This window comes from Pelobates fuscus, chromosome 6, assembly GCF_036172605.1.
Source record: "Pelobates fuscus isolate aPelFus1 chromosome 6, aPelFus1.pri, whole genome shotgun sequence".
Classification (NCBI taxonomy): domain Eukaryota; kingdom Metazoa; phylum Chordata; class Amphibia; order Anura; family Pelobatidae; genus Pelobates; species Pelobates fuscus.
The window spans coordinates 191,191,007-191,263,095 of record NC_086322.1 but is presented as its reverse complement, the minus strand read 5'-3'; the positions used below and the strand labels follow the sequence as shown (position 1 = coordinate 191,263,095).

The 72,089-nt window shown below is 40.2% G+C and overlaps 1 pseudogene; it reads left to right on the top strand.

Annotated features, from left to right (window-relative positions):
* The first annotated feature begins 45,326 nt into the window (after positions 1-45,326).
* On the top strand, positions 45,327-71,336 carry LOC134615232 (WD repeat-containing protein 3-like; annotated as a pseudogene).
* Positions 71,337-72,089: the final 753 nt, after the last annotated feature.

Below are 72,089 nucleotides of genomic sequence, written 5' to 3'. Positions count from 1 at the left end.
ATCCCAGTCCCTTCCCATATGGTTAAGTTATGCCAATCATACTTGGGCTTGTTTAGAAGATGGTGCTTGTCCCATTCTAAATATAATAAAATGAGGCTTAATTATTCTTTGGGTACATATTAATGTTTCTTTTGGATATGATACTTGAGCACAAGGCTACTGATCTTTAACATCTCAAAGAAATTAACTCATCAATTAAGAGGCAAAGGCCGTATGGCTGAATTCAGCTAGTTTACATCGGACTAGACATTCAGGCATCTCAAGTGTAAAATCTCACACCCTGCAGAGTTTGAAACTAGATATCCAGGCATCTCCAGAGTAAAATCTGACACCACACAGACCCTTTGATTAATCAAAGGATACATCCATGTTTACATTACCCCTTCTGCCATCTGATCTCCACTAAAACGGTCAATTCATATATGCACTACACAAATTACATTAAATGGCAATATTCTATTGTGCAACAACGAATTATGCACCCTTGGCGTGACAATTATAACATTCGAAAAATCCAAAGTAGACATTCACCAAAAAAATGGTATCTACAATGCAGAAATATAATAGAAAGAACATAGGGCAATATTGCAAATAAATGGAGTGAAAAGTTGTATTCTGTAGAAATGTACTCAGAAATCCAGATTGATTGTAGGCATATCAATATAAAACCGAGTATCTATGTATCAAAGTCAGGACATGTAGGAGAGAAGTAAAAAATAATAGTGCAGAGTATCTAAAACAAAGTAAACCTTTTAATACCCATTGCACTTACAGGATAAAAATGATAAGTAGGAACATAACAAAACAGTCACTTGGTGCAGGAAGACAGGAACCTATGATGGTGTAATATGAAGATAAGTTGTAATTCTTCTTTAAGCACAGGGATAAAGTGACCATATAAAGTAAGAATAAACAAAAAAAAAAAGAAACTCTAATAACACTATAAAAAGGCATGAACTTGCTCAGGGGCAATAAGCCACATGTTCGTCTCCTCATTATGATATGATCCTCAAGCGTCAGTGGGTTGCAGCTGAAACTCGTTGTTTAAAGGCTTTCGGTTCAAGCCTCTTTCGTTTTCAGTTCCGTCTGCAAATTGATGACGTTGCAATCCTTTGCAGGTGTGTGTTCCACGTTTGCAATTGCCTTCCACCATCATTGTGGATACATAAATCCTTAAATGTCCATGATACAGAGCAAAAAAATAAAATAAAATTCAAATAGAGATGAGACAAAAATAAAAAAATATATATTATATATATATACATATATATATATATATATATATAAAATCCACAAAGAGTGCACTTGTAGGGCTTTTAAATTCAAGTAAGTGATTTATTTAAGCAAATAAATGCATATGAAGTCGACGTTTCAGTCCAGACAGATTTTGATCAAGTCTTGATAAAAGTCCGTCTGGACTGAAACATCCAAGAAACAAGACCGGTTAAATTGAGTGCGGGGAACTAGGATTTTTATATTAAACATAAGAAAATGAAAAACACTAATTCCCCGACACAAACACCCTGATGGGTGCCGTGCCAGGAAAAAGAAGTACAACCCTGTAGAAATGTATTAATTACTCAAAAAATATTTATATACATATACAGCATATTTATTAGTAAAGCTAAAACACATAGCCTCCTTGCTAATAGGTACTTAAGGTGGGTAGGTGCCGGTGCCTAAATAAAGTCTAAAGGCAACTATCAGGGATAGATAAGGAGAAAAATCTGCAATAGAGGTATACAACCTACACTAGGTAAGGTAAAGAGAGTATCCAAGAACCCTATAATGTGTATCCCGCAGGCATAAAAGCTCCCCATCTATATACAACACACCCATATAGGATCCAGATACCTCTCTACCTATTCCCCCATACTGACAGCTAGACGCTACCTTAAATAAATCCCTGTTACCTCAGCATAGCATAGAGCTAATGCCTACCAACACTACTTGTCCTATAGAGGAGCTAAATACACAGACACGTGCTAACACCCACAACCCAAGTGCATGGTGAAAAGCTTAAAATAAAAAGGAAAAAACCAGACTCGCGTTTCGGCGTATCGAGACGCCGTCGTCAGGGGCAAGTACAAACAAGCTAGCCACATCTCCAGCTTCCTTATATGATTAGGCATGTAGTCATCAGCTGTTTCCCATAAGGCATACTCACATACCATTGGTCCAGACGAAACTCCGCCCAAATGACACACGGCAGCGCCCAACACAGCCCAGATTACTTCCGTATGCCCCACGTGACCACTACGTCATCGCTAAAGGCGGTACTGGCTGGATCACGTGGGCGTGGAAGGGAAGCGGCGGGAATCGCCCGTTGCTACCACACCTCCTTCACTGACAACACTAGTAAGTCACAATGACGTCCCTAAGTGGGCGGAGTTACCGCAATAAATGAGTAGAGGGATAGGGTTTAAAAAGGTTGATGGAAAATTGAAAGACAGCACATACATGCCATTACCGATCATCCCTAGTCAGGCCCACCAGAACGATGGATCTGTGGATGACCAGATCATAGCCTTTAGTCACTGATTACTGCTGCCAATTTGTGACCCATAATGTGTAATCATAATACATCAATATGGGGCCCAATGGAGAGAGGGGAGGAAATACCTCATTCATACACAGTATCTAGGTATGCGTGTACTGAGGTACATAACACTCCCGTCTATCCATCCCTTAGTAAGTATAATAAGGATAGGGCATAGGAAACAATAGTAGATCCCATAAATAGACAGTCAGATGACTGGTAATCACCCATGTAGCATCACTGAAGTTATCTATGGAGATGTCCACATAGCTTGATAATCCCTAAATAATAAGCACTAAACGAAAAAATAGTGAATAAATAATAGCTTCAAAAATAATAATTAAATTATAATGATCATAATTTACATTTAAATGACAAACATAGTTAACAAATAGTGATCACCAGTTTAAATAAAAGGGGTATACGAAAACCCCTCATTTAGACCATGTGGCGACAAGGTTTGGAGTTTAAAAATCCAATACGCCTCCCTCTGGCGGAGTTTAGTATCCCAACCGCCTTTCTGTTTGGGCTTAGGGATATGTTCTATCCCCACGAAGCGTATTCCCGCTGAGGAATGGTTATGGCCAAGATGTAAATGTCTCGATATGGGGGTTTCCAAACGTCTCCTCACTGAATTTACATGTTCCCTAATTCTGAATTTGAAGGGGCGGAAGGTCTTCCCCACATACATAAGGCCACATGAACAGGTGAGTAGATAGATAACCCCAGCAGTACGACAGTTAATGAAGGAACGAGGGCTAAACGTTTCTGAGTTGGAACTATTAGTGCAAACCTTAGAGTTCCTATTAATGTAAGGGCATGCACTACAATGGCCACTTTGATACGTGCCAATAGGTAGGTAGTGCTTAAGAGGTCCTGATGTTGACAGCGAGGAGAGATGACTGGGGACAAGTAAATCTCTTAAATTCCTACCTCTACGTGCTGTGATAGAGGGGTATGTTGTCACTACATCCTTGAGGTGTTTGTCCGAGGATATAATGGACCAATATTTCTTAAAAATCCCCATCATCTTCGCCCAACCCGCGTCAAAGGTTCCTATACATCTTATCGTGTGACCCTCCTGTGTCACAGTGTTGTCAACAATAAGTATTTGTCGTTCAGTTGAGAGGGCCCTAGCATAGGCTCTCTTCAACACCCTATTTGGATACCCTTTTTCCCAGAATGAAAGTCTCAAGGTTCTAGCTTTAGACTTAAAATCATCTAGGGACGAGCAGTTGCGTCGCAGCCTAAGGTACTGGCTAATAGGGATTCCTGCTTTTAATGAAGTTGGATGATGGCTAGACCAGTTCAGAAGACTGTTCGTTGCTGTCTTTTTCCTAAAAAGGGTGGTGTATATTTTATTCGCTTCCCCTATTTCCAATGATACGTCCAAAAAACATAAATTAGAACCCCCCATCTCACTTGTAAATCGCAAATTAAGGGTATTTACATTAAGGGCTTCTACGAAGTCCCCAAAATTTTCCGGGGTACCAAGCCAGACGACAAAAATGTTGTCAATGTACCTCTTCCAGTATAGGACTTGGTCCATATACTGTTTAAGATTGGGGTCTTCCCTGATTGTTCTCTCCCACCAGCCTAGATGTAGATTTGCATATGATGGTGCACACGGCGTCCCCATGGCTGTTCCCCTCGTCTGTTGGTATAATTTCCCATTAAAGAGAAATATATTGTGTGTCAAAACAAATTTCAACAAATCTGATATAAATTCAATATATATCTCAGGTAGTTTGGGATTAAGTGAGAGAAACCTTCTACAATGCTCAATTCTAAGATCATGAGGGATTGAGCTATACAATGCCTCTACATCCAGGCTACATAATTTGGCATGGTTGGGAATCTCAGTCTGGGTTAAGAACCCAAGTAGCTGTTTCGTATCCCTGAGATGTGAGGGTAGTCCTTGTACCATCGGAGATAAAATCTTATCAAGGAATACACTCATATTCTGAGTAAGATTACCGCAGCCTGATACTATTGGTCTACCTGTTGGATCAAGTGTAGACTTATGTATCTTAGGTAAGCAGTAAAAGGTTGACAGAATAGGTTCTTTGGGGTTCATAAACTCGAATTCATCTTTTGAGATGAGTTCTGAGTCTACAGCTCCAGTCAATAAGGTACGTAGGTCAGCAAAGAAAAGTGGGGTTGGATCCTTCTTAATAACACGATAAGTATTTTCACCTAATAGCAGCCGATCTGCCATCCTTATATAATGATCCCTGTCCATAACAACCACATTGCCCCCCTTATCGGAAGGTTTAATGATCAGGTACGTATTTGCCTGGAGCTGACTAATGGCCATCCTCTCTTGTTTCGGGAGATTACCCCCAACCAGTAGTTGGAAGTCATCAATTGGCAAGGAGACAATTTCCCTACATACCATATCTAAGAATACTTCCAAAATCCTATAGTCTTTGAACGGTGGAGTAAATCTACTCTTAGATCTCAGATTAGTTTGGGGAACAATGTTCCTGATGGAACCATCACCAGATTCCAGTAATTCAACAAGCGTTTGAAGACACTCTAAATCTTTAGGTGATAGTCCCAGACTCTGAGCTTTAGTCTCTTTACGTAGCTCATGATACTTGTGCAAGGCTAACTTCTGCACAAATAAATGGACATCCTTCGTCCACATAAACTTACTAAAAGTAGGCGTAGGGACATAAGATAAGCCCTTGGATAATACGCTCATTTGGGCATCAGTAAGGGTAGTCTTGGACAGGTTGATAATTCCATTCTTGATTTCTAAAGGTTTTGTTTATATCAGATTCCCATTTAATCAGTGGGGTTTCTTTAGTGAAAGTTTCCAAACATTGCATAAATTCTATAGATCGTAATACCCTCTTCAAGGGCTTGTGAGTATCTAAAAATTGAGTAGTTACGTTTTGTTCAAGTACCTGTTTGGTAGACAGGTAATTTTTTATTCTAATATATGTAAATAATTATTTGAAAGGTAAAGAATATATTGTTTGTAACTGTTGAAATGGTGATATTTTCCCATTTATTACCATGTCTGATAATCTGTTGCTCCTCCACTTCTCCAAGCTAATGTCGGAGGTATTAGCCTCCAAAAGTTCAAGCGAGGAAGACATTGCTATAGTATTTAATTGGTAAAAATTTTTCCTTATATTAATAGCTGTTATCAGTGTATTTTTTACAATCAGATTTAAAGTGATCTTATCCAAGCTTTTTCTAATATCTAACCAGAATCAATCATAAAGGTTGACTGTCTTCGAAATCTCCTGAATCTCCATTTCCTTCCATACATTATTTGAGTTGTTTGAGCCACCCCATGCTAAAAAATGTGCCGCCATGCAGGCTTCATGTAAGTCATGGACATCAGTAAAGAACAATCCTCTATTTTTGCTTGTTTTCTTTAAAGTTTTTATTGAAATCCTGTTTTTTTTTTATTGGCCCATATAAATCCAGAAATGGAGGTTTGGAATTTAGCATTTCCGTATTTACTCTAAGTGGTATAGTTCTGTACAGGTATACTAGTTTTGATACCATATATGCTCTTGCTGTCTCTATTCTCCCCAACCAAGACAATTCAACTTTACTCAATACCTTGAATTGTCTTTTCATTTCTTGTAGAAGTAGTGAATTATTGTACTCCAGCATTTCTAGGATGTTATAAGTAAGCTTCACCCCCAACTAGTTAATAGCTGCGTTTTCCCATTTGAATTTATATAATGATCACAAATAATTAATTTTCTTAGGTTGTAAGCCAAAGGACATACATTGTGCCTTATTAATATTAAGCTTATAATAAGAATATTTGCAATATTCGGCTATTATTTCAATTACAGCTGGTTTAGATCCATAGGGATTCGTCAGGGTCAGTAGGGCTTAATCTGCAAATAAGGTACGTTTGTGTTCAACCGGGCCTATTTTGATTCCCTATACCTCTGAGTGTCTAATTAAGGCTGCTAAGGGCTCCAGTGCCATAATATAGAGTATTTGAGATAAAGGGCAGCCTTGTCAAGTTCCATTTGTGATATTAACTTATTCCGACATCATCCCCGGGCCAATTACTCTTGCAGATGGATTGGAGTACAGTATCTTGATACTATCTCTAAATAAACCCACCAAACCCCATTTTTTGTATGACAAGCTCCATAAACTCACAATGCACCCTATCAAAGGCCTTTACGGCATCCAGTGCCAAAAAGGTCGCTTTGATTTTTTTCCGATCGACTCCATGAATGAGATTAAGGAGTTTATGTATATTATCTGGAACACCCCTGGCCATGATGAACCCCGAGTGATCTCTGTGTATTAAATAGGGTATTACCTGCTTTAATCTATTTGCAAGTATCTTGGAATACATTTAAACATCAAGGTTTATCAAAGAAATTGGTATATAGTTAAATGTTTTAGTTAAATCGTTGCCCTCTTTTGGAATTAGGAGGATAAAGGCTTGTAAGGCTTCTTCCTGTGTTTTTTTTAAAAAAACTCCCAAAAGCAAGGGAGCTACTATGGGTTGACATTTTTGATAGAAAATGGCAGTATAACCATCTGTACCTAGTGCCTTGTTTGGTTTCAGATTTTGTATAACTTCTCTTACCTCTTGTATTGATATTTGCTGATTTAATACTTCTAGGTCTTCCTCACTGATCTTTGGTAATTTCAACTTCAAAAGAAATGAAATAATTTGGTGGTTTGAAATTTTTTTTTTAATTGTATAGATAGTAATATTCTCTAAAGACCTTTGGATTTTTTTGAGCAGAGAAAAAGGTCTCATCTTTTATTATAATTTTTTTGATAATTACAGTTTTCCATTTGAATTTTAATTCATTTGTTAAAGATTTACCTATTCTGTTATTATTGTAATACCAATTCTGTTTTAATCTTAAAATATTTATGTTAATATTTTCCAATAATTTATCATTAATCTGTTTTCTTATTTGTTTTATTTCAATAAGTATTTTATCGTTGAAACATAGAAACATAGTGACGGCAGCTAAGAACCATTCGGCCCATCTAGTCTGCCAAATTTTTTAAATACCTTATCTTATAGTTAGGATAGCCTTATGCCTATCCCACACATGTTTAAACTCCTTTACTGTGTAAACCTCTACCACTTCAGCTGGAAGGCTTTTCCATGCATCCACTACCCTCTCAGTAAAGTAATACTTTCTGATATTATTTTTAAACCTTTGCCCCTCTAATTTAAGACTATGTCTTCTTGTTGTGGTAGTTGTTCTCTTTTTAAACATGGTCTCCTCCTTTACTGTGTTGATTCCCTTTATGTATTTAAATGTTTCTATCATATCCCCCCTGTCTCGTCTTTCCTCCAAGCTATACATGTTAAGATCCTTTAACCTTTCCTGGTAAGTTTTATCCTGCAATCCATGAACAAGTTTAGTAGCCCTTCTCTGAACTCTCTCTAAAGTATCAATATCCTTCTGAAGATATGGTCTCGAGTACTGCGTAAAATACTCCAAGTGAGGTCTCACCAGTGTTCTGTACAATGGCATGAGCACTTCCCTCTTTCTACTGCTAATGCCTCGTCCATATTGCCTCGTCCATAAAGCTGTTGAAGGTTATCAGTTTTTTTTATTTTTTATTTAAGCTCATATTTTTTTTTTCCTTTTTTTAAATTTTTTTTTTATTCTTGATTTTTGCATTGACAGAGAGTAAATTTGCATTGCATATAGTGGCTTAGGCAGGAGCCATTTTCCACAAGGTGTGTTATAATCCATACTTTACAGAATTGAAGAAGGGTAGGTTAGATGCATATATTATAACAACAATCTTTTTTTTTTTTTTTTTTTTTAATTCTTTATTTTGGTGTGCGCAAGAAATAACATTACACCTTGGTGCGCCACAACAGCGACATCAGGGTACATCATTGAACATTTGCATTACATGTTGTGGCAATCGATTGTCAGGCACATTTTTTTTTTTTTAAAAGGTTGCAGAGAATAAAATTGCATCGGTTTATGTTCTTAAGTAGCGTACACATTTGGGAGTTAAGTGCAATTTTAAAATATAACTGTAAACTAAGAGATAACGTAAATGCTAGGCGATAAGCTTGTTACATGACTATTGCTGGCATGAACAGTGCTGCTGCGTGTGCTAGTTTGCATGCTATGTGTGAACATAGCATGCTATGTGTGAAGACATGTGAGTGTTAGTTGCGCAAACCATATATGGTTTCGGGTAGGCTCGATATATATCCGGCTCATGTCAGGGCTTAGAACGATAGGTCGGTCTGTACAGCTGTCTCGTTAAGGCTAAAACAAGAATCGCTTCGCTTGAAAAGTATGTTGCATAGCTACGCTGCGCACACATGTCTACATCATTCAATCAGGCATATTAGCTGTGACTAGGCATAAGCTTAAACAGATTAATTAGTGGTACGCCCTGTAGTTTACAGAGGCAGTCTATGACCCGTAGGGGGGAACTTGCCTCTATTGAGATATATCTAGCGTGCTGTATACATGTAGGCTGCCAGGCATTAACGAACTTCTAAAAAGAAAACATTGCTTCATCTTGCCTGTAGATCAAGGTAGTATCCCTGCGTAAACTAAGTTTAAAAATGTTGTGCTTAGTCCAGGATTAACTAAACTAATCAAAATATCTGTTAATACCACTGCTGGGCATGAGTAACCAGTCAATGATGGTTATCCCCATTGCTAGGGAGCAAAAGGAAAAAAAATAAATAATAATATAAACATGCTTTTCTGTAGAGTGGTCAGCAGCCCAATCAGCCGATCCCTGCGGGAACTGTCCTTGGCATGCTGGAGGCTAGAGTCCGTCTCGTTCATCCGACCCAATCTCTGGAGGCTGGACAGGTGTGCTGGGGGTGAGGACAGATGGTCCAGGTAAAGTCCAGGATTGCGGGTGTCTCCTCCCCTCTCGCTTGTATCAACTTTGCGCTCCCGACCTGGGATCTCCAGAAGGAAATCAGGTCCAGTGGTCTTGAGGGCCTGTTTGGACCCTGGTGCGCTGCTTGAACCCTATTGCCTTGGTTTTGCTTGAGAGCCGATGCTTTTTTGCCAGGAGCCCGGGTTCCGGTGTGGCCTGGGGTCTCCCCTATCAGGGTTTTGTGGTGGGTCTTGTTCCCTGGTCGCCTTCGCCTCTGTCCTGCTACCCTCCGCCGGTGTGGCTGTCACCTGTGGGGTACAGGCAGGAGGGCCCCCGGTTCGGGAATTCGTAGCTCGAGGTTTCCAAGCGCCTGGAGGTGTTCCCGGTCCCCCCTCAGTCGGGGCTGCTTGCGTTGCAGGCTTTATGTGGCTTGGTCCTGCCGTCTGCATGCGTATCAGTAGTTGGGCCCAAAAGTTGTCGAAGATGACCTCGATCGGGTCTTTCTCATTCTCGCTGGTGCCCGGCCAAGTAGGCTGAAGTTTGTCTCGGATAGCCGGAGCAGATATGTCTGCCATTTTGGAGGTCCCAAACCCCACATTGCTTGTAAGCATTGCTGGCTGGATCGGGGTTGTGGGGTGGGTGGTACTCCGTCTGGTGGGGACCGGGATAACCCCCACCGGTCCATAGGGGGGGAGGTTGTACTTGCTCTTGTGCTGTCATGTGCGGCTGGTGGGAGAGCGGCCACCATTCCCCGCCGCCACTCACAGTAGGCCTCATTCCGCTGTTGTGGTTCCTGGTTATCCCAGGTATTGATTTTGGCATCGCCAGGTCCGGGTAGTGCTCCCCAGTGCAATGGTCCGCTTTGTTGGAGGTTTGTGGCAGTTCAGCTCGGGTTATGCCGTCGGTTATGCGCTTGTTAGCAGGAGCTCAAGCAGAGCACGACCTGTCCGCTCGCTGGCTAGGCTCCGCCCCCAACAACAATCTTTTTTAAGCTCCTCTTTTAATAAAAAGGCCTCTCATTATACATTTGAACATTGACCAAAGTGTTAAGTCCGTACTTATTGTTATTAATTTCCATAACTTTTTGAGCCTCCTCGTATATTACTTCAAAATGTGTTTGTGGTTTTATTAATCACCATTTATATCTAAATTTATAATCAATATTGTTTTTTTTATCCCCATAAATAAAGGAGCATGGTCTGACCAGGTTTTGGGCCAATATTAATATTTTTTATTCTAGTCAAAAATAGATCTATGCGGGAATACAATTCATGGGGGCTTGAACAGAAGGTATAATCCCTTCATGGTGGATTAAAAATCCCTCCAATAATCATATAACTCAATTTGCCATAGAAAACATAGTTTAATAAAATTAGTGTCTAAGGATACATTATTTTTCCTTGTGTTATTCTTTGTCCAATTTATGATCAACTACACTATTAAAGTCTCCTCCCATTATCAAGATGCCCACAACAAACTTAGAATATAGACTGTTAATAAATTTAAAGGTTGCTTGGTTTGGGGCATATAAATTTACCAGGGTAAATGTTATATAGTTAATATTATTTTTCTATTTTTAATACTTTTTTATATTTTTTCTTGATTTTCATCTCATCTCTATTTGAATTTTATTCTCATGATTATTTTTATGTCTATTTTTCTGTCTATTTTTAATCTTCATTTTCATTTTTATTTATTTGTATTCTTTCTTCAATTACATTTATGCTTATTTTTTCATTTTTATTCCTATTTTTATTTCTATTTATTTTTATTTTTGTTATCCAATTGCATTTTGTATTTTTCTTCATTTTAACTTATTTTTACTTGTAGAAAAATTGAATGTTATAAGAAGAAAGTGTAAGGTTGCTAAATGAATGAGGGTTAACCCCTATAATTTAAATAAACAAGAATGAAGACAACACACAAAAGTAAAGTGGAACTAAATAAAGTTCCAACATAACATTCATGAAGAAAAAAAGCAACCCATGAGCAAAATAGATGAAAATAAAAATAAAACAATGTTTATTTGAATATTAAAATAGTAAGGGAAATATATCACAATTAGTGACAAAATAATAAATAAAGAACCTATCTACAATAATAAATAAATAAATCACTAAAGAATCTATCTACTATTTCATAAAACATGTCAATATATTTGCGGAGTCGATATATTAACCATGCATAGAAAAAACTCTCAAAAGCATGTGTCAAATTCGGGAGTAAAGTTGACAGGGAGTTATGTGTCCAATACGGGAGTAAAGTTGACAGGGAGAAACAAAGTATCTCTTAATCGATACTGTGGTGGACCGCCTAGCACCCCAACTGGGTACCTCTGCCAATCTCTGCTTCCTAGTGCTTACCAAGTACCACAAGCACCACACCAGACACCATTAGCACTGTAGTCCCTACTTCCAGTGTTACAGCTTGGTTGGGGTCTCGCTGTCCTCCACCCACCCTGGACCCAAGACCAGGATTCAACTTCCAGTGGGTAGATCCAAGAGAGTGTAGCAATATGCTTTTAAAAGAGCAAGTGATTTATAATCCCAGGGTAGTATAGTGATATAGCAATCCCCAGAGTGATACAGACTTCCCTCCTCACACATGAGATGAAACTCTATGTTGAGGGTAAGCATGAATATGTTTATTGGCAGCCACAACTGGCCTTATATGCAAGGAGCACTCCCCTCTGGACCTGAGAGTAAACCACAGTAGAAACAAATACAAAATTACATTGGCTCTAAGATCCAGGGCACTCCCATACATAATAAGATAATCCCTCCCCTGTGTCTGGGAGATAATTGGATCAGGAACTGTACTAACTTAATTATCTCCAGGCACAAAACACACATTTCAGCAGTACCTCGAATGTACCCCTATAATCCATGGAAGCCCCACAAAAGTTACATTCCCTGATAGCCCTGATCTGGGTGACAAACATATTTTTTTCCAGTTCGAGGAATAGTACTCTTGGTATCGCTACAGGTATATTTAATAATAAAAAAATATTTATAATTGACTTTTAAGCTCTTCATTCTTCCACTACACCAAGTTAAATTTTTCTCATGCCACCAGAGGATACCAAGTAATGCCTTAGAATTCATGATTTCGGTAAGACCAATGATTATTATGCCTATTGCGTAAACAAACTAAGACTAGCCAAATAGGTACAAATTCATTTTTATCCATAAAGTACTAAATGGTGTCCACTAAAGGTACAAGATGAGCTTGCCAAGTCATTTAGAGATAACCCCCCCAACTCTCCTTTGCTACTGTTGTATGGGAACCCTCTCAAAACAAAACAATTCATCGTTATCATTAGGATTATTCTAGTCAAGTTAGGCCTCAACCTTGCATCTTTCTCAGGACAATCTTTTTGCATACGAGCAGCTTCCGCAGCAATGAGTCATAACATTCCCACACACATCTTAAAGAGGATGGGCCATTGGATGTCACCTAATGTAGGTATGTACCTCAACCAGAGCTGAAGATTAGACAAACTTTCAATATTATTGCTCTCTAAATCATTCATATATGTTTATATAATAAAGTATTGCATCTTCATTAAAGGCCTAACAAGTCAACAGTTTCGGCACATTACAACCGACTTTTTATCATAATACTGATATTTCTTGCCAGCTTATGGTTCCTGACCACAAAATAAAAGGCCTGTAGTTGTGCGAGAGGTTATCTGGTCTATTTAACCCCTCCTTGATAATGACCATATGAATTTCAATATGTTGAATTTGTTGGATATGTGTTAGTAAAGATTCTTTTATGGAAATTCTTTGATTGCTGCCATTTTAACTGCAAATCAATTTATAACTTTTTTGAAATGTGTTTTTCTAGATTTTTCTTGTTATTCTGTCTCTCACTGTTAAAATACACCTACCATTAAAATTATAGACTGATTATTTCATTGTCAGTGGGCAAACGTTCAAAATCAGCAGGGGATCATATCATTTTTTCCCTCACTGTATATCATATGGGGATCAACTGATTTGAACATCCAGAAGAAGAAGGGTGTGTATGCCACCTTAAAGCACACAAGCTAGAAAGTTTAGATCTATATTTCTAAAAGGCTCTAAATCATGTGAGTTTATTTTCACTCACCCTCATTAATGTATTTACATTTGTATTGCAATTTTACACTATATGCACTTTTATGTTTTTCTGTTTCATGTGATTTTCATTTTCACCCCACAAAATGAGGGATGAGTCCCAGCTTTATATATATTCTTAGACATTTTAAGCGTGCCCCGGTTTGCACTTTGTATTTTAGGGATTGTCACCTAAATACTAAGTGTTGTGTTCCACTATTCTTTATATTGGTGCGTGATTTGGAGCACCCACTGAGTGTCTTAAGCTGCTATAAGTATTAAAATATTATAAAATCACCATATACAGTAAGCGCCTATACTGCACATATCTGTTCTGTACATACTTGGAAGATATGCCTATGTAAAATGTAAAACACGACACATGAATACCAAAATTTATAGCGATACACTTTATTGCTTGCTATAAGATTTGTACTGATATTTGTAAACAATTAAAAAGTTTTATGCTTCCTAAAGGTTTTGCTTTTCCATGGAGACTAATAATTGGAAGATTTTCAATTACTGTTACAAAGTACAATAGTTACAAGACTGCCAGATGCTATACTTTGAAGATATAAACTGGAGAGAGCATTCTGTCATATTAAATGCACTTGCCAAAACTAAACAGCTTCTATCACACTATCTATGTATTTATTCTTATTGCTCTAAAACATTTTTTTAAAAATGCCTTAATTAGCTATGTTTCTGTGATTTGTTTTAGAAATTCAATTTGATTTTATTGTGATTATCACATCTATTTATTTTTAATTCCAATAAACACACGTTATATTTTATAATACACACATATACCTCAATACTCTAAATGATGTGTTTAGATTATTATTAATTACTAGAAATACATCTTTGTATTTGAAAAATTACATTTAACATAGCTGTATTTACACATCTAGCTTAAAAAAGTATTGCAAGATTGAAATACCCCAACAAATCCACCAGTGGGAAGATGGTGTAAGAAATAAATCTATGAATTACCTATTATATCAGAAGATATTGCAGATTTAACAAGACTCCTCTTTATATTTATAACAAAACTAAGCAAATAGAAATCTACAAAACTAAACATAAACTATGGGATAAAAACCAAAGAAAAACACGTTACCTGCGCTCTTTCCTTAGTCCCTATGTATTTCTAAACAAATGGAGGTTTTTAGTTACCTCCAATGGCCATGAAAGGGTAAGCCCACCACCGCCAACGTCAAGGCAGACCCCCCTAGCTGGGTCCTAACTCTAACCCTTCACCTTGCTTCCTTGAGCTTCTGGCAAAGACATCTCTAATAAGACAGAAGGGGTATTTTTTTATATACACCCCTATACATTTATGGGAACACATGAGATGGGCGGCAGCATTGTAACAAAGCTGTGTGATACAAAAAGTGGATACAAATGAGGGGGTCTGCCTTGACGTTGGCAGGTGGGCTTACCCTCTCATGGCCATTGGAGGTAACTAAAAACCTCCATTTGTTTAAAAATACATAGGGATTAAGGAGAGAGCGCAGGTAACTTGTTTTTCTTTGGGTTTTACTATATATTGGGGCTGATGTGTACTGTAGTCATTGCTGCCGCCCAGTAGTGATGGGAGTGAGCGCAGGACTTATCTCTTTGCATTTGTATAAACTATGGGATGTAGGGTGATACTGTATCACACACTGAAAGATGAAATCATGTTTTGCACTCACAGACAATTGTTGCTAGAATAACACACTCAAGGTGCATCTTTATAACTCTTCACTCTTCTTAGAATGTAGATAATACAGAAACTGAAATAAGAGGCAAGTACATACAGAGTATAATACAGACATACAACACATCCTAACCGGTAAAGTGACAAGCGGAAAATATATATAAACTTATCTTATTGTATACAGTTTCTTTCAAGGATATCCCAGAATATATCCTTTTTACAACCATTACAACCAAACAATATAGAGGATACAGCTTAAGATCTAAAAAAAGCTAAACATACAATAGTGTAATACAGTTTAAAAACAATATGTGTGCTAGCAGAGTTGCACTCAGAGGAAGAAGACTTATAAATTGCCTTAGGGTTCCTCCCCTTGGAATGCTGGGTAACTGATCCAGGGCCCCTTCTTTTGGATGCTGGCCTTGACCAGTATAGAAAATTGGATTCCAAGTATAATTCAATAAGGTACTTTATTGCATACAGCATATAAAAATAAAATAAACAATAATATAATAATAAAAATAGCTAGAGGTCCTTTCTCAGGGACCAAGCAATTAAAAAGCAATTTGAAAGTGACAAGAAGCAAGAAAAAGAAATCCATGTAACCAACTGAAATAAATCTTCGGCACTTGATGAAAAAAAAAAAGAAAAAGAAATAAGTGAAGTGTAAAAAATGTTCAAGGTATATAAAGAAAATAGGGGGCATGGCTTGGCAGCACATAGGAGCAGACACGTGATCGTCAAACTCTCCCAGCCCGTGGAACCAGCAGCGTGTTATACAGCTGAAACACCGATTTTACAGACCAAATCCTGCAGGAAATTCAAACGAAAATGCTCCACGTGCTCCTTACCCCATTGCGAGCACACGGCACAGAAAACCAAGATGCGCCGATAGGCCTCACTCTCCGACCTCAGGCTCAGAAGCAGGAGACAGCCAGCATAGCCTCACCAATGATGCAAATCCTGCATCAGATGCCTCTATCCGCAGCATTCTGCAAGAATTTACATCCTCAATCCAATCTGATTTCTCCTTAAAATAGCATCAGACATCAGGGCTGATATTCAATCTATTGGAGACAGAACAGCACACTTAGAGGAGCGGATGGAGGAAATTATTGAAGCACATAACTCCCTGGCAGATGCCTACTCCTCGTTACAGAAAGAGCTGCAGTCCTTAAAAGAAAAAGTAGCGGACCATGAGGACCGTGATAGGCAGAACAATGTTCAGATCCCCAGAGACTATCAAACCCCAAGACATACCAAAATGTGTGCACAAAATGTTCAAAGCACAAATCCCGACACTGGAAGAGCCGGAACTACTCCTGGACCATACCAACAGGATACCTAGGCCAAAACACTTACCACCCACAGCACTTAGGGACTGATCACAAAGGTTTATTACTCCACAGTAAAGGACCGTATTATGCAAGCTTCCAGAGCCAATGTGTCACTGCCTGAGAAGTTTAGTACGATAAGCCTATTTACAGATCTCTTCTCTGCAACTATGTTTAAACTGTTTACATTTGCTCCCATCACAGCAGCCCTATGAGCGGCGAACATCCTGTATAAATGGGTGTTCCCTGTGAAACTGCTAGTGAAGCGCAACAGCGTTGAAAAACCTATTTTCTCACCGGAGGATGGAAAGCAGCTGCTCAAAGAACGGAATGTTCCGGTGTCCTCGGAAGAATCACACAATCTACCACTGAAACTGTAACCTAACTAAGGACTGGTCCGGCAACTCATGGTCCTTCCAGCCCTCCACCGACGGAAGGTCCCCAACCAGTTTGCCTAAGGAGCCACGCTATTGTTGATGTTTATTACACAAATTTTTGGTCAAAGTTGCAGACTAATGTTACAGTCCTTAAAGCTGTCTTTACCCATACATGTGATTCACAGCTTTTCACCACGGACGGTTGCAATGTCCTGATTATGTTTATGTTCCCCCACAAGGGTAATACTATATATGTTTTTTGGGTAGTGATGTTGACTCCCTCAAAGTATAACACCACCCCTCACGGCCTTTCAGCCACCTAACTTTCGTAAATCTTAAGATACATGCCATTCTCCTATGGCAAACGTTATTTTGTAGTTGCTTGTTATTTACTCTGTTCCTTCTGTTTATGTACCAAACCTCTACTGTACCATCACTTTGTGTGCTGCAACATGTCTCCTTAGCTGCACTTATACAAGAGCTTCCCTGTGGGGAAAATGTCACCATTTAGCAGGCCAGGGTGGCTAAGTCTTACACTGTGAGACTGCCCTATGTCCTCACAATTCAGCGCATCCCCCCCTGACAAGATGGTATTACATATTGTTTCCCTTAATACTAAGGGTTTTAACTCGCCCAACAAACGTAGAATAGCCCTACAAAAAGCTAAGCGTAATGCGGTCCATGCGGCCTTCTTCCAGGAGACACACTTCAAATGGGGATGCAAACCTAAATTCAACTCCCCCATGTTCCCCACTGATTATCATGCTTGTTATTCCAAAAAGAAGCGTGGAGTATCTACCCTCATAAGCAGAGATGTATCGTTCTCCCTAGTCCGTAGATAGGAGACAAAAAGGGTCGGTATCTAATATTACAGTGTTTAATAAATAGTAATCCATATACACTAGTTAATGTCTATGGCCCAAATGATAATCAATGCTCTTTCATGACTAAAATTTTGCAATGGTATCGTTGTATTCGTATGGGGAGGTAATCATTGTGGTCGACACAAACGTCTTATTGGAAAGCTCCAAAGATTCTTCCACTCAAGTGACCCTGTCCTCTACCACTCCTCTGCCTAATGTACTCCTCCGCCTAATGTACCCTCACCTACAGTACATAAGGCACCTACTATATCTCTATCTCCTCCCCCGCATTTTGATGGGAATATTCAAGAAAGTTGGGGATTTCTGAATCAAATTGAATACCATTTTGAGGCCTCACTGGGATCTTTCCCCTCAGATAGAGCTAAGATTGGTTACCTAATGAACCAACATAAAGGTAAAGCCTTAAATTGGCCCAATCCATTATGGGAGAGTAATTTGTTGTGCAAGAAGGATTATCTGTGTATATTGATTTTCTATTGTTACCCATCCCTTATCAGTTTGCTCTGTAGGACATTTCCTGTATCTTACTTTTTGTCTAACAGCCTGCTTCCAGATGTTCAGAATGCTTTTATTTTGGAATTATATATTCAATAAACAGGTATCCTTATACTATAGGTACAAGGTACAATACCCAATAAAGAGGTTTATCTTATCTGTTTTGCAATGTGAAGACGAATTAATGCTGAATGCTACACTTGTATGTTCCTCTCTCAAGTAAGCATTGATCTTTCTTTAAAACAATATCATTGTCTAATCCAATCTTTGACATGTATTTGTAGTAATGTTCAGGGCCGGATTAACATAGGGGCTGATGGAGCTGCAGCTCCAGGCCCAGGCCCATGGAATAGGCCCATTGTCTTTTTTTACACAGACTACTCTTAGGTTTACCACTTGACTGGTATTTTAAGGCACAGCTGGTATTGGAGGCTGCCTGGCCATGAAGGTACTGCAGTAATACCAGCAATACAAATGCAAATATTTTTCTCCGTATAAACGGAGAATAATCTGCAATACCAGCACCGGCCAGTAGGGGTCACTGTGTGTGGAGAGAGGCAGGGATAGAAAGTTACAGCATCTCCCTGCCTCTCTGCCTCTCTCTGCTCACTGATCCGCGGGGGAGCAGCTACACAGCACAGAGAGTCCAGACAGCAGCTCCCACCCTGCAGAGACAGACTACAGCTCAGGTATGTGAAGGATGGGGGAAAGGCAGCAGGGAGACATGGGGACACATGTCTCTCAGTGTCCCCATGTCTCCAAGTGTCCCCATGATTCCCAGCCATTGTCTCAGTGTCCCCATGTCTCCCAGTGTCCCTATGTCTCCCAGCCAGTGTCAGTGTCCCCATGTCTCCCAGTGTCTGTGTCCCCATGTCTCTGTGTCCTTAGTGTCCCCATGTCTCCCAGTGTCCCCAAATGTCTGTGTCCCCATGTCTCCCAGTGTCCCCATGTCTATGTCCACAAGTGCCCCATGTCTCCCAGTGTCCCCAAGTGTCTGTGTCTCCATGCCTCCCAGCCAGTGTCCCTAGTGTCTGTGTCCATATGTCTTCCAGTGTCCCTAGTGTCTTAGTTTCCCCAAATGTCTGTGTCACCATGGCTCCCAGTATCTGTGTCCCCATGTCTCTGTGTCCCCATGTCTCCCAGTGTCCCCATGTCTCCCAGTGTCCCCATGTCTCCCAGTGTCCCTCATGTCTCCCAGTGTCCCCATGTCTCTCAGTGTCCCCATGTCTCTCAGTGTCTGTGTCCCCATGTCTCTATGTCCTTAGTGTCCCCATGTCTCCCAGTGTCCCCAAATGTCTCAGTGTCCCCATGTCTATGTCCACAAGTGCCCCATGTCTCCCAGTGTCCCCAAGTGTCTGTGTCCCGATGTCTCTCAATGTCCCCAAGTGTCTGTGTCTCCATGCCTCCCAGCCAGTGTCCCTAGTGTCTGTGTCCCTATGTCTTTCAGTGTCCCTAGTGTCTTAGTTTCCCCAAATGTCTGTGTCACCATGGCTCCCAGTATCTGTGTCCCCATGTCTCTGTGTCCCCATGTCTCCCAGTGTCCCCATGTCTCCCAGTGTCCCTCGTGTCTCCCAGTGTCCCTCGTGTCTCCCAGTGTCCCTCGTGTCTCCCATTGTCCCTCGTGTCTCCCAGTGTCCCTCGTGTCTCCCAGTGTCCCTCGTGTCTCAGTGTTCCCATGTCTCTCAGTGTCTGTGTCCCCATGTCTCTATGTCCTTAGTGTCCCCATGTCTCCCAGTGTCCCCAAATGTCTCAGTGTCCCCATGTCTATGTCCACAAGTGCCCCATGTCTCCCAGTGTCCCCAAGTGTCTGTGTCCCGATGTCTCTCAATGTCCCCATGACTTCCAGCTAGTGTCTCAGTGTCCCCATGTCTCCCAGTGTCCCTATGTCTCCCAGTCAGTGTCCCTAGTGTCTCAGTGTCCCCATGTCTCCCAGTGTCTGTGTCCCCATGTCTCTGTGTTCTTAGTGTCCCCATGCCTCTCAGTGTCCCCATGTCTATGTCCACAAGTGCCCCATGTTTCCCCAAGTGTCTGTGTCCCCATGCCTCCCAGCCAGTGTCCCTAGTGTCTGTGTCCCCATCTCTCCTAGTGTCTGTGTCCCCATGCCTGTGTCCCTAGTGTCTGTCTCCTCATTTCTCCCAGTGTCCCCAAATGTCGGTGTCCTCATGTCTCCCAGTGTCCCCATGTCTGTATTCACAGGTGCCCCCATGTCTCCCAGTGCCCCCATGTCTCTCAATGTCCCTGGGTCTCTCAGTATCTGTGTCCCCATGTCTCTGTGTCCTTAGTGTCCCCATGCCTCCCAGTGTCCCCATGTCTATGTCCACAAGTGCCCCATGTCTCCCAGTGTCCCCAAGTGTCTGTGTCCCCATGCCTCCCAGCCAGTGTCCCTAGTGTCTGTGTACCCATCTCTCCTAGTGTCTGTGTCCCCATGTCTGTGTCCCTAGTGTCTGTCTCCTCATTTCTCCCAGTGTCCCCAAATGTCTGTGTCCTCATGTCTCCCAGTGTCCCCATGTCTGTATTCACAGGTGCCCCCATGTCTCCCAGTGCCCCCATGTCTCTCAATGTTCCCGGGTCTCTCAGTGTCCCCATGTCTCTCAGTGTCCCCTAGTATCCTAGTGACACGGTACACACTGAGACATGGGGACACTGGAAGAAATGGGGACACAGACACTGGGAGACTAGGGGACTGGACGACATGGGGATACTGACACTGTGATACATAAGGACACTGATGCCAGGCTGGCCTTCCAATTCTTTGGACAGACATGCCCCCTTTTTGGGCATGTTCGCCCCTTTTGGCAGTTCTGGTCACGTGATTCGCGTCAGTGGTGCACCCTTTTACCCCGCCCATGGACACTGCTGTTATGGGGTATGGATTTACTTGAAAGATGAAAGCATTAATTAGATAAAGAGATTAGCATAGAGTATGTGTTTTCTTATAGCTGCATCCTTTGAGTTTTTGCTCCAACACCAACTCCATCAGATACATGACTCTTGGGAGGTATGACTGTTTTAGTGTTTTTAGTCGATACGTTTCTGTAATTAGGCCCCATCATAATTGTCAGCACCAGGCCCACTGGGCTCTTAATCTGGCCCTGGTAATGTTGTGTGCATGTCTGATACCATTTAGTAAGTAATGTTTTTTAGAATGGAAAGTTTTTCAGACTTTGCAAATAAATCACATTTTGGGCATGGATAAGAGAGCTCTTTTTTTATATATATGTTTCTACTTGATGAAGCCTATTGTGGCGAAATGCATATAGAAACCTTTTTCTTTTATAAATCAAAGTGTTATTAAAGGAATATCTGGCTATTATACACTGGTTTGCCACATTCCTCCTTTCACTTTTATATTATAATATTTGCTATTTTATTCTATTTTATTTTATCTAATTTTAATTGTTTTATCATCTATACAGTGAGCACTATATTTTTTATTTTTTCTTATCCCGAGTTGGACTACTCCATCTTTTTACTAAAGGACCAAAGAGGAGCACCACATATCCTTGAGTGGGGATTATTCCACTTCACGCTATCCATACCAGAGCTGGATTTAAGCTCTGAATATTGTGAGTAGTTCCACTGTTATTTACATAATATCCATATTTTGTTTTTATACTACACCATTGGAGTTTTTCTCTCTTCTGTTCTTCCCGCATATTTATCTTCAAACTACAGATATACATTCGGACGCTACATACCCTTCTGATGGACTATTAGGACCACCATTTGCACATTTGGATATTTTATATTTGGACTATCAGGTACCGGTTGTTATTCATATTTTATATATTATATTTGGACATTTTATCGGACGTTTCTGTTATTGCTGCTAATCCTACTTTTATATTATTATTTCCACTTGTTTAAGGCGCACCCTTATTCCTTCCTTTTTTTCTCTATTGCAGGACAATAACCTAGTACAGACAGCGGAGGCCTGGTTTAGGGTTGCTAGAGCCATTCACCAGGAGGGGTGGGCAGAGGAAGAAATAGACGTCGGGGGAAGGAAATTATATGTTTACCATGAAAGTAATTGTAATGTTGAAAGTATTGTTGAAATCGCATGCCAGCCACCACCCTATAATGGTGCTTGTTATGAAGGGAAGGAGGTCAGCCCAGTCCCAGTGACCCCTGCCCATTTACCTCTGTCAGCAGTCACCGCCCCCCTGGCCCCCACCTCCGTGTTCCCCGTCCTTAGGGCGGACGGATCTTTATATTCCCAAACCCCCTTCATGCCCTGCCTGTCCACCCCTGATATGTCCTCCCTCTCCACCCCAACTGAGCCTGCTCCTCTCACTTCCGCCCTTGCTCTGCCCTCTCTTCCTGCACCCGTCACTTCTGCCCTTGCTCTGCCCTCGCTCCCTGCACCAGTCACTTCCACCCTTGCTCTGCCCTCGCTTCCTGCTTCTGTCACTTCCACCCATGCTCTGCCCTCGCTTCCTGCTTCTGTCACTTCCGCCCTTGCTGTGCCCTTAGTTCCTGTCCCCGCCTCTTCCGCCTTTATTACCGCTTCCCCTCCCGAACCTATCACTTCCGTCCCCACCCCTAACATGGCGGCCCCCAGTATGTCTTTTTCCATTATGCCTGTTGTGGCTGACGGACCTAGTTTCCCTTGCTGACCCACCCGTCCTCACTCCCTATGGGGGAGTTCAGGTACTGCCCACTCCACTGCCCACTCCACTCCAACCCCTACGTACCCTGTCCGATACTAACAGAGCGGCCCAGGCCCCTAGTTCCTCCGAGGCCGCCAGCTCTCATGGATATTAGATCCAACCCTTGACGATGGTAGCTAGTATGGTGGCTCTCAACCCCGTATCGAGAACTCTAGAGTTTCCAGGGACGAGAACCCCAAAGTCCAGTTTCTTACAGATCGGGCACCTTTGATGTATGTTTTATTCACCCCATCCCAGGCCACAACTCTGGTGGGCTCTCTTCCAGATTCAGAGAAAGAGCCCATGCCCTTCTACCGAAGGATTGCCCAGATCCGAAAGACCTATTCCGTGGCATGGCGTGATTTGTTTAGCCTCTGTGAAGCTTCTCCATTGCTCGACTCACTAATGAGTCTGATTTCACCTCCAGTGATGAATTCTGAGCCCCACCCTGCAGCAAGTTATTCCCAGTTCTCAGCCTCCAGTTACCCTGTAGCTCCTCACTCCACTGCCAGTTACCCTACTGCTGGTTATTCCCCTTCCCAACCCAGCCAGCCTGCTGTCCAGTATCCACCTCCTCCCCCTGCATCAGCTAGACGCCCTTACACTGGCCCAGATCGTGCTCATCATGATCTTGTACAATAGGTAACTGGCAAACCTGTGTCACCCACCTCTGTCATGGCAGTGTCTACAGGGGATAAGGGCCTGTGGAAGGCCACCCAACCACTTTTTTAGTTGACACAGGCGCAGCCTGAAGCGTCCTTAGAGAACAAGACCTGCCCGACTCCTCTTTCCTCTCCAATATTGATGTTTCATGCGTAGGTGTAGATGGCACTCCTCGGAGTAGCCCACTAACTAAGCCTTTACAAGTGGGCACCTACCCAGACCTCCTGGCCTGTGTTGTGGTTTCCTCTACCTGCCCAATTAACCTGTTAGAAGCAGATGTCCTCTCCCGTCTCCAAGCCTCTATCTCTTTTACCCCAGACTGCCAGATACAATTGTCCTCCCCCCTGTCCACTACTAACACTTCAGCCCTCTGCTCCATACCCCTCCATCTCCATATAGAGTCTCGTAAAAGGCATGTAAGGGTCCTAGATGATCCCCCCAGTGACTTTGACAGAAATCCCGCCAAGTTGTGGTCCACCGGCCCAGATGACATTGGATGCATTCAAGTGCCCCCCGTCATGGTGAAATTACTCCAAGGTGTCAATCCACCCCGTAAACCTCAATATCTTCTGAGGCCTGCCCAGGCCCTTGCTATCTCCAAACAAGTTGAAAGTCTGTTATTAAAAGGTGCCCTGGTCAAATGTGAATCTCCCTGCAACACTCCCCTATTCCCTGTGAAGAAGAAGACTGAAAAGGGTGAACCAGAAGAGTACAGGATGGTCCAAGACCTCAGAGCTATCAACGATTTAACCATTCAGGACACCCCTATTGTACCTAACCCTTATACTCTCCTGTCAGGAGTTCCACCTACGGTAAAGTATTTTACAGTGGTGGATTTGGCTAATGCCTTCTTCAGTGTTCCTCTACACCCTTCTTGTCAATATCTGTTTGCATTCACTCATGACCGTCAGCAATACACCTGGACTGTCATGCCTCAAGGAGCACAAAACTCACCTAGTCAGTTTGCTAAAGCTCTGGCTTCTATTCTGGACTCATGTCAAAAGACTCACACGGATGTGGTTCTCCTCCAATATGTGAATGACCTCTTCCTCTGTGCTGATGACCTTCCCACGGCTGAACATACCTCAGAAGATCTACTTTGCTACCTTGCTGAACAAGGATGTAAGGCCTCCAAGAAGAAGCTGCAATGGTGCTGGCCCTCCATGGTCTTCTTGGGAAATTACCTCTCCCATGGCACCCGCCACCTCACCTGGGACCGGGTGTGGGGTATCCTAGCTATCTGCCCACCCACAGCCCATAAACCCCTACATGACTTCCTGGGCCTCATCTCTTACTGCACGGCCTGGATTCCAGAGGCCTCCACCCTGATGCCACCACTCTATGATGCCGTAAAGACAGAACCATTTTCTCTATCCCTTGAAGCCTTGTCCAGCTTCTTTGCTTTGCAATGTGCCATCTCCTCTGCGCTCGCCCTGGGCCTTCCCGATTATAGGAAACCCTTCAAGCTGTTCGTGTGTGAAAGGTTGGGTCATGCCTCTGGAGTCCTCACTCAGTCCCATGGCTCCCGCCAACGCCCCATTGACTACTACTTATGTCAACTAGACCCGTGGCAAGAGGGGGCCCCTCCTGTCTCCGAGCAGTCTTCGCAGCACAGGCCCTTTATTGACAAGACAAGTGATTTGATCCTTGGGCATAAACTCACCAATCTCGCACCCCATGACATTGCCTCCATCCTCAATCAGGTCCAGCCCAAGCATCTCTCGGTTGCTCGCCATCTGCGCTTACAATGCTCCCTTCTGCTGCCAGATAATGTATCCTTGCAGAGATGCTACTCCCTCAACCCAGCCACTCTTCTGCCACTTTCCAGGGGGGAATTCCCCACTATTGGTACAGCCTTGACATAGACCCAGACTCCATTATTTGCATGGAGGTGCGCAAACCCCCTGTCCCCCTGTCCCCTTTCCCCCATTGCACATTGTGGTTCAGAAACACCCCAGGACCCGAACCCCATTATGAAGGAGAACTGTTCCAGTCTTAACAGAACTTATCTGTTCTGTGACCTCAAAGGCAAATTCCTAGCCACAATCCTCCTGCCTATGGAGTTGGGCCACCTCTATCACCACTGGGGTGTGGCTGTCCCTCACATTTCTTTCTCCAAGTCCCCACAGATTTCATGGAAAGAACTTGGCCCACTGGCTAAATCATGGAGCACTGCAGACCAAACCCAGCTCTCTGAAGAGGGTGTCACCAAGCAAACTGTGAACTGCAGAGCAACTGGCTACTTTCGATACCACACAGAAATATGCACTGACGCCCCTCCCACAGACCAGGACCAGGATCCAGATGCACCTCAGGATTGCTTTGAACAAATGAAAATGGAAACAGCGCATCTCCCAACGGTGCATGAAACTGCCCTACTAGAACCTGACCTCACCCTGTTTGTGGATGGCTCCAGGTATGCTGATAAACAAGGAAGATATAACACTGGATTTGCCGTCACTACAGTGGACACAGTGCTCCAAGCATCCCCACTTCCCTCATCCATGTCAGGCCAAGAAGCTGAACTACAAGCTCTCACCACAGCATGCAGGATCGCTGAGGGAAAACGCTCCAATATCTACACTGACTCAAGATATGCACTAGGTGTGGCACATGACTTCAGACTAATCTGGAAGACAAGGGGATTCCTCACAGCAACTGGCACACCAGTTAAGCACAGCACGGCTATCAAGGAGCTGATTGACGCCCTGCTTCTCCCTGAAGAAGTGGCCATACTAAAGGTAAAGGCTCACGGAAGACTGAACTCAGAGGAAGCGCAGGGCAACTATATAGCTGATGAGGCCGCCAAACAGGCTGCGTATGTGCCAAGGGAAGTGGACAGAAGAGTGCCTGCTGAAGAAAATCCCATACCCATACTCACCATGCTGACCTTACCCACAGAGCTTAAGCTCCTGAAGGAACGACAAGCAGCTGCTGATCCTGAAGAAAGACAAAGCTGGAAACAGAAAGGGACAACCCTTAAAGATGGGATGTACTCCAACAATCTCAAGTTCTGTTTACCCAGAAGCATGTACTCAGCAGTGGTCCAGTGGGCCCACTGGGCTGAACACCTGTCCAAGACCCTTATGAATTCCCTGATTGGGAAATACTATGAAGCACCTGGGATCACCTCTCTGACAGACAGTTATTGCAGATCCTGCATTGTCTGTGCCAAATGCAACCGAGGCAGGGTGGTGAAAGCTCCCTGAAACATCTGGCCAAACCCCCTTACTCTTTCCAGAGGATCCAAGTTGATCACATCCAAATACCAAAGATTGGCCGGTATGAATATGCACTAGTCGTAGTGGATATCTTCTCAGGATGGCCAGAAGCCTACCCTGTCACCAACATGACAGCCAAGACTACCGCCAAACACCTTCTCACCAAAGTAGTATGCAGATACGGGGTTCCAGAAGTTATAGAGAGCCACCAAGGCCTGGCCTTCACTGCATCATTAACCAAAGAAGTCTGGGCAGCACTGGGGGTGACCCTTGCATTCCACACACCCTATCACCCACAGAGTAGTGGCAAGGTAGAACGCATGAATGGCACCTTAAAAGCCAGAATGCTTAAGATGGCCCATAAAACTAACCTGCCCTGGTCAGAGAGTCTCCCCATAGCTCTGTTTAGTGTAAGGTACACACCGAGAGGGAGGTTTGCTCTATCTCCTTATGAGATTCTGTTTGGTTCAGCCCCTAGACTTGGGTGCTATTTCCCCCAGCGACTTCAGCTCCAGTCTGACTAATAGGTTGATTATGATTATGATTGATTTAACAACACAAGAACTGTCACTATTAGAAAAGGGCCTAAAATTCGCCCCTACGGCGGGTATAAAGCCCTTCAAACTTTTTCTCGACAATCAAAAGTTCCTTAAGAAATTAATTGTGAAACGTTTTTTTGAAAAGAGGAAAAAAATCGTTCATTGTGATACCACCATTTCGACACAAAATGAAACTACAGATCCAACTAATGTAGATTCCAGTATACTAAATACCACATTTATTCATTCTTCCCTAAAAAACAAAACTAACTTTTATCCTACATTTGAAAGAGGAAAATTTTTAGAAGTATTTAACGACCTAGTACAAACAGATCTGGAAAAAATCCAAAAGAAAGAAGAGGCCAAATGTAAATTTAAATATAATTTAACTAACAAAGAAAGACAAGCCTTAAATCAATTAAAAAAAGATTCTCAACTGGTAATTAAAGAGGCAGACAAGGGAGAGGGCACGGTTGTTATGAGTAGACAATATTACATGCAGGAAGCTCAACGTATTTTGGGAGATACTACGACATATGAAATATTAAAACAGGACCCCACCAAGCCCTTTTTGGATGACCTTCGATCTTTGCTCCAAAGAGGACTTGATAGCAATATTATCTCTACTGAGGAATTTAAATATATTTTCTATCCTTCCTGTAAGATAAGTTTGTCTTTTCCCCTCTGGCCGTCCTATTATCAGCGGGATAAATTTGCTTTCCTGCAATTTTGATTTTTTTCTTAAACCTCTTGTGCCATTATGCCCTTCTTTCATTAGGGATACCAAATACATTTGACAAACTTTGGAGTCTTTTGTTTGGAAACCGTCTTATATTTTGGCCACTGTGGATGTTACTTCCTTGTACTCCAATATCCCTCATCTTAAGGGTTTGGAGGTGATCAAGGATATACTTGTCCAACAACAGACTATCTGCCCTACACAGATTGCATTTTTTTTTTGCGTGCATAAGGTTTACAGATATGCAGGTAATGCCACAATAGCAGGTACCGACAACTTGCATCTAACATATATATGGCATAGGTGGAATCAGCACAATTTTTTTCTAAGTAAGACATTCAGGCTTAAAGAAAGGCAAAACTTTTGGCTTGTCAGCAGGTAAGTAATATCAAGGTAGAAGACAGTAATATAAGCCAACAATAGGATTAAATCTGCAGTGTGTATACTAGCATAGCAATAAGGCAGCGGCATGGGAATTTGCACTTTACAATTCAAAAACAGGCTTAGACTTTTCAGCATGTCACATAGTGTAGAAAGCATGTTGCAGTAGTAGTGAGGCATGCGTGTGTGCAAGTATGAATGAGTAGGTTTGAAGTATGGGGTCATCTGATATGGAACCGCATAGGGCTGCACACGGGTAATAGAGAGGTAGTAAGATTGGCATAATATGTGCAAGGGAATTACTTTGTGTGAAACAAAAAAGGTTGCAGTGTGGTTCTCAAACATTGGGAGTAATGTAGGTTATAAGATGGAGATTAGTGTGGCACGCAGATCCATATACTGCACAAAATGGAGCTTACGTTCGCTGGCAGTAAGTTCAAGTTTTTCAACCTACACCTGATGTAGGGAGGGTATTGCTGGTGTGGTGTCTGGTGCTTGGTCTCCGGTGCTAGCACCCCACCAACCCCAGTTCCCGGTGCTTGCCTGCAGACCTGTTGCGGCCGTTACATGGCAGGGTGGTGCTAATGCTCGGGGTCCCCTTGCCTGGTGTAATCTCCCTGGTGGAGTGGTGGTCTCCTGGGCGGGAGGGGAGCTTGGGTGGGGTGTTCTCTGGATAGGACGTTGCTTAAGGGTAGGGCGACACACCGCTGGTCTGATTTTGTGTTGTCTGGATTTTCGACGGGTTGCCCATTGCCTCTGCCCCGCAACTCAAGCTGCTCCATGTCTCCATCCGGGAGTTGTTTGCTGCTGCAAAGTGTCCCGTGGGTTCTTAGCCAGTGATTCAGCCTCAGGTGTGCCTCTACTGAGGGAGAATTTGACCCAGAAGTCATTGAGTAGACGCTCCAGCCTCTCCGATAGAGAAGGCAGCAGAGAGCTGGGCGTTGAGTCACACGTGGTGTCCGCCATGCTTGTCTTGCTTGTACTGCGATGCACACAGTTGGCTTTGTGTTGCTGGGCCACAGATTGTATTTGCCAGGATATCCCTCACCGACAGGGGGGGGAGAAGAAGAGTATTCTGGGGAGACCTCTGGCCTGGAGGACAGCAGCGGCTAAGGGATCGGCCGCCTCCCCCGTGCCGTCTGGTATGCCCTCTGTAGGCCTCAGGTCAATCCCCCGGGAAAAAACTGCCGATTTCGGTCGGAGGTTCTGTCACTCCTTGCCGCTGTGGTAGACCCCGGTTCCTGGGGCTCCTGTGCGAGCAGCAAGTAGGGCTTATTGCTCAGATTTTGGCTGCATAAGAGCCGTTTGGCTCGGAGCTCATGTAGTGTGCGACTGCTCAGCGTGGCTTCCAGGCTCCGCCCCCTGAATTTTTATTGGCATGTATTCATTTTGTGTTAACCAAGAATTTTTTTTGGTTCAATTGTACGTTCTTTTTACAGCTATGTGGTATCGCCATGGGGACGAGGTTCGCTCCTAGTTTTGCCAATCTGTATGTGTCTCATTGGGAGGCTTTGTGCATACGGTTGGGACCTCAGCTGGGGGGGAGCCTCGTCCTCTGGCGACGCTACATAGATGATGTACTTATTATTTGGGAGGGCGATGAAACAAGTCGAAATGGGATTACTTAATACAAAAACTTTTTTAAAGAAAACTGATTGCAATACGGCCATTAAAAAAACTAGCCTGCATCATCCCACTTGGCTAAATAATGTCCCCAAAGGGCAAATAACTTGGATGCGAAGAAACTGCTCTAATATTCAAATTTTTGAAGAACAGTCACAAATAATCAAAAACAGATATTCTGAAAAAGGATAGAATATAGAACAAATGGAAAGGGAAATTACACACATAAAAAGAAGAGACTGTTCAGAATTTTAGTCGATAATAAATTAAAAAGAGATAACACTCATGTAGAATTTGCATTTATCACTAAATACAATACACATGCTAAAAAAAATAGAAAAAAATCTTAAAAAACACTGGGCCATCTTAAAGAAGGACGAAATTCTGGGTAATGTCATACCTGATAGACCAACAGTTATTTACAGAAAAGCTGACAACCTGAAAAATCAATTAGCACCTAGCCTCTTACCTATACAGATCACAAAGCCTAATAATAACTTTTTACTTTCCCAAAAAACTGTAGGATTTCACAAATGTGGTACTTGTTCTACATGTAGCTATCAAAGGAAAAAGACCGTAACTTTTACAGGTACCTATACAAAAAGGACGTACACCATTAAGAAATGTATACACTATTAAGAAATGTATACACTGCACATCCACATATGTAATATATTTATTGCAATGTGGGTGTGGAGCACAATACATAGGCAGAATCACCAGGTCAGTACATACCAGATTTCGAGAACACTTTAATAATATTAGAACTAACAAAGTAGACCATAGTGTTCCAAAACACTGTAACACATGTACATTTTTTTTTTTTTTTAATTCTTTATTTTTCATTTGTGCATGATAAAACAGTAGGCTTTCGCAGCCACGATAGCATTCTTCAGTGGTAACATGTATAACAATTCAAACATGGCATATGAATATATGGCACATTTTTACATTTTGTTGAGAGGAACATATCCCGTGGGCACATTTTTACATTTTTTTGTTGAGAGGAACATATCCCGTGGGCATTTTTTAACTGGTCTACTTTTATTGCTATTGGCATAGATTCTATTGAAAAACATTGGAGAGGAGGTAATAAAATGCATGAGCTAGCTAAAAAAGAGGCACAGTGGATATATAATTTAAAAACCTTAAAGGCCGGCTTGAATCAAGACATTGATCTCACAGGATTATTATGATTATCCTCTTCTCTTCTCTTAACTCTCATTCGGTGGGTTCATTGGATTTTTGAGCAATGTACATTTTGTATTTGAATTTTGCTCCATACTAATCTGATTTTCTCTCTTTTGTAGAATATCTGAGAAAGTCTTGTTTCTTATGTATAATACATTTGTGTGATGCGCAATGTTTCTTTGTTTCTTATGATCAATATGTACATATGGGCGGATTCACAGGACACCCCATTTATTGTATTTTATTATTTTTATTTTTATTTTTACTTTATTTTATTATTTTTATTTTTATTATTATTATTTATATTTATATTTATATTTTATTTTTATATTCATTTTTATTTTTATTTATTTTTAGTTCCTATTTTATTTTTATTGATTATTATTTTTTTCATTTCATTTTCTTTATTTTCATTTCTTTTGTATTATTATTATTTTTAATCCTATTATTTTTCTTCTTTCTTATATATTGTTATGTATACACATGTATATATAGCTAGAGATATATATACATTCTTTTATGTACATTGTTTATACATCTTTTGTTAATATGCCTATTACTTTTTGGGCTCCTTTAATCTCTGGGTGTCTTATGAATCCGCATATATAATGCTTTTCTTTGTAGTCTTAAGACATGTGCCCACAACCATAGATATGTGTGTTCGAGATGACAGTGGGTTTGTTTGTTTTCTCACCCACTGCCATCTCGGTCAGTCTCCTCTTTGTGATATGCGCTCCACCGTGGAACGCGGGAATAAGAGCGATGATATGCGTTCCACTGTGGAACGCGGAAGTTGAAGTACGGCCGCACGACGTATGACGTCCTTCCGGTTTAGTCCACTAAGGAACGATGTAAGTCAGACCCCGGAAGTACCCGATTCCGCAGGTTTTTTCGAAATTAGAGTGATGAGAATCATCTGCATTTATGGATATAAAAAGGAACGTTTTGGACAGTACTCATATCCCTGAAGAAGTCTATATGGACGAAACGCGTTGGACTGAGTATTTCTAAGGACTTTATTTACTATTTTGTTTTATTATTGTATTTTTTATTTATATATATTTTTAGCACTTTATATGGTACGATCAGCCAGTGTTCCATCTGCAACATTGATCCATTCTGTCATCTTGGTCCACTTGTTAGTGGAGATATGCTTGCTGATTGCGACCTGAATGTAAGTGCAATCACTTACGACTTATGACTTTTTAAACAGTACTATTCTATGTATATGTCTCTTTTTCATCCATTTTGAGGATCTCATATCCGAAGAGAATTGCCGTTCCTATCACACATTGATTGGTTACAGATACCCTTAAAGGGAGATAAGCGCAGAACATCAATAGCTTTTGTAATTTCTCTACCTCCTGGATATTCACCTTCTTGTTCATACATACTTCACCATATATTATTTATTATCCTTTAGATCTACTCAAGATCACGTCCTGTATAAAGGTTGTACCTTCTATTTTATATAGTGTTATTATATGTGCTATCCTATCTTTTTAGCTTATGTTGCTTGTTTAGCCATATTCGCTAATTCACTTTATTATTGGTTGATTATGTAACTGCCCTTTCCTGAGCGTTGATCAAAATCCATGCACAAGTGTTTTCTTCCATTCCAGATCCAGAGTCTGATACAGGCACCCACTGACTACTCCCTGGTGATTGGGTTCTGGTTAAGAAATTTGTGAGGAAAAATACTCTTGAGCCAAGATATGATGGTCCCTTCCAATTCCTCTTAATCACAGCTACTACTGTTCAATTAGCCGGAAAAAGCACTTGGATACACGCCTCCCACTGCAAGAAGGTTCCAGCCGCAGAGGAAGCGGACTGTCCTAAGCCATGAATCACCTGTATATGCTTCTGCTGCTAGGTCTGATAAGGGCCCAACAAGTTGCCATTACTAAAGATAATCATGTTTATACGTTTTGGTACAACTCGTCTAACACACATGTGGCCACCTTTACATTTGACTATTGTGACATTGTCAGCTATCCATTCCCACAGTCATTGCTCTCAACAGTATACAAAGACATACCCATCATAAAAGACCCATATATATGTGCGACAGACTACTATTAGGGACATGACTGCAGTTCCTGGAGGGCGGCGGGTTAGAATGCGGGGCCAGTATGAGGCTACAACCCACAAAGTGCCCTAGATAGGGTGGATAAAAATGGTGAATCCTTATTGCGTAGAATGACTTTACGAAAGCCAGGTGGGGCGACCTCAATGAAACTCACCCTAAATATAGTACACCCCAGTCCCAGGGATGCCAGAGAATATGTAATGGGTATGTATTGGAGAGGGGGAGGCTCCTATAATAAACAAGGAACCTTCTACCTACAAGACATCTATCAATCACCTGAGTGGGTAGATTTCCAACACATGATTGTCAACCCTCTTAAACCCCACATTAAGACTTTCAAGGACATGGTAGCCATAGCAAACCCCCACATTCGAAGACACTATGGCCGTAGAGACAGGTTTTTCAGACACTAACCTATGGCTAGAATGGATGAGATATAATCCTAACAAACATAACAAAACTAACTGCTATGTCTGTGGAGGAGCCCGACCCCATCTAGGCACTGTACCCCTAAACTTACCCCCCGATGAACTAATATATGATGAACTAATTGGTCAGCGTGTGAGTCATGGAAGAAGGAAAATCCTATGATCACCAAGAGTGTTAAAGGGACACTACAGTCACCTGAACAACTTTATATTAATGAAGCAGTTTTGGTGTATAGAACATGCCCCTGCAGCCTCACTGCTCAATCCTCTGCCATTTAGGAATTAAATCCCTTTGTTTATGAACCCTAGTCACACCTCCCTGCATGTGACTTGCACAGCCTTCCATAAACACTTCCTGAAAAAGGGAGCCCTATTTAGGCTTTTTTTATTGCAAGTTCTGTTTAATTAAGATTTTCTTATCCCCTGCTATGTTAATAGCTTGCTAGATCCCGCAAGAGCCTCCTGTATGTGATTAAAGTTCAATTTAGAGATTGAGATACAATTATTTAAGGTAAATTACATGTTTGAAAGTGAAACCAGTTTTTTTTTTTTTCATGCAGGCTCTGTCAATCATAGCCAGGGGAGGTGTGGCTAGGGCTGCATAAACAGAAACAAAGTGATTTAACTCCTAAATGACAGAGAATTGAGCAGTGAAATTGCAGGGGAATGATCTATACACTAAAACTGCTTTATTTAGCTAGAGTAATTTAGGTGACTATAGTGTTCCTTTAAGTCAACCGAGGGCATTACTGTATATCTGGGAAACTACACCTGCTACGGTATTTACAATGGGATAGGCAGATTTCTGGGTAATTTCACTCATGGATATTGTGCTGGGCCACAGGCTTCTACAAGCTCCTGCGGGCATAAACAACCCGCAACTGGTAACCAAAATGGCGGACGCAGACCGCGCTCAGGGGCCCATACTCACCCAGCCTCTACAAGTGAGACCTACAAGCGGGACTCCTCATGAGGTCAGTATAGAAGCAGCCTGTGACCACTTTTGGGAGCGACTATGGGCCACACTGGCGCAGACCCAAACAGCCAAAACGGCCTCCCGCAAGCCAATCACCCCTCCGGCGCATAAACCAGCACCGACAAGCACCATAGAGCCACTAACCGGGATGAAGCGAGAGAGAAGAGCGAAGGCTACCCCTCGACTCCTAGGCCGCAGACCACGCATCAGAAACTGCCTACCTGGGTCCCGACACAAGCGGAGAATCCACACGCAGGGCCCACCGCTACTCAAGCAAAAGAGACACAAATGGGGGGCCTATGCGCAGCTCACAGCCAGCAGAGTCAAGATAGACACTCAGCGCATTACCCGCCAACAAACCAGCAAAGCTGCTACAAGTGCCCTGAGGGGCTCTGACCCTCTACTCGGAGGAAACACCCAGACACCAACTCACAGATCAGCATGGGGAGAGGCGAAGCAGGCACGTCGCCCAGAACGTATGCTCACAACACAAGGTATCCACGAAAAACTGGGGAGTTGCAGCGGAGACCCCCTGATTCCCAGCGGTGCGGAAGTCTTACTGGGCCAGGAGTGTGGAATCGGCTGAAGCCTTGGCCACAGACTCCGAGCTTACCTATTGCTCAACGGACACACAAGGCTGTTTTATATTATATTAGCTTATCTTCTTACTGGCATTACTAAATCTCATAATCTACTAAAGTTATGTTTTACCATATGAAACCCTTAGGAGTATACTCCAGTTAAACGCTTAATCTTACCTTTCACATGTACCCCATTTACAAATATTTTAGCCTGTTTTACAAAGTAACAATGGGTACCCCCTTTCAGGGCTATGCCACACACCTATGACTCTAAGCACAACCTTTGTTTGCATACGCTCATGCAGCCTAGCACAAACACTACAGATCACTAATGATTCAAAGCTTGTTATTATATACACACATAAAGTGCAAGATTACTCTCAACTCAAAGGTTGCACCACACTCCTATGACTTTACACTTAATGACCCAACATTCACATAAGCGCATGTAGCTTAACAATACTACTACTGTTTAATACTGTTCCAAAGCATGAAGTTCCTAACATATATAAAATGTGCTGTTTGCTCTGCCACGCATGTGATTACTGTTGAAATGCATGCATCAGCCGTCGTGGCTCTGCAAGCTTGTATGTTATCTTGTGCACAAGAAAAATAAAGAATTTAAAAAAAAAAAAAACGTAGGTCAAGGTTGGTAGATGTATGGTGGGGGGAATGTACCCTAGCTACGGTTATTTTTCCCATTCACTTAATATCTGACAATCACCAAGGTACTCCTGACACAATTCTTATCTTTTTGGCTCTATACACCACCACAATGGATTTGAAATGAAATTTAATGAAATTTAACTGCAGACTTTCAGCTTTAATTTGAGGGTATTTGCATCCAAATCAGGTGAACGGTGTAGGAATTACAACAGTTTGCTTATGTGCCTCCCACTTTTCAAGGGACCAAAAGTAATGGGACAATTGGCTGCTCAGCTGTTCCATGGCCAGGTGTGTGTTATTCCCTCTTTATCCCATTTACAAGGAGCAGATAAAAGGTCCAGAGTTCATTTCAATTGTGCTATTTGCATTTGGCATCTGCTGCTGTCAACTCTCAATATGAGATCCAAAGAGCTGTCACTATCAGTGAAGCAAGCCATCATTAGGCTGAAAAAACAAAACAAACCCATCAGAGAGATAGCAAAACATTAGGTGTGGCCAAATCAACTGTTTGGAACATACTTAAAAAGAAAGAACTCACCGGTGAGCTCAGCAACACCAAAAGACCCGGAAGACCACGGAAAACAACTGTGGTGGATGACTGAACAATTCTTTCCCTGGTGAAGAAAAAAACAGTTGGCCAGATCAAGAACACTCTCCAGGAGGTAGGTGTATGTGTATCAAAGTCAACAATCAAGAGAAGACTTCACCAGAGTGAATACAGAGGGTTCACCACAGGATGTAAACCATTTGTGAGCCTCAAAATCAGGAAGGCCAGATTAGAGTTTGCCAAACAACATCTAAAAATCTTTCACAGTCCTGGAACAACATCCTAGGGACAGATGAGACCAAGATCAACTTGTACCAGAGTGATGGAGAGAAGAGTATGGAGAAGAAAAGGAACTGCTCATGATCCAAAGCATACCACCTCATCAGTGAAGCATGGTGGTGGTAGTGTCATGGCGTGGGCATGTATGGCTGCCAATGGAACTGCTTCTCTTGTATTTATTGATGATGTGACTGCTGACAAAAGCAGCAGGATGAATTCTTAAGTGTTTCATGCAATATTATCTGCTCATATTCAGGCAAATGCTTCATAACACATTGGATGGTGCTTCACAGTGCAGATGGACAATGACCCGAAGTATACTGCAAAAGCATCCAAAGAGTTTTTTTAAGGGAAAGAAGTGGAATGTTATGCAATGGCCAAGTCAATCACATGACCTGAATCCAATTGAGCATGCATTTCACTTGATGAAGACAAAACTGAAGGGAAAATGCCCCAAGAACAAGCAGGAACTGAAGACAGTTGAAGTAGAGGCCTGGCAGAGCATCGCCAGGGATGAAACCCAGCGTCTGGTGATGTCTATGCGTTCCAGACTTCAGGCTGTAATTGACTGCAAAGGATTTGCAACCAAGTATTAAAAAGTTAAAGTTTGATTTATGACTGTTAATCTGTCTCATTACTTTTGGTCCCTTAAAAAGTGGGAGGCACATATACAAACTGTTGTAATTCCTACACCGTTCACGTAAATACCCTCAAATTAAAGCTGAAAGTCTGCAGTTAAAGCACATCTTGTCTGTTTCATTTCAAACCCATTGTGTTGGTGTATAGAGCCAAAAAGATTAGAATTGTGTCGGTGTCCCAATATGCATGGACCTGACTGTATATATAGATGCCATAGAAATGCCAAGGGGGGTACCGAATGAATTGAAGGCAAGAGACAAAGTCGCAACAGGGTTCGAATCTATCCTCCCAATCATCACTGCTTATAAGAACTTGAATTTGATTAATTGTATCTATTAGAATCAACAGTGATTTGTTAATTACACTAGGGATGCCCTTCAAGGGCTGGCTGAGCAATTACAAGCTACTCCCCAGATGACCTTCCAGAACAGAATGGCCTTAGATATGATTCTGTCAGAAAAAGGGGGAGTATGTCAAACACTATCTGACACCATGATCTGTAGTACCTTCATCCCAAATAACACAGGCCCTAATGGCAAGGTAACTCTGGCAAGAAAGAAGTTAGAGAATCTCTCTGAAGAGTTGAAAAGGAATTCTGGGGTCACAGATCCATGGGAAAGATGGTTTGGATGGATGAACGGTAGGCAGAAAGTTTTGGCCCAGATAGGTGTGGCTGTCTTGATAATGTTGGTAATCCTTGCTCTCATTGTCTGTTGCATGCTGCCTGGTATTAAAAAGTGTCTACAGAAGACCACAGATCAGGCCATCCCAACTTTCATTCACCAAGACATAAATGACGAAGACTATAACAGTCCTCATTCTCCGTTGCAGTCCCTTCACACCAATCACAAACCTACTTCCTTTTAGGGATAGTAGGGATAGCGTCTGTCTTTACAGGCAAAGTCTGTAGCGAGGGCGGTAGTGGACAAGCCACTGCCCGTCTTATGCGCAGCATCAAAAGAATTGCAAGGCTTTTTAGACAGATGTGCTGCAGATCTAAATATTCAGTAGCCTTTGTAGAGTGTTAGTAAATAGTCATTTTAAGGGGGGACTGTTATGGATGTAAATTAGTAATAGTAGAATGTCTATTTACTGTGTATACCTGTATTCAATACTTACTCAAAATGGCTGATAGAGCACCCCCTCCCACCGACTAACTACCTCGTGTAAAAAGATGGTGTAAAATCCCGGGATGATGGTGACATAAGCCTCGTAGGATGTGCATTAGATAAGACACTTAACACCTAACCAATTGAAGATGTATTCTTTCTGTTATCTAAATTTTTGCATATGATATATTTTTGCCTTTATAAGGGCTTGCCGCCCCCCTGATTAAACATTCCGAAGTTTTTCATTAACCCGATACCTGTGTCTCAGTGTGATTTACTTCAGAAGTGTGCACGCATTTATTTTAACAATTTGGAAGGGAGCAGAAACTCAAATAAACAAACACTGGGTTTGATCCACAGCAATAATAGAGCTGCAGCTATTCCAAGCCAAAATGTCATATACCCCCAACGAATATAGGAATTTAATTCTTTAGGGGGTTTATCTACTTATATCTATATTAGGAAAATTGCCAGACTAGATTGGCCGAACGATTCATATCTGCATTCACATTCTATGTTTCTACATTTTAAAAACAAATCATGGAAGCATCTTTATTTATCATGTTAGATAATGAACTCAAATTCCCTGAGTAGAATTTAGCCTTAACAAAGAATTCATTTCAAGTTATTTAGAGAATGCTGAATTTCTAATTTTTAACATTCATACTCAAAATAGTGCAGTGTCATATAACAGTTTTTTACGAAATGCTCAGAAAAGAAGAAAAATCTACAAAACATCAAATAAGTATGCCATTAATATTTAGCATGGAATTTGTTCTGTATTATATTTTAGCAATAATTCAAATATGTTGATGTCCAAACCATATATCAAGTTTCAGTCCCACAATAAGCTGTCAGTCATGAAAGGTTTCACACTAACCTGGATTTGTCAGGTGCCTGTTGTACTTCTGGTAAACATTACCAAAGCAGAAATTCATACTTTTGGATAACCAATATCATTTTTTTGGATATTTTCATTGGCTGAGAGTCTAATGTGGTCATCTGTGTCAAAACATATCAGTTGGTGTCTACCCATATGAAGTCTGTAAATTGTGAATAAATACAGGACTTATGAATGAGTATAGTTCTTGAGTTAATTTAGGTGACACATGTATTCTAGGGTTCAGGATGTTATGTTTTTTGTTTTCTTGTGTCAGTATTGTGGTTATTTACAGATCCAGGATGGAGAACTGATGAGAAAATTAAAAATTTCAGGCCAAAATAGCTGTGCTGGAAACTAGCATATTTTGAGGATTATCAAATTCTGAAATCTTGGACTAATATTGGCATTTACGTTATGGATCCTCAACTTTTCCCAGTTTAAAAAAAAAATAATCTATTTCTGTACCTCCAACTGATTTCAGCAACACCTAGATATGCAAAGGGGCCCATTCTATTCACCTATAGTAAATACATATAGCTTCATTATATGCATTATAAGAGGAAAAAATAGATTTATATCAAATGTACTGAGTTTGTGAAAGCTGACAATGTAATCATAAAACCAAAGAAATCACAATTTGAAAGCTGTGATCTGTATGTATGAACAAATAGAATTCAATGTCAACAACATTATTCTGATATTTGAAACTTAACTTTGACATACCTAATTGCAATCTTATTCCTCATTCCTTTTCCTCACAATGTCCTATGCTCTCTCTTGCTTTTCCTCCTACTGTATAAATTATAAGGCTAAATAAAAAAGACTGGTCTAGAGAAAGTCCAAAGAGAATCATTCTAATTTCCTACATAGTAAGCGTTAAAGCCTGAGAGGATGAAGGTAATTTTCTTGATGGGTAGTGGTGCATAACAGAGGGATAAGATTAGGTAGAGACAGACTTTACAATATACCTGTACAGTAAAAAAAAAAAAAAAAATTGTAACATAGAAGGTAATGTGTACACAATATTTAAACAAATGGAAACATTTTAATAATATATGTTTGAAAATTGAAAATGATTGAATAATTCATTAACAAAATCATGTAATTAATTAGCATGTCGTGCTAGAGAAAAAAAATAAATAAAACACAGGTGGTTAAAATTACAATTTAGACTTGAAAAAGTGTTTCATAAAATATGTGTCGTGCTATATAATACCATTAGGGACTTAATCCTTAACGAACCTCCTATGGTATAATTTTACATCCTATGGTGTTATTTTACATAAGATATAATACCTTCAATATAATTCATGTAGTTATGCTCTTGATGTTTTCTGATGAACTAACTCTCTGAAGTTTCCAAAATGTAAGTAATTTTATCTGATGATTCCTCAGCATTTTTATCCCAATGAGGGACTTCAGAGAATTTTTTTAACAAGGGCAGGGTGGATGCCAAATTAACTTCTATTAATAAGTGGAGTTTTTTTTTTTTGCTTTGTTTTTTAATTTGTTTAAGTTCACATCACGCTATTAAACAAAACAAAAAGGTAAGGATTCAAATAAAACAGGGACTCATGCCCAGAGCTATGCACTGAGTAATTAAAAGCATTATTATCAGAATTCTCATTCTGTGAATGCCTAAGAAGTCTATACTTTTTACTCCTGCTCTTGATTCTACCATAGAGCAATGCCTCTGAATATATTGCATTTTGATCTTATTTTGGGCTTTGTGATAGTGATGGCTAAATTTTGACCTTGATTTAATATTTTAGGGAAAAAAAATTTCAAATGATTTATCTGCAACATTTCCAATAAAGATGACTTCTGTAGATAACTCATTTGAAAATGTATGATCAAATATTAAATCTAGGCCTATGTTACTGTAGTATAAAAAGCAGGTATGGATAGGTGCTCAATATCCATCAAAACTAGCAGCAATTCACCAACAAGGGGTTCCCCCACCCTTGTGAAATGTATAGAAAAAGTAAAATAAAGAATAAAATAAGATTATTTTCTATAAACTGGCTGCACTTTCTTTATATGATCCAATTTACTCTTGATACCCCAACAATATGCATGATTCACTTTAAACCTATTAATATGCACAATTCACTTTAATGTATATAAAAAAAATATACACATATATTATGTATCTCTGGACCCCCGACAAATAATTAGGATGATATCTCTTTAAAATAAGACATTTTAAAATATAAGGATTTTCTTTTTAAAGAAGCCTTTTAATTTTAACATTTTTATATTTTTAGACAGATCGCGTTTTCAACATATATAGCCCTATACAACTTTGTTTTTAATATATAATAATTTTGACTAAGTTGACATTCCAGTATTTATAAGTAAACTTCTTATATTATTATTCTACACATTCCAATTTTTGTAACTTATTACACAAACTAAAGAGATGACCCACTGTGAATTCAAATAAGTCTGTTTGTATCTTTTTAAGTACCTAATATATGTATTATACATGGCCTGTTTTAATAGATATGATCTTCTAATGGCATTATTTTATAACACGATATGAGGCTTCATATTAGATTAGGTCTCTCTTTACTAGAACTCCATGGCAGCACATTAGCACAGAAAAAAATCAACCAATCAGAAGAACGTTTGATACAAAAAAAGCTCCCCTCCCCACACATAACTTCCTCTTTCTTTGCTGCTTCACATCAGTACAGGTCGGAGTACCACTGCCTCCTGCTCTTAGTGGGTCGCTGTGGAATTTTATATTACTGATTTCTTGTACCTTTATTGATTAGTACTTATTGGTATAGTTTGCCTATAGTCGCCTATAATTCATGTGCACTTTCTGGCCACTATTTCTATCCTTGTTTCCCCCTTTCTCACCTTCCTATCCTACCTTTTACCTTGTACTTTTCAGTTGGTGGATTTCCCCCTGGGTCTCCCTTATCTAGCTGTCCCCTTTGGGGACCTCGGGAGGCTTCTTCCTGCCTCCCCCGGCTTCTCAGAGCACAGGAACTACGGAGAATGTCTCCGACGGTCCCTCGAGTATTTGCGGTGGCCATCTTTACTTTCCCCATCTCCGCAATTGCAATGCCGGATGGCCGTGACTGCCTCTAATCGCCGCGGCTCGCGGGAGGTGTTTCTCTCGGCAGCAAACCCCATCCCGATATTGGCCAACCTCTACAGTGCGGACCAAAGTGGGACTAAGGTGTAGTTTTCTCCCTCCTACCCCTGGCGCTACAGGGGACTCACTGTAGAGCAGTGCTGTGCTGTTCATTAGGCCCCTGTATGTAGATTCGCCGCCTCAGTTATTCCTTGGTTTAACCCTCTTATCACTACCCCCGCAGGGGTACACTGTACAAAATAAATATTTTACACTATATACACGGTGACTTTGTACTCCTGTCATTTATATGCATATTCTATTTCTTTTTGTTATTCTTCATCTATATTTATGTATATTTAGTTATATTTTTCACTCTGCCTTAAATTATCTATTTATTTATTTTCTGTCATTATATTATCTTTTCCTCTTATGTCTACATACTTTCCTTTATTTCAGCGGAATTTTACTTTTCTGTATTATTTTGTTTCTTTTGTGTTTTGTTTTGGAACCTTGTTTTCCCCTGCTTGAGACTTCAAGAGGCCTCTCTGGCCTCCTCCAATTTCCCAGGATCTCGAGGACCGCGGAGAACATCTCCAGCCTTTTCCTCAGGTACCCGGCTACCATCTTGGATCGCGCGCACTGGCACAAGGTCCAGGAAGCCATTGTTTTTACTGTTTCTAAGACTACGGATTAATTTGAATCGTAATACCGCTTCCTTATTAGAGGGTGACCTTCTCATAAACACAACCCTATGCTGTTTTCATACCGATGCCGGTCAGGTTTTTTGCTTACCTTACGGCTTAGGCCAGTACATGATACTAACTTTATTACTAGAGGGTGAGCCCCCATCAAAGCTCAGACCAATGCTGGTTGTAAGACTGCTTCATATCAGTTTCTCTGTTTACCCTATAGTTTATGTAACGGATCACCTGGCACCCCGACTTGGTACCTCCGTTAATGGATGCTCCTAGCGCTCCTGAGGACTTCAAGCACTGCAGCAGACACCACAACCACCGACTCTGAGAAGCATAGGAATCCTCTCTAGCATAGGAATGCTGGATACAGCCGAATAGGAAAAACCATACGATAGGTTTACACTCCTAGCAGTCAAACTGGAACAGCATACCACGAATCCTCCCCCCAATAATGAGACGACACTCCACTTTGAGGGTTAAGCAGGAACTCTGGACTGGCTCATCCAGCCTGGCTTTTATTACACTAATCCACATACAGGCCACACCCAGGGGGAGGCATAAAATAACCAATCACATAAATGGTTCAGCCCACACATCCCCTCCCCTCAGATAACATTAAACTCAATTATCCGGTACACTTTTTCAGCCAAGTTCTGGATGTACCCCAAAACCCGGGGGTACACCTTTAAATCCAGCATCGCTGGATAGCCCTTATTCAGGGGGACAACATATCCAAAATTCAAGTAATTCGGATGAATGGTTCGGGAGATATGGGGTTCCAAAGATTTGACCGACCGCATGGGTAAAGTATCCGAAAACAGTTCCATGCATTTTGGCCCTGCGGTCGGTCACAAACAAGGGAATGAAAACAGACGAATTGCCTGTGTTATAGAGCCTGGAGAGGGTTTGAATGAATTCCCTTGTTTGTGGGGTTCTTTCTACCGAACGGCGGGTCATTCGGTAGTTTCCATACGAATTTCTGGAAGTATGGAGGTCTCAGCGGTGTTTGCCTAGTCAAGTGTCCGATTTTAGTTCCAGACACTCGACGGCAAAACACCGCTGTTCGGTAGTTTAAGATGGCCGCCGCCACGTGTTTGTTTCCCGAATGGCGGCCACCCAGAGGACAAAGAATACATTACACGGATTGCCAATTACCCGTTTGCAACATTGTTGCAAACTGTAATTGGAGGCACACTTATTCCTGGGTGGTCTGGTTGTTCGGTGGTTTCACTCAATATAATAAATGGAGTGATTCTACCGAACAATCAGATGAATGCTGCATACATATCCCAGGTTAAACTTAATACACATATACACATATAATATTACAGGCAATATACTAGAATATGTATCACAGTCTTAAAGGGACAGTAGTCCCAAAAGTCCCAATATGTCCATAGATGCTGTTAAAAGGGCCAGTAGCAGCGATATACAGTACAATATGCCCCAAATAACCCAGGGGCCATAGTCAGCAGGTAGGAGGCTAGCAAACAGGCTTCTCCAGGGCCCAGTGGCGAGGTTGGTTTCGCCACAGTTTACATCAATAAATGAGTCTGATTTTTCATTAACAGAGGGTGAGCTCCTCTCATTCTCTCAGCCTTAAACTGATATGGACACTAATTACATTATAAGAGAGTGAGAAGTATTGATCTTTATTCTGACTCCTGTCAGTTCTCTCTCTTGACTACAATCTATTACAGTATATATTACCAATTTCTTTATTGGAGAGTGAGGCCCCCTCCCATTCACAGACCAATATGGATAGTTTTCTATATGGCAGGAGGAACACTCAACCTCTGAGGATAAGGATAGCTGACAAGGTTCGGAGGTGGAGGACTCTCCCTTTGTGCGCAAATCATTCACAAAAGCTTTCCTTGATTTATCTCCTGCGGAACCACCTATGTTAGGTCCAAACGGTGACATCTGCTTGGATTTGATGGGGGAAACCTCTCTTCGACCCGCATTCTATTCCTCACCCAAATTCACCTGAAAACTGGCTCCCGATCATTTGGCCCAGTATGTACATTACTGGACTCGTAGATCCCTAGACTGGGAAGTGCATACAAGATTCGGGCAGAATGCCCAGACCATCTCTTGCTGATAAGGTCGAAATTACCCGAGAGTGTGACATCGGGACCTACACATACTTCATACTTCACAGAGTTATTGATCGCAGCCTGAGACTGGCTCAAATCAAGTTTTTCAACGTTCTCGAAACCCTGACAAATTTCCAGCTTCTAGCGGATGAAGCATGTACGCAAAGATGCCCTCTGTAACCGTCTTTATTAAGACTGACCTTTCCCTCCTATTGGCCTACTAGACAACGCTAGGTATCAATATGCACTAAACGAAGATAGGTGGCGTTCCTTCGTATAGATGCTGAGATTGCAGACCCTGAATTAAGAATGGGGTCCCTTGGCCTAGGACCTAGGTTTTGGAGAAACATTATTAAAGAATTCACAAACACATGGACTTACACACCACACTTAATAGAGCCCACTCTTTAGTGTGACGAGCATTTCATCAGACCCCGTCTTGGTTTTTCCAGCAAGGCTAAACGACAGCGGGGTCATTACTACAGCCATTTTGAACTATTCCATTCCATCACAGACACCATTTCCACTGAACCAGGTCTGGACGGCAGACCTCCAGGCATTTGTAGACTTCAGACCCTGGTCGACTTAAGAGCATGTCAACTTCCCATCTGAATCCGGGGTTTTCTACAGATCCAGGGGTTTCTACGGATTTAGCCTTCTTATTCGTAAAAAGTCAGGCGAGTTTACACACTGAGTTTACAAGTAGGATCATTTCCTCCATTTATACAATTTATTTACGTATGTACCATACCATTGGAATTTCTCTTTTCTACATTTGTTTTTTCTACATGATGTCGATATACCCCTGGTATAAATTTTGAAAGACCCTCCACTTATATCCATAGACGGGGATTATTCCATCCAGGCCTTCTTATTAGAATTGATACAGCTCTACAAAGTGTGAGTGTGCACTTGACCCATACATATTCCCTTTCAGTCTACCAACTGTATTGCACCATTATTTGTTTCTTGTTTTGTGTTCATAGATTTATGTACTAGATACTGCATCTGTACCATATGTATATTTAATTTACTCAAAGCGCTGATCACTTTCTATATTTTACTTTTTCTATGTTACTGTAGACTTAACGTCTATAATTCAAAACTATTTGTATCACATGGTATGGATAAGATCAATACATATTTATCGACATGCTCGTATATTTACAATTTATTAGTGAATCAACGATCTACAAAATATTTTAAACATTTTCAGAATAATGATAAATAAAAATCAAAGTTTATATTTGCTAAAATGTGGAGATGTACTTAGAGTGCAGTTCTGTGAGTTTCATTGCAAGATAAAAATAATGTTTGCATTTTCTTAATATGACCTCTATAATTTTTAAATATTATAATGGATGTCATATAACAGTGACATATAATTTACAACAATCATTACTTTTTGTGTTCGTAAGAGAACTTAATCATAGGCATTAAAAACAATTAAAATATATACATATTAAGTGTGTCATTTACGAAGTGACACAGTTCTGTAGTTTATTTAATTTCTTATTGAGAGTATCATTCAGTATGTGAGCAATACCATTTTAGCAATCAAAGTATTTTAAGAATACATTTGGGACATAGGAAAGAATAAGAAAATATCCCTAGTGGATAGACATTTCTAATTATGCAGTAATGGTAATTTTGAGTAATTTTCTTTTCATGACAAAAAGCACAAAAGAAAGTAATTTAGAAAATAAATTGATGTTGACATTTTGCACTTTTACTTTTTCTCAGAATATTTTTATTATACTGTGACCAATAATGTATACTATACAAGGTTTTTGGGCATCACCAATGGCATGAGTCCCTGTTTTTCTTAATCCTTACCTTTTTTTTTTGTTTTAGAAACAAACAAACAAAAAAACAAAAACAAATGCTGAACAATATTGGAATTACAAAATCCTACAAAGATTTGTAATGTTTTAACTGCAATTGCCGCAATTGTGGAAAAAAAAATATATTTAAATTACCATCTTCTTCATTCAATCATTCTAAATAATGAATGTATGATGTATAATAAAAATAATGAAAATGTAAGACACAACAAGACAGATATCCTCCAAAATATAATAGTTTCTATAGGTAAATTGTACACAGATTCAAGAGAATGACTAAACATTATGAAAACCACCCAGCACAACCATAATGTACAATTGATCCAATAAGCTGTGATAGCAAAACACCTGAAATTAGCCTAGCCTCCTGTATGCACATCAAGGCTGATTATGATACATTTTTTCACAGTTAGAACTATATACAATAAGCCAGTCGATGGTCTAAGGAAAGGTTGCTCTGCTGATAGGTTCATAATTTTGAGTTTGGAGGAAATGTTATTTCAGGATGTCTAGACTATTAAATAAAGTGGCACCAAGCAACAGGGGGGCAAGGGGTGTTCCACATGGTGTAACAGGTGGCAAGAGGTGCACAGAGTCCAACCCACACCAGAGCTGGCACCTACCTACTAGCATGTTTATTGTGGTGTGCCATTTGTCAATGTATCTGTAGTTCGAGGCAACGAGGGAGCTGCAGGGATCAGTCTGTACTGATTTCTTAACTCCCACGCATGCCCTTTACTTATGACATCTGCCAAGTAATGTCATGGGGAAGAAAGAGAGACTTGAGATTTCCTCAACACAGACAGTTTCTTTTTGAGATATATATGGAATGTGAAGTCAGAGAATGTCATGTTTTTAATTTAAGTTTCTCTATTATGTACTTTTAATTTCTGCTGATATAGACAATATTCTGGCTGTTTTGGAGAGGCCAATGAGCAACAAGAGTTGGGGTATGATTTCAGCTCGGAAATCAATACTACAGACATAGTTCCCTGCAGGTCCATACTGGACTCCAATAATTAGATTCCACTCCGAGTCTACCTTTAAAGCTAAGTAGAGGAAGGCTGCTTGGTCCTCACTGTTAAAAAACAACAACAAAAAAACATTATTATTATAATATTATTATTTATATAGCGCCAACAAATTCCGCAGCGCTTTACAGTGGGTGGATGAACAAACATGTAGTTGCAATCAGATAAGTTAGACACACAGGAACAGAGGAGTTGATGGCCCTGCTCAATGAGCTTACATGCTACAGGGAGTGGGGTAAAGTGACACAAAAGGAAAGGATAGTATTAGACTAATGACAGTAGCAATAGAGGAATCAGTCGGGAACTATTAACAGTTTAATTGATACGCTTTTATGAAGAAGTGGGTTTTTAATGATTTTTTGAAGGAGTGGAGACTGGGTGAGCATCTAATGGAGGTGGTAAGTGAGTTCCACAGGAACGGTGCAGCCCTCGGGAAGTCTTGAAGGTGAGCATCAAAGGTAGATAGACATAAGTCTTCAGCAGAGCGTAAGGGCCTAGACGGGACATGCTTGTGTATTAGGGAGGATAGATAGGTGGGAGCAGCATTATGTAGAGATTTGAAAGCAAGAACCAGGATTTTAAATTGAGCCCTATATCTTACAGGAAGCCAATGTAGGGACTGACAGACGGGTGAGGTGTGGGAGGTGCGGGAGGACAGGAAGATGAGCCTCGCCGCCGCATTCATTATGACTGTAACAGCGCAAGTTGGGAGCACGTAAGACCACTGAGAAGCAGATTACAGTAGTCAAAGCAGGAAAGGACAGTGGAATGGACCAGCTCCTTAGTCGCATCTGGCGTTAAGTAGGGTCGGATGCACGCAATGTTTTTGAGATGGAAGCGGCAGGATTTACCGATAGACTGAACATGAGGTGTGAAGGAGAGGTTAGAGACAAAGAGAACAAGTAGGCAGCGAGTGTGTGTGTTTGAATGTGTGTCTGTGTGTATAAGACGTTGAATATGAGTGTGTGTGTGTGTGTGTTTGTGTGTGCATGAAAGTATGTGTACTTGTGTCTGTGTGAGAAAATGATTATGTGTGTGTTTATGGGTCTGTGTGTATGAATGTGTGTATGTGTGAATCTGTGTGTATATGAATCGATGTGTATGAGTGCTTGTTTCTTTATGTGTGAATTTCTATGTGTGTGTTTATGCAGGGACGTATTAGCCACGAGGCAAACAAGGCATTTGCCTTGGGCAGCATTTTTCAGGGGGCGACAAAAAAAGTCGCCCCCAAATGCCCAGGGCAAATGCTTGTTAGCCTTGTGGCTAGCAGTCCAGGCAGGCGGCTATGTAGAAATCTGTGCTGCCTGCAGAGTGATGCCGGGAGCCGGAATATGACGTCATCTTCTGGCTCCCAGCATCACTCTGTGGGAGGCACGCGAGGAAGCTGAGCAGAGAGTTCAGGGGGAAGTGCTCCCTCGCCAGCGGCGCCCGCCCGACAGCCCAGCATTCCCAAAGGTAAGGGTGGGTTAAATATTTTAAAGAAAAAGTGAGTGCGTTTGTGTGTGTATTAGTGAGTGAGTGTGTCTTTTAGTTTGTGTGAATGTTAGTGTGTGCGTGTCTGTTAGTGAGTGTGTCTGTTAGTGTGTGTCTGTTAGTGTGTGTGTGTGTGTGTGTGTGTGTGTTAGTGTGTGTGTCTGTTAGTGAGTGTGTGTGCCTGTTAGTGAGTGTATGTCAGGGAGTGTGTCTGTTAGGGAGTGTGTTACTATGTGTGTGTCTGTTAGTTTGTGTGTATCTGTTAGTGAGAGTGTATGCGTCTGTTAGTGAATGTGTGTGTCTGCTAGTGACTGTATGTGTCTGTTAGTAAGTGTGTATGTCTGTTAGCTAGTGTATGCGTGTCTGTCAGTGAATGTGTGTGTGTATTTAGAAGGCAGGGAGGGGGGGTGGCATGAGGGATGGGGAGGGGTGCTTGAGTTTTGGCATGCCTAGGGCAGAACAAAACCAGGATACAACACTGTGTTTATGTGAGTATGTGTGTATGAATGATAGCATGTGCATGTTATTTCCCTAACAAAACAGAATTGGGGATAGTGCAGAGGATGACACATTTTTGTTTTAAAGTTCAAGGGAGGAGGGAAATCTATTTCTGACCTGTGTGCCATGTGACCGAAGTTAAACTCACAAAAATGTCATAGGGAAGAAAGTGAGACTTGATATTTCTCTTGTATTATGTATAGTTTTAAAATCTGCTGGTATGGACAATATTCTGGTTGGTTTGATGAGGTCAATGAGCAATTGCAGTATTGTTTATGCAATAAAATCATGATGCTTTCAAACGGTCAGAAGCTAGATTGTTCAACCATTAGCCTTTTTTTTTAAACTTTTATTAACTATACATGTTATTGATTGCATCTTAAATTATTGAAATACTTACAAAATATTAGCATTACTGATGTACCAGTTATAATATAGTCTGAGACTTTTATGATGTAAGCAAAGTCAAACTTTAATGCTAAGGCTATTTGCTTGAGTAATGTATGGATAAAGCTATATAAATTGACTGCTGGATTGATTGAGGTGAGGAAATTAAGACATAAATAAGAGAATAAAGATCCTAATTCAGTAGTAGTTTCCTACAAACAAATGACAATAAATATCAACCAAATTATACCCGCATTAGAAGTACAGTGTCATTAGCTTAGTAGAATCCATTACAAATATAATAAAACATATTTTGTAACCCGTATAATCCATTTTACGCAACCATGACTATTAGTAGATTATGTATGCTATAAATGCTGTTTAAATATATTAGTTCATTGTGTAAGAATTACTTCTGTTTCCATGCATTTTCATTATCCTATATTGTTATAATGTTCATTGTTTTAAATTATTTAAGTGCATTCCACATAGTATACCACAGAACCTGATTTAACACAATTTAAGGCAACATTTTGTTGTAGTTAAATACATATTTGAATTTATTTAGTAGGAACTGTTGACCTTAATAACTGACATGCTTACCATTAAAACATATACTCTCAACACAATTGTTCCTATGCTGCAAATGTGAATTGTGATCTTGTTTTCTCTCCTCCTAATCAAGAAGATATTGAACGTTGACACCAGGACATATACAAAACATTTTGCATGATCCCAAAGAACCCATCTTTAAAAGATTAATTTAGTATTTATTTATTTTTTGCACAGAGACTCTCAGCGAACATGCCTGTTTAAATAGGATAACTGCAGGTAGAGGAATACAAGAAGTTTTGTTTATTTACTAATTGTACAATTTTTATATAGTGCCTTTATCCATAGAGCATTACAAGATTAACAATCATGCAACAACTGAGCATTGTGGTACACTGACTGGAAAATTAATGAGTGGTTTGAGTGAGTCTGTGTAGGAGGGAACAGACAGGTAAGGTGAAAAGGTAGCACTAGTTATATCAATGTTTTTTTTCTGGTAGGGAGAAGTTTAGCAGAGAGATGGCAGCAGAGAGATCAAGAAAAATGAAGATGGAATGGTGCTTCGAATTGTGTGTTTTTGGAAGTAAGTTCTAAACAGAGGAGATCAGAGTCTGCTGAGTGGGTAAGTTGAAAGACAGATTAGATAGTTAGGAAAATAGTATGGAAATGGATGAAGGAACACCGTTTCTTGTGTACAACACGCTCTAAAAGATTAGAAAAAAAAGGGGACATAAGTCAGATACTGGTGGATAGGGTAGGATTTAGGATGCTTTAGGATACCTGATCAATAACCATAGTGGTAACAAAATAAAAAATGTGCAACCAAGTGCAGTGATTAAAGAAAAAGAAAACACTCAGAGTTTTATTTTTCTTTAATCACTGCACTTGGTAGCACTTTATTTATTTTTGTTACCACTATAGTTATTGATTTTTAGGTGTTTCTTTATTTATTTATAACTTTAGTAGGGAGAGTTGGTTCAGGTAGACACTAGTGGTCAGACCACGGTGTTGAGGTAACTCTTAGGGTGAATTGAGAGGTTTTTGGGTTTTTTTTTTAGCTTTTCACCTGCGTATAGACCAGGTTATCTGGCCCCTTGTTCTCTGTGGACCCTGTGCCTTTTCTATCTCCCTAACCTCATTTACACTTCCTTCCCGTCAGTCGGTTTCATTTAGTAGATCTCCATTTTTTAAAGTTAAACTTTTTATTTGCTAATCCCTTTTTATCCTTAGATTGATTAAAGGTAGGGCACCCTTTCCTCATTTCTTATACCAGTGGAGCTCTCCTGATGTTAGCTTCCCCTTGTGGGATTCTATACATTACTATACTATACATAACTTTCTCCTATTACCTGCATATTGGGTAGGGTTACCCCCTTATTTGAGCTCCCTATTAGGTGGTTACAGTGGTGCAGCTCATGAGCCCTTGACTTGTATCCGGGCTCCTGACCTACACTCTGTTTACTTTTTTTCTCCATTTTGTTAATTATATGTATACCACATATTGGCGCTGGACTTTTTTTTTTGTATTGTGTGATAAAGCTTTTAAAAATAAAAAAATAAAAACAATTTTAACCAAAATGGATATTCACCTCTGCATTCCCTCATGTTCTGAAAATCCAAACGTCTGCAGGATTATGTATAGATGTCTTCTTAATTGTGATTCTCCCAGGGGAGTGCAGTGTATATCACATAAACCACTACACACCCATATAGCTACACAGCTTACTTTAAACTGTCAGCTTTCCTTTGAGTGCACAAAAGACCCAATCATGAGTACATGTATTTACTTTGTTTGACTCATGGGGAAACTCTAATTCCCTATTATGTAGAGATCAATAAAAAACGTCTGTCACTCCATGGTAATTCCCTATTCTTTCACACAATATTTTGTGTTTGCAGCTGGAGAGTTTTCCATATCACTGCAGGACTAATGAATGACATGAAGCGAAGTAACGAAAAGGAGCTCTTAATTCCATAATCTATGCAAATATCAGAAATTGTTTAATTAGGGGAATGATTTTCAGCATACTTTATTGAAGCATAACATCTACCACTGAAGGCTCCTGACTTAATTACTTTACAGGTACTAATGAAAGAGGAATATATATATATATATATATATATATATATATATATATATATATATATATATATATATATATATATATGTACCAGAGTATTGCACAGAGTATTGCAGTATGCAATGATACCCTTTTTAGTGGACTAACATGATACTTAAAAGATAAGCTTTTGAGAATGTTACTTTCTTCCTCAGGTCTGTGTATTGCTTCAGACCTGAGGAAGAGAGGCCAACTCTCTAATAAAAAAGGTATCACTGAATACTGCAATACTCTTGTATTTTGGCATCTTGTCTACTGGACTAATATGGTTAATCCAATTGACACTTTATATATATATAAAGTAGAGATTGTAGCCATATTAGTCCAGTGATGCAGACGTAAAAAAACAGATACAAAAAAAAGATACATTTCGTATCTTGTAATACCTTTTTTATTGGACTAACAGAATTTTGTCCAATAAAAAAGATATTACAAGATACAAATTGTATCTGTTTTTTACATGTATATATTTAAGGAAGGCGGGGCCTGTAGTTGTAGGAGGGGCTTGGGGTTCCATATATTAGGGCCTCCAATCCTCTCTCACATACCGTTATTGGTCTGGCGAGTTAATAGCTTACCTTTATCCTTGTGGTTTTGTCTCCTGGCTTCCTGACCGTTTTTCTTCTTGTTTGCCAACTGCTGAACTTCCCCTCCAGCCCACTTTCTGCTCCTGCTCCCTCGGAGACTGGCTCAGAAGCACTCTCTGTTTCATAAGTCGGGACTATCCAGTGGGTCTATACTCTCTGGTTATTGTTCACATACCTGCATTTTGCTTAGTTTCAGCCTCTTCGGCCTTCATTTGCACATATGGTCATACTCACTTACTATACTTTATAGGGCCGTGTCGGTTCTTCTAGCCGCATGAACGGTCCCTAATTCTGTGCTTCTTTTGGATACCTGCCTTCACGTATTGCTGATTCATGCGAACGTCTAACTCATACAAACAAGTATTTCTGTCGGTTCTTGGAATCGCACGAACACTCAGTGGTTCAGAGTGCTCGTGCAATTCTTCCCGATTGCCTTACATGTTTTAGTTGTCAAATAGACGAATGTCAAATGGTTATGCGAACTGTGTTTGTTGCATGTTAATCTAATAATGTAACAGACCCCTGTGGGAGTTGTTTGGTATTGCAGTCTGTTTGTATTCTATTTCCTTTACCCTAAAGCATTTATATTATAATATAATTTATAATAAGCTATATTATTTATTAGATATGGCTCACCGGTGGTTTAATTATACATATGTTTGCATGTTTTAGATTCAGCTGGATTCGATTGGAGCAATGTGTATTTCCACCTTGGACATCCAGCACAATAGTAATTTCTAGGTGACACGCTTGTCCAACCTTCTCCTGCCAAGGAGCTCATCCTTCCTGGCGACATTTGCCTTTGTGGCCTTGTATCCACCAGTACTTTTACTTATTTGGGTCCACGATCTGGCCCATGCAGAGGCATACGTTCTCAGACACTATTCTACATTTTCTCAATTTTAGGTTGTTGTATTAGGTGACTCGCTTTGTCCAACCTTTTTTCCTGCCAAGGAGCTCATCATTCCTGGCAGAGTTTGGCTTTATTGCCTTGAATCCACCAGTAGGGTATGTTACTTGTACTTATTTGGGTCCACGATCTGGCCCACGCAGAGACATACGTTCTCAGACATATTCTACATTTTCTCAATTTTAGGTTGCTGTACTAGGTGACACACTTTGTCCAACCCTTCTCCTGCCAAGGAGCTCATCCTGTGGGTCCAAGATCTGGCCCATGCAGAGGCATATGTTCTCAGACACTGTTCCAAAAAAAAAAATTATAATAAAAAAAAATTTGGGTCAATGATCTGGCCCACGCAGAGGCATATGTTCTCAGACACTTTCCTGAATTTTCTAAATTTTAGGTTGCTGTACCATGCTATTACTATCTTTACTCCCCTCCTGGTGATCCTTCTATCAGACTTTACAGTCTCAGGTACGACATGCTACTTTTCAATATAAAGTGGTCCACTATTAGTAGAAATTACTGGCTGTTAGGGATCTAGGTGCTCAATATGGTAGACTTCTGGCCTTTATGCCCATAGACTAGTGGTGCCACAAGGCCAACACCCATCCTCCTTCTCGAAGGTATACGCCCATCGGTGCAACGCATAGTTATTTGTCTTGCATGGTTGCATAGTGAGGGCCTCACCTGTTACTCCCATTCTTTCTTCTGCTTTAATTGTCACTGAGAGGCCACAATGATAGGTGGCCTCATAATTCCCTCAGGCCAACACATAGTTAGCGCCTCTAAAGCCACTTGGCAACTAGCAGGGCCTCACCTGTCACCTATTAGTGGTATTGTTTTGCCGCTTGGCAATAGCTAGTCTGCCAGTACTGATCGGGTTTCACACTAAATGGTGCTTTTATATTTCAGTATTTCCCAGGCTTCTGATGTTCCGGAAGAACTGTCCCTTACCAAAACCCAAGCTAGGTCTGGTACTCCTTCCCGCGTAGCAGACGCAGCTGACCCGTCAGTGCTCAGATCGTGGACAATACCACGTATCACTGCTGAACTCCACAAGAGGAATATTCCATTATTGGATACTGACAGAAAGGAGTAGTCTGATGCTGGGGAGGGCCTAGTGCATCCCAGCCGCCTGATGTCCAGGCCATTTTGGCCTCTTTACTCTCTTTACTATCATCCATTGGTCTAATAAACAATAGGTTGGGGCAGTTGGAAACTTCCAGCACTCTTACCTTGCCTACTAGAACTGCAGTTGCTCTCCCAACAGCTTCTGCACCTACTAACCCGGGTAGTTCTATCATTCCACTGAGAGCCCCTGAGGCTACAAACCCATCGCATGTGTTTCCATCTCAACTTTTGAAGGACATCCTGGAAGGTAGGGATGTTAACCTGGTTTTGCTCCTTATTGCCTCCCAGGATGTTATTGAAAATAGGACATATGCGTATGGGGATATTTCAGTGGTGCTCAAAGCAAGAGGTTGAGTAAAAAGTTGTCTTTATCTGAATTCGTCCTGGCTTTCGGGATATATAGGAATGTTTATTGTTCCATTTATCCTGAAAAGAGAGAGGAACTGCAGAGTGTACATGCATAGGTGGGTGGATCTGGGGTACAAGTATGGTGGTACTGCTTTCTACGACTACCACCGTTGTTTTTCAGCAAAAGTGGCTGCAGCTCTGACTTCTTTATAGATTGGAGTGGACTGGACACTGAGGTATTTTGCAGACACTTTGCAGACCACAAGACTGCAGGAGGGAAGGATCATAGCGTCGGCTAAAGACTGCTATGATCCTTCACTAACTCTACTCTGTTTATTATTTTTATTTTAAACTTGGGCTGTCTTGACGCTATCCATGCGTCTTCTCTCTTTAGTTTGGAGGGATTTTGCTAGGCTGCCTTGAAGCAGCAGTTAGTAGTGGCTTTTTCTAGATAGTAAATTTAGGGTTAACTAGGTCCAGGCTTTCTTAGACGCATTGCTACCCTCTTGCACTCCAATTTTAGTTCTACTTTTCGGATTGCAAGGGATACAGCTCCCTTACTACCTACCATTCTATATTGGAGTGTATGTTTTACTACAGGATAGTCTCTATGTTGTCTGTTTTGGCTTATCAGGACCTAGCATTCTCTACTTACCCCTAACCTTGTGATTTACTGCCCTATTTACTTATGGTACCATCACAACTGCCATACTTCCATTATTCCCTCCATCCTTTTTTGAGACCTTATTTTAGGTTACCAATATATATTATATATGATTTCTCTAAGGGATGCCATTTAGTGACTATCTCTAATTGCATTTTATATACTCCACTATTTTACGTGCTCCCACTATATATATATTATAATTTCAGGCGACCTTTAGGCTCTGCCCAAGCTTTTTAATAGGTGCAAGTTTTCACTTGTTCTACACAATACTCTGGTGCTATTCACTATTTCTAATAAAGGTTTATTTACCCTAATTTATGTGACATTTCACTTAGGAGGTATTGCCCAGTGGATTTGAATTCCCACCTGCTATTTGCTAGGGGATCTTCCTTTCCACTTTCTCTCTCTCTCTCTCTCTCTCTCTCTCTCTCTCTCTCTCTCTCTCTCTCTCTCTCTCTCTCTCTCTCTCTCTCTCTATATATATATATATATATATATATATATATATATATATATATATATATATATATTTACAAAATATAGTAAACCCCTGCACTTCAAATTAAAAATATATATATACCTGGTGCTCTGGTAGCTCAAATGTAGAAAATAGCAAAAACCGGCACTCAAGGATTCTGTTCAAAGTTATTTACTGTTGAAGAAATTCGACGTTTCAGCTCCTCTAGGGAGCTTTCATCAGGACATACACAATCTTAATATGAAAAACACAGTTATATAAGGAATAAGTGAATAATTAATTAGGGTACTTACATACAGCTGGCTATCAGGGGCTGCTCGTTGCCGTTTGCCGCCAAGTGTGTCAAGACCGTAGTCATTTCCGGGTTGGTCACCTGACCGCCGTCCACCATCTGATTGGACTGAATGCGTAGGTGCTTAGGAACCAAGGACGCCGATGTCCCATTGGTTATAGCTCATTTCTACTGTGTCCAAACGTGGACAATTTAGTGAGTGTTATTCCAACCGCATTTCGAGCGGATTTAAACAGAAATTAACGATTTAACTCACCCTGGCTTCGCGGAAACGAGCAGTTCCAATACAGGGAACAGCACTACATGTGATAGTTACACAATTGCCTTACAAATAAGGATAAAAATAAAAATAAAAATAATAATAGATACTGGAGATTTATATACAAAATTACATCCACATATTTAAGTGCACAAGTGATTGTACGAAGATGCATAATCAAGCATAATTGTTACAAGTCTCAAAAGAGATCTAAGACCAAAAAGAGAGAAACATGAGAAAAAAGTGTTGTGAAACTGGTGTATTAGAACTGTGATTCAAATCTGATACAGTCTTATGTCAAAAGCTATTAAAGTAAGTGAAAACATAATCAACACTTAATATAAGTGTAAGGTACTCTTATGTTTAACCCCTTAAGGACACATGACATGTGTGACATGTCCTGATTCCCTTTTATTCCAGAAGTTTGGTCCTTAAGGGGTTAAGAAAAATGAGTACTATCCTGCTCATTAGTGTGATAAATGTGGTGAGTGAAAAAAATATATATTTACAGTGTTAATGTATATGGCATCAGAGTAACTAAGGGACAAATTAGTATGTCTAACCGTTACTTGTCAAAAGATGTTGTAAAAAAGTTGTATGTATGTTGTCCCCTGCATAATTGAATGTTGTGCGTACCAACATATGAAAAAACTATATATTAAAAGATGAAGATATAAAATCAAAAAAAAATAATGATAATAAAAAGGCAACCAAACACAGTGAGGCTGTAAAACAAAAAAAAGACTGCTGTCCTAAATTTAGATGGAATTATTATTATCAATATGAATCACATAGAATCAAAAAGAAGAGGAAATATTGTGTTTACAGACTACATATTCCCCCTCAGATACTGTTCTCATAAGAATGCTATGAAAGAGCACTTCTCATTGAGACCCTTGGGGGACAGTGTTCCTAATTGGTGAATCCAATAGGCTTCCCTTTATAATAGCAATTTCGCTCTATCACCTCCACGATTTGGCATTGGAACATGCTCTATTGCTATGCATCTGAGTGAGGAAAGTTGATGTTGCAACTCTAGAAAATGTCTGGCCACCGGTTTGTCCGACTTGCCATTACTATATATATATATATATATATATATATAGAAAAAATATGGATAGGGCACTCACCCTTAAGTGACTGGAACGATTCTTGCCTTTGGTGCTACCGGCGTCCAAAATATATATAAACGAAAAAATCAGAGCACTCAGAAAGGACTTCTTATTCAGTGTTTACTGTGATAAAATTTACATCAAATCAACAAATCGACGTTTCGACCCCTTAGGGTCTTTTTCAAGATCTAGAAAAAGGCCCTAAGGGGTCGAAACGTCGATTTGTTGATTTGATGTAAATTTTATCACAGTAAACACTGAATAAGAAGTCCTTTCTGAGTGCTCTGATTTTTTCGTTTATATATATATATATATATATATATATATATATATATATAATTATAAAATACAAATAATAAGTAAATTAAAATAAATTAAAAAAACAAAAATAATAATATATATTTTTTATATATATGAAATTTTATTTTAACTGTATTTTGATAATATATATATATATATATCTATCAAAATACAGTAAGAATGAAATTATATATACATCTATGTATATATAAATAAATCAAAATAATATGAATATATATATATATATACATATATATATATATCCATATAAAAAATTACATAATTTAATAAATATACACGTATACTTTAAATATATAAATATGCATACCTATTTAAATTCTATGTGCATATTTATGTAATATTTTTACATAATTAAGTAATTTTATTGATTGCAATTTGAGGGACTTGCCTGACAACCCAGGCTGAAAGTCCAGATAATTTAATTTGCTAGCACTGTATTTAACCCTGTAACTTTCTATGACACCCTAAAACCTGTACATGGGGGGTACTGTTTTACTCGGGAGACTTCGCTGAACACAAATATTAGTGTTTCTAAACAGTAAAACATAACACAGGGATGATATTGTCAGTGAAAGTGACTTTTTTTGCATTTTTCATACACACATGGCACTTTTACTGATGATATAATTCTGGTGATAAGTTTTACTGTTTTGAAACACTAATATTTGTCTTCAGAAAAATCTCCCGAATATAACAGTACCCCCCGTATACAGGTTTTTTAGCGTTTTTGAAAGTTACAGGGTCATATAGAAGGGTCAAATAATTTTACATTGAAAATTGCCAGGTTGGTTATGCTGCCTTTGAGAGCGTATGGTAGCCCAATGAGAATTACCCCCATGACATACTATTTGCAAAAGAAGACAACCCAAGGAATTGCAAATGAGGTATGTCCAGTCTTTTTTAGTAGCCACTTAGTCACAAACACTGGCCAAAATTAGCATTCAATTTAGTTTTTTACTTTTATCACACACAAACAAATATGAACGCTAACTTTGGCCAGTGTTTGTGACTAAGTGGCTACTAAAAAGGACTGGACATACCCCATATTGAATATCCTGGGTTGTCAACTATAAAAGAATATGTACATGTGGAGTGTGAGTCAGAGATTTATGACAAATAACAGTGTTATAATGTCACTACTGATACATTTTAAAAATATATATTTTGAAACAGCAATTCCCTATTTGTACTTATAGCCCTATAACTTGCAAAAAAGCAAAAAAGGATGTAAACACTGGGTGTTTTTAAACTCAGGACAAAATTTTGAATCTATTTAGCAGTTGTTTTCATTAGCTTTGGTAGATAAGTAAAAGATTTTCCATGCAAAAGTCAAAAAACGTTTTAGTTTCAATTTTTCACCATATTTATTTATTTTTTTTAAGTAAATGAAATGACATGATACAAATAATGGTATGTAAAGAAAGCCCTTTTTATCCTAAAAAAAACAATACATAACTTGTATGGGAACAGTAAATGAGAGAAAGGAAAATGACAGCTAAACACAAACACCACAAAAGTGTTAAAAGATCCCTGGTCTTTAACCCCATAAGGACCAAACTTCGGGAATAAAAGGGAATCATGACATGTCACACATGTCATGTGTCCTTAAGAGGTTAAAGTATAACATGGCCAAAACAGTCCGGTCCTGAATGGGTTAAACTATGTTATTATTAATATTTATGTTATTACTAATTATATGTCATCTACCCATTACAGCAATATTGCAACGACCACAAAAAAATAAATAAAATAAAAATAATATATATATATATATATATATATATATATATACACACACACACACACACACACACTTACTTTTATGTCAATATTAACTTTACCTTTGGATCATGGCCTGGTTTGGGTTCCTGTGTTATTTCTGCAGGGCTAAAGTGGTTGGAATAGGCACATCATATTCATGAATTCAATAGCAGGTAACTGCATTTTGGCGAAGCTGTCAAACTCATATGATATATGTAATATAGTATTTCATAAATTGCTTTTAAACACATACAGACATACAGAAAGTATTAAATAGTTGTAACTGCTATGTTAATTTATTTTAAAATAAATGTAAGTTTTTTGTTTTGGTTAATTATTGTCCAAATGTACCAAGTTGATGCATTTAATGAGTAATTCATATATCGGAATTGCAAAACTGAGACTATAATAGCCAAACTGTGACTAAAGCTGAGTAAGAGATTTTTTCCAGAATAAATATTTAAGCCTCAATTTTGTAATTTGTATTTAATTTGTTAAAAGTTTAATCAGTTTCATATTTTTCAATTGCAACACTACTATCAGACCTTAACTCCAGCGCATAACTTACACAGGCCATCTACAGGTTTCAAGGCAATATTGCCTCTTGGGGAGCGTCTGATTATGGGCATCTACTCCTTGTATAGGCTTCTCCTAAATGCAGTGCAAACTCCACCCCTGCACTTTACTGCCACCTGTGATATTGAACAAGTTTGCTCCATTGGTACCCGTTACATGCTGGGAAAGACGGGGTGGTCTTACTGGAGATCTGTCCAGAGTGAAATTGCAAATATATTGTGCAAGCTACCCCATCAATAAATTCATGCTGCCCCTACATACACCCCTTTCCATGGCTAAGTACAAAAAAGTATTACTAGACACCTATTTAATTCAGCAAAAGAATAAAGAAGACAAATGTGCACCAAAGTAGATGCCATGACCCAATACATATATATGCCAGGCATATCACCTCCCACACAGATACCTAAGGCTTACACTTATAGTACATCTTGGAGGATACAGACTATCCTGCCTCCATACACCCCTTTATTTCCCCTCATTCCCTACCCCTTTCCCCCTATCCGTTTTGCTCATCTATCTCCTCACTACTGGGAAATGGCAATGACCAGCAGCTACTTTGGTCTGAACCTAATGTAGACCCAGAGGTGAAACAGATGATTAGTCAAATGATTTATAGGTTAGAATTATTAGAAATCCTACACATGCCTTTATATCAACAGTGAAACGTTATGATAAATCTTTCTTACTTCTTTGTTAATTACATATTTACGACAATATGTATAAAACAACTTGTAAAATAGATTTCAAAAACATTTAATAAAAGTCAGAGTTTAGTGAATAATTTTAAAAACCATATGACTGTTAAATATTTTCAAACAAGTACAGTAAAACATGCTACTAGATGTAAAAAAAAAATAGCATCATTGTTACTTTGAATGAACACCTCAGACTCCTAAAGCTCTTCATCTTGCTGAAGTGCTTTATGTGTAACAAGTGTTTGCTCTTTTTTTTTGTCAATCTTTTTTTACAGAGATGATAGTAAGATACATTTAATAAATATAGCCGTGCCAGGATATATAATTTTGAGCAAGGGTAATACACAGTGCAAGATGCATATAAACCTACTTGCTAGACAAATCAATTTTTTTTTTTTTTAAACATTAGTAAATTAATTGTTAAACTGGATGCAGAATTAGTATTATAATGGGCGTATTTAGACTAAGGAAGGTATAGACGCATATAAAATTCACTGATAACAGGTGAGAATTGAACCCCCTAAGCTGGAAGCCCAAAATGCCAATAATGAGGAGATAAAGAGGAACAGTCAACCAATCAACAGCACTAAATACCCAGAAGGTCCTTGAGATAGACATATAGTGGGCAGATGTCTAGAGCAAGGCTTAACTGAGATATCACACGCTTCAAACATAATAAGTAAAAAAATAAAAAAAAAATCAACATATAAGTAAGCAGAAAGTGAGGTTGCTTTGCAGTTGCTCTTGGTAAAAGGCAGATGTAACTGACACAGTGCCAAGGAAAGTTCAGGTCTCAGAATCCTTGTCAATCTATACCCACCAAGGGCAGTGCACAGTGAAATTCTTCAGGACTAATAGCCCAATGGCCAGTAGATAACATATCCAACCACCTCGTTGCCCAGGGATAGGCAAGGGAAACAGTTCCTATGTTGACTTTAGGATTTCACTCTTTATCTCAGCCTCCCAGGAAGTCACAGATTTGGACCACAAGTTGGCATTTGGTTGGCAAGCATCTTTGACAACCTGTTCAAGGAATGCCACTTGCTTCACCATCATGTTTAAGCTCTCTTCATATTTACAGCCACAGACTCACAATTCAGACTTGAAGTCAGTGTTTGTGGCCACTCAGCTTCTGTGGGTAAGGCTGACGTAGCATCCACCAAAATTCTGCAAAAATTCTGTCCAGCTTGTACATAATATTGAATGTTTTGGTGCCATGACTGGGGGTGTACGCGGCGTCCACCATGATTAGTGGAATGCTATGTCTTCTGCCTGCTCTTGAGGAAGCACCATGTGGTCCTGGTACAGCAGGGTAACATGCCAGGAGGGGACTGGGATCACCCCCGCTGGTCCAAGGGGGGTTAACAGGACACTGATATGATCCTGTAGTTGTCTAAGCCAACTCCTAGATGGTAGATTGACCGTTTCCCCCGTATGATGTGCACTAGGCTTCACTGCCTAGTGTCTCTGGCAGGCGAACTCTCGTTGAGTCAATGACCGCTCCAATATTGGTCAATCAGGTCAAGAATCAGTTAAATTGCTTGCACTTTCATAAATCAAGCTAAATGAGATTCTCAAACCCTCTACATGACAGGATAAGCAAGGAGCTTTCTCAGGGCACGTCTATCCACCATGACTGTTAGGCCTCATCCCTATGTGTGCCCTTATTATTCTTATAAAAAGTGCAGATTTCAATGTTACTCAGACAAACAGTCCAGTTACTTCTTGGTTGTTAGCTTTGTGGAGCTAAACTCAAAAGGCAGGCAATTACTAAAGCACCAGCCCTGCAAACACTTTTCATTGATCTGGAATGTCTTTGAGTGGACAGTCACAGTAAATCTGGGTTGGATTAGAAGGTAAGGGCTGTGTAAAATGCATAATTAAACAAATGCGTGTTTTCTTTAGAGATAATATTTTCTAAACAGTATTTTTTTTATTTATTTTTTTGTGCAGTGATGTATCCCTTTAAGGTAATTTAAAATAGTTCTGGTATTCAAGCAATTCATTTTAAAGTAATCTGCTCTTATTGTTGAACAATTATTTGCAGTGTTTCACGGTAACTCCAGTAAATGTCTTATATTTCATTAAACTCTAGCACAATGTGCACATAAAGCAAGGGATGCAAAAGTAGCACATGCACATATCCTAACAGCAATGTTGTGTTCATATTGCTTTGCAGACAAATGTAAATTTTAAATATAGGTACATTTACACAATTTTTATTTTTCACTTATTTAGTCTTTATAAAAATTATATGAGAAAAATAGATAATTCACACAGGGTCTGAAATATTAATATGAAAGCAAAAATGCTTTTTTTTTTTTCTCACATAAAGAAGCTGTGCCAAAATATATAAATACAATGGTCAAATGTATTGCTTCTAGGTATTTGTAATGACCCTGGAGGCATTTACAAGCAGTACAACTTACTAAAAATGTCAACATAATGTAAAAAGAACGTCTCTATTGGAGCATAATGCCAACATACAGTAAACACATTTAAAATATGTATATATGAAATAAAGGTATTTAAAACTGCTATAGCAATCTTTATTGTTCTCTGGACTGCTAATGTACAGTTAACACTAAAATGGCAGAGTTAATTTACTCCTTCCCTTCCAGACTGCATAATACATTATATGACCCTTTTAAAACTTCCTGTATTGTTTGAAAGCAGGGGCTAAGTTTATATTTTAATAACATTTACAAACATTATATTAGTGACTGTTAGTGCCTTCTGCACACTAATAGTAACTAATATATTGCAATCCTCTACAGGATGGTAATCATAATTAGAGTATTAATGGCTTTATTGTGCTAGATTTTCATTTTGCAAAATTCCTGAAAATAAACAATTTTATGCTAGATCGAGGCAGTGAAGTGATTATACTATTTATTGCAACCTTTCATCAAAGAGTCAAAAATTGATGATCACCTCCCAGAGTAACCACTACCCAGTGGCAGAACTAATGTAGAGAAGGCCCTGGTTCAAGAATATTTTTGTGCCCTGTTCAAGAATTTTTTTGTCCCCCGTTTACTTAACATTGGATTAAGTGAAACCCTTCCATTTGTACTTTTTTACTTTGACTTATTATATATTTAGACTTCCATCTAACTGTTTTATTTCTTGTTATTGTACTTGGCGCAGCCCTTACTACCTTTTTTTACACTAACACATATACATACACTAACACAAACTCAAATATACACTGACACATACACACACTCAGATATACACGCGTTGACTCATACCCTTACACTGACACATACACACACTGACAAACATAGATAAATACATATATGGGTGTAATATTGTTTAGGATTTTAGCCAACCCTTGTTAAAACGGTTTATGTGCAGGAGGATGGCTTCTCTGGGGCATGCTGTCTGAGGCTAATGGGACTTTGAGGTTGGTAGAGCAGGCTCACTCCTTACTTCTTCCTCCCCTCTTGTGCGGCCTCCTCCCTGCTTCCCATGTGGCTCTGTATGTATGTGGGAGGTTGCACTGTTAAAGGGACATGGCACCTGACCAGGCCGCAGTTCACCAATACTCTTTAGGTGGCCTTAAATGCATGGGCCACACGATGGGCCAAGATGCTGTTTCCCCTTCCCCGGTAGTCATTACCATTTCTAATCTGAGCAATGCACATTTATTCCAAGCTTTAAAATAATGATTGCTACAGTACTTAAACTGGATATTAATATACATTAAGACCAATTAGTTCTTATCAGGATAATGACATTCTAATTTACACAGTGCATAATATTACATATTTATGCATGATAAATACCACAAGTAACAGAAATATAGCTTTGATGTTAAATTATATTGTTAATAGCATATATTTAAAAGTGCTTTTAAATTTCATCAGTTCTTTTATAAGTGTCACTGCCAAAATTGAGTACAATTTTATTTCCTCTAATGCCTTAAATTAAATGATCATATTTTTTAAATATATCTCCTAACATCTTAACAAATACATTACATTATGTGAAAATTCATATTTAGTATGTATGCATCATATATCATATATATTTTACAAAGATTGGATTATATTTAGAATGTGGGTTTGCACCAATGTAAAAAGTAAAAATGTTTGTTTTGAACAGGTGAGTGCCTAGCTTTTTGCAAATATATATACAAAATAAACAATCCAGTGCACTCACTCAGTCACTAAACAGCAATTTCAAGTCTCACAGATTGTTATAGTTTTATTTAAAAACAGTATATAACCATACGTTGCGTAAGCCTGTCCCAACATCAATGTACCCCATTCTTGGCAGGTCCTACTCTAGCAGCCTAATGCTTGCTCTTATGAGATTAATCCACTTACTTAGAAAATATTTCCTCATTGGACTATCTGCAGATCAAGGCTAAATAAGGCCCTTGAATGAGTCATACTTGTATTCTAGGAGGCCATTTTGTTAAACACCAGTTCCTATATATGCTGGAGTTTCCAGTTCAGCTTCTAGGACGAGATCTATTATCAAAGCTTCAAGCCCAGATAACTTTTAAACCCAACGGATCAACGTCTCTGAAGTTTAATAGATCACCAGGCATAATATCAGTATCGGTGCAAAGGGAAGAAGAATGGCACTTCTACTCTATAATAACAAATAAGAGTGATGAATTCTTATTTGACATTTCAAGAATATGGACAGAGAATAATCCTCCAGGACTTGCTCGCAATATTCCACCAATACACATTGAATTAAAGCTTGGAGCGTATCTTGTTAGCCTTAGTTAGTATCATATATTATAGAGGGCTAAGAAAAATATACAAACATATGTGGATAAGTGTGTAAAGTATGACATCCTAAAATTCTGTACCTCCCCTTGGAACACTCCATTATTACCTGTTCAGAAGCTGGGATCAGATGAGTATCATCCTGTACAAGATCTAAAAGCAGTTAATAATGCAGTAGTCAATATACACCCAGTGGTACCCATCCCCTATAATCTGCTTGCTTTAATACCAGGTGGGGCAACCTACTATACCTTCCTAGACCTCAAAGATGCTTTCTTTTGTTTCTGGGGTACTGCTGAAAAATTATGTATGGGCATCTACCTTCCATACTTGGTAACTTAAGGGGGGATTTGAGTCAGTTGGGAGAAGGAATTACCCGGCAGCAGGTTGTAGAGTTGGGTAAAACTATGGAGGAGGTACAGAAATGGGTACAAGATAGATTACCTGTGATTATTTATCCACCTGTTCATTCTTACCATCCAGGGGATCAAGTGTGGATAAAAGAATGGAACACTGTTCCATTAGGTTCCAAGTGGAGAGGTCCCTATGTTGTTCTTTTATCTACCCCAACAGTTGTAAAGGTTGTAGAAGTGACTCCGTGGATTCATCACTCTAGGGTAAAAAAAAAAAAAAAAACAGCGGCAGATTCCTGACAAGCTACCATAGATCCAGAGAATCCTTGCAAGATCCGGTTGAAGCTTGTGACCCAGTTGGATTAAAAGTGTTTTTTGCGAAGAGAATATTGTTAAAAGGGAACATCAACAAAGATCTACAAGTAGGTGTTTTGACGGCCACAATAAAGCCTGACCACCTACCAACGTTAAGCCAGAGGAAAAACCTCTGTGAAGAAAAGTGAGAATCAGGAAGGACTCCATTCCCTGCAGCCCTCACACCCTGGAAGCTGAGGTGCCATCGCACGGTAGAAGAGTCAGGACAAAGATGTCAGGAGTGATGTGTTTGATAATGTGTATATTTGTGTTTTTTAATTATTCAGGAAGGTAGAGGTACCGACACACCAGGCTGTGAGGTTTGCATTAAGACTATGAAAACAGGCAATCATATTTCCCAGACCCTTATTTGGCATTCACAATATGAGTGTAAAGGACATGTATCTAAGTGTAGATACTTGAGTATAGATTATAGTGTATGCCATCTAAGAGCAGGAGAACCTAGGTGTTTTAGTCCAGAGTATCAACCCCGTACAATTTGGTTGACCCTTCGGAATGGAGACTCACAGGGGACCCTAATAAATAAGACCATACTAGAAACCGTACATTCTTCAGGTGTTCTGCTATTTGATGCATGTAAGGTGATATCAGGTGGTAGGAAACCGTGGAATGTATGTGATGATCTTAAATGGGAAAGAACGTATGGGTCTAATGATAAATATATTTGCCCCAGTAGTAAGTACAAATATATGGATCCAAAGTGCCCAAATAAAGATATAATTATTGTCCGTATTGGTCCTGTGTAGGGTGGGCAACCTGGGGACAGACAGTAGATAAGGATATGATCATCACTAAGTTGCCTACCAAGCCATATTGTAAGTCTAGGGAGTGTAACCCAGTCCATGTACTTATCAATGACCCAGAACGATTCATAGATAGGTTTGGGAACTTACCGTATATACTCGAGTATAAGACGAGTTTTTCAGCACATTTTTTGTGCTGAAAAACACTAACTCGTCTTATACTCGAGTCAGTTGTCTGTATTATGGCAATTTTCATTGCCATAATACAGACATGGACCGGGGGCTGTCAGGAAGCTGTTACTTACCTTCACAGCAGCTCCTGTCAGCTCCCTTCTCTCTTCTCCGGTGCGTGCAGCTCCCAGGTCAGCTCCCTCTGCAACTCTCGCGAGAGCCGCGGGGTCAGAGCGTTGCCACAGGTTACACAGGGGAGGAAGAGGAAGCGGAGGACGTGGAGGAGGTTCCAGAACAGCGCATCTTGACCTGTGGCAGCTATGGTTCCATAATGCGAGAAGGAAGGGACTGGGAGGTGACGCTGCGGACAGACCAAACAAAGCGGTTCCTGGCCTGTCACGGCATGGACTCTGTCCTGGAAATATTTTGTGTCCTGAATGAAGAGGAAATACACAAGAAACTGGAGAGAAAGCTGAAAATTGCCAGGAAGAAAGCAAATAAGAAAGCCCAGAAAGGAGAAACTCCAGAGGAGCCTGTGATTGAGAGAACTCTTCAAGATGAAATCCAGAAAATTGGCAACATCAAAGCTTCTTCTAAAATAAAATCATTCAATTTACTTGTGTTTCCAAAGGGGATGGTGAAAGTGGTCATTCTCCTCCAGAACAACAGTCTAGTGCTTCTCGCTGCCATCAGAGCCCACGCCAGCTGGTCTCACTGAGGTCATCAAGAGTTCGCAGCTCACCATTGGGGGGCACCGGAGTGATGTGCGCACGCTAGCATTCAGCTCTGACAACATTGCCGTGCTCTCAGCGTCAGCCGAAGCTGTCAAAATCTGGAACAGGTCCACCCTGCAGTGTATCCGGACTATGCCGTGTGAATATGCCCTGTGCTCCATCTTTGTCCCTGGCGATCGACCTGTTATTGTAGGAACAAAGTCTGGAAAGCTGCAGATTTTTGACCTGGCCTCAGGAAATCTCCTGGATTCAGTGGAAGCTCATAATGGGGCATTATGGTCTATTTCTCTGTCACCTGATCAGAGAGGCTTCGCCACAGGAGGTGCAGATAAATGTGTAAAGTTTTGGGAGTTTGAGTTGGTGAATGATGAGTCTGATGCACAGAGCAGTCGGCGTCTATCGGTGAAGCAGACATGAGTATTGCAGTTGGATGAGGACGTCTTGTTCATACGTCACAGCCCAGACAGCCGCTTCCTGGCAGTGTCCCTACTGGACTGCACAGTCAAGATCTTTTTTGTTGACACTCTGAAGTTCTTCCTGTCACTGTACGGACACAGGATTCCTGTGCTCTGCCTGGATATCTCCCATGACAGCTCCATAATAGTCACTGGCTCCGCCGATCAGAATATCAAGATTTGGGGTTTGGATTTCGGAGACTGTCATCGCTCCCTCTTTGCCCATGATGACAGTGTCATGTTCCTCCAGTTTGTTCCAAAGACTCACCTGTTCTTCAGTGTCGGGAAGGACCGGAAGGTCAAGCAGTGGGATGCTGACCACTTCCAGCAGGTGCAGGTGCTCGAGGGCCACCATGGAGAGATCTGGTGTCTGGCTGTCAGTCCAAACGGGGATCACATTGTGTCGTCATCGCATGATAAATCTCTGCGACTCTGGGAGAGAACAAGGGAACCCCTGATTCTGGAGGAGGAGAAAGAGATGCAAAGAAAAGCTGAATTTGAGGATAGTGTGGCCAAAGGCGAAAAGTCGGTGGTTGCTGGAGAGCATGAAGGTGAGGTTAGCCTCGCAGGGAAGAAAACCATTGAGACCATTAAATTGACGGAGCGCGTTATGGAGGCTATTGACCTGCACAGAGAGGAGAGTGCTACAATAGAGGAGCATCAAGCCTTCTGCAAAAGTGCCTGGAAAGAGTTCCCCGCAGAAAAAAGCGTTTGGAAATATCTCACCCTCAGATTATGTTCTGGATGTTTTCAAGAAGGTAAAATCCAGCGAGCTGGAAGAGGCGCTCCTCATTCTGCCATTCTCCTATTTGCTGGATGTCCTCACTTTGTTCAGGGATTACATTCGACGTGGTCAGGATGTGGAGCTGATCTGTCACTGCCTTTTCTTCCTTTTGAGGATCCACTTCGGACAGATAACCAGTAACCACATGCTTCTTGGGGTAATTGAAGATCTGAAAAATTGCACAATCTCATGGGTGTCTGAAGAGCGGGATGTGATGGGGCTGAACATGGCCGGCCTGCAGTTCCTGAAGAGAGAGATCGAGGCTAAAGAAGAAGTCTTGTTTTTTGCAGATGCCACGGAGAGGTTTGAGGAGAAAAAGCGGAAAAGGAAAAAGAATGAGAAGCTATTTCTTACTGTTGCTTAGTTCACATTGGACAAGAGTACATTGTTCTGATCCATTCCTAGGATCTAGTATAAACCAATCTCTCAGAGAAAGCCACACCCTAAAGGAAATGGAGAGCTGCGATTGGTTCAGACTGCTATTTACCATTTAATGCCTAACGTGTCACAAATGGAGTGACCTTTCACCTGTATGACTTGACCATCATTGGGAAACAAACACGCCTTTAAAATAAACGTTCTTTTATTTTTTTTATGTGAAGATCCACGTAAGTGTTTATGTTAAGAATAAAAGACAGAGGAACAGTTGGTGAGCAGAGAATCAAAAGAAAAGGAAGCACATTCAATTGCAGTTTATACCGGATGCACTGAAGCAGGACCAGCAAACCCAGAATAACAGAACAGGAAGAGTCTCCAGGCACTCAGTGGATCCAATAAACCTGCCTGTGGCTTGAGATTGTTTCTGTTCTTTGTTAGCAGAGATATGCTAGTCTGCAGAGCTTACATTCTACCATTTCATTTACTTATTTACCCTCCCTGCTTATGGAGATGCTCGTATTACCTATATTTGGTCATTCCTCTCCCTCCCCTGAGCTAACTGGATACATTGAGTTTATTAGTTGTAGTATTTGGAAGGGGTACTTGTAGTTTAAAGGGTCTGTTGCCAGCTCTAACACTTTCTTATTATGTTATAAATGTTGAGCAAAGCGTGTGCGGATGGATCACTGTGGATGGATTCTTTGAATTTCCTTTCCATGAACTGATCCTCTTTTATTAGCAAATCCATAATACAGTCTTCCTTTAGATAATAAATGCTGACAGATAGTATTCTCTCTCGTTTAGAACATATGAAAGGATGCATGGTTCAGAATCATTAAGAATATATTATTTTATTGGAATGTAGCGCAGGTTCCTGGTCAGAAGTCTGCAGTCCGCACTGCAATTGAAAAAAGAGAGGTTATACATGTGCGTTGGGTAAAACACAAAACAAACCCACTCGGTACATC